The sequence below is a fragment of the Chenopodium quinoa genome, unplaced genomic scaffold, assembly GCF_001683475.1.
Source record: "Chenopodium quinoa cultivar QQ74 unplaced genomic scaffold, ASM168347v1, whole genome shotgun sequence".
Taxonomy (NCBI): Eukaryota; Viridiplantae; Streptophyta; class Magnoliopsida; order Caryophyllales; family Amaranthaceae; genus Chenopodium; species Chenopodium quinoa.
Window position 1 is genome coordinate 570,833 of NW_018742681.1, and position 72,089 is coordinate 642,921.

At 40.7% G+C, this 72,089-nt stretch overlaps 2 protein-coding genes and 1 long non-coding RNA gene across 3 annotated transcripts; 1 reads left to right on the plus strand and 2 right to left on the minus strand.

Moving 5' to 3' along the window:
• The first annotated feature begins 15,526 nt into the window (after window positions 1-15,526).
• LOC110722384 lies at window positions 15,527-18,996 on the plus strand. The gene is made up of 4 exons (XR_002511587.1): window positions 15,527-15,767; window positions 16,816-17,045; window positions 17,829-18,534; window positions 18,635-18,996. It is a non-coding gene; the product is annotated as an uncharacterized LOC110722384 (long non-coding RNA).
• Window positions 18,997-32,173: 13,177 nt separating this feature from the next.
• On the minus strand, window positions 32,174-34,584 carry LOC110722361. The gene is made up of 3 exons (XM_021901636.1): window positions 34,316-34,584; window positions 33,506-33,553; window positions 32,174-32,860 (listed from the first exon to the last, which is right to left on the minus strand). The coding sequence occupies exons 1-3, from the start codon at window positions 34,532-34,534 to the stop codon at window positions 32,792-32,794; spliced, it is 336 nt and encodes a 111-aa protein (XP_021757328.1). The 5' UTR covers window positions 34,535-34,584; the 3' UTR covers window positions 32,174-32,791.
• A 356-nt stretch (window positions 34,585-34,940) lies between these two features.
• Window positions 34,941-47,703, minus strand: LOC110722385 (ubiquitin carboxyl-terminal hydrolase 6-like). Its single transcript, XM_021901650.1, has 18 exons — window positions 47,503-47,703; window positions 46,828-46,973; window positions 46,622-46,657; window positions 46,421-46,528; window positions 43,162-43,262; window positions 42,932-43,058; window positions 42,395-42,454; window positions 42,239-42,303; window positions 40,771-40,821; window positions 39,949-40,057; window positions 37,223-37,311; window positions 36,906-36,975; window positions 36,685-36,765; window positions 36,490-36,585; window positions 36,338-36,386; window positions 35,605-35,724; window positions 35,440-35,514; window positions 34,941-35,240 (listed from the first exon to the last, which is right to left on the minus strand). The coding sequence occupies exons 1-18, from the start codon at window positions 47,540-47,542 to the stop codon at window positions 35,185-35,187; spliced, it is 1,479 nt and encodes a 492-aa protein (XP_021757342.1). The 5' UTR covers window positions 47,543-47,703; the 3' UTR covers window positions 34,941-35,184.
• Between the last annotated feature and the right edge of the window lie 24,386 nt (window positions 47,704-72,089).

A 72,089-nucleotide genomic window follows, 5' to 3' on the forward strand; every position in this document is an offset into this window, starting at 1 on the left:
CGTGATGAGATTCAGGTTCGACATACTGAGTCGTTGTACAGACACACTACAGCTTGATGAGGTATGCCATTAACTTAGTTAATTTTCTCTTTTAGTGTGATTTGACAAGAAATGTAGGATATAGGAATCCTATTAGTCATGTAGGCCTTATTTGGTGCATTTTGAATGAAAATGCGTCCTAAAACATTTGAATTGCTCTTTAATGTAATTTCAAGCCTTAGCCGCCTAAAATAGGTAATAATGACATGTTAAGAGCAAGAATAAGTTGATTTGATAAGAAATGTAGACAATAGGCATCCTAGTAGTCATATAGGCCTTATTTGCCATTTTGGATGAAATTGCGTCCTAAAACACTTGAATTGCTCTTCTAATGTGATTTCAAAGCTTAGCCGCTTATAATTAGGTAATAATGACATGTTAAAAGTAAGAATGAGTTGACTTGATAAGAAATGTAGAAAATAGGCATCCTAGTAGTCATATAGGCCTTATTTGGGATTTTGGATGAAATTGCGTCCTTAAACACTTGAATTGCTCTTTTAATGTGATTTCAAGCCTTTGCCGCCTATAAATAGGTAATAATGATATGTTAAGAGCAACAATGAGTTGACTTCATAAGAAATGTAGAAAATAGACATCCTAGTAGTCATATAGGCCTTATTTGGGCCATTTTGGATGAAATTGCGTTCTAAAACACTTGAATTGCTTTTCTAATGTGATTTCAAGGCTTAACTGCCTATAACTAGGTAATAATGACATTTTAAGAGCAAGAATGAGTTGACTTGATAAGAAATATAGAAAATAGGCATCCTAGTAGTCATACAGGCCTTATTTGAGCCATTTTGGATGAAATTGCGTCCTAAAACACTTGAATTGCTCTTCTAATGTGATTTCAAGGCTTATCCGCCTATAACTAGATAATAATGACATGTTAAGAGCAAGAATGAGCTGATTTGATAAGAAATGTAGAAAATAGGCATCCTAGTAGTCATATAGGCCTTAATTGGGCCATTTTGAATGAAATTACGTCCTAAAACACTTCAATTGCTATTTTAACGTGATTTCAAGCCTTAGCCGCCTATAAATAGGTAATAATAAAATGTTAAGAGCAAGAATGAGCTGATTTGATAAGAAATGTAGAAAATAGGCATCCTAGTACTCATATAGGCCTTATTTGGGCCATTTTAGATGAAATTGCGTCCTAAAACACTTGAATTGCTCTTCTAATGTAATTCAAGGCTAAGCCGCCTATAACTAGGTAATAATGACATGTTAAGAGTAAGAATGAGTTGATTTGATAAGAAATGTAGAAAATAGGCATCCTAGTAGTCATATAGGCCTTATTTGGGATTTTGGATGAAATTGCGTCCTAAAACACTTGAATTGCTCTTTTAATGTGATTTCAAGCCTTAGCCGCCTATAATTAGGTAATATTGACATGTTAAGAGCAAGAATGAGTTGACGTGATAAGAAATGTAGAAAATAGGCATCCTAGCAGTCATATAGGCCTTATTTGAGCCATTTTGAATGAAATTGCGTCCTAAACCACTTGAATTGCTCTTCTAATGTGATTTCAAGGCTTAGCCACTTATAAATAGGTAATAATGACATGTTAAGAGCAAGAATGAGTTTACTTGATAAGAAATATAGAAAATAGGCATCCTATTAGTCATAGGCCTTATTTGGGATTTTGGATGGAATTAGTCCTAAAAGACTTGAATTACTCTTTTAATGTGATTTCAAGCCTTTTCCGCCTGTAACTAGGTAATAATGACATATTAAGAGCAAGAATGAGCTGATTTGATAAGAAATTTAGAAAATAGGCAAAGTCGTAGTCATATAGGCCTTATTTGTGCCATTTTGGATCAAATTGCGTCCTACAACCCTTCAACTGCTCTTTTCATTTGATTTCAAGGCTTATCCGCCTATAAATAGGTAGTAATGACATGTTAAGATTAAGAATGAGTTGACTTGATAAGAAATGTAGGAAATAGGCATCTTAGTAGTCATATATGCCTTATTTGGGATTTTGGATGAAATAGCGTCCTAAAACACTTAAATTGCTCTTTTAATGTGATTTCAAGCCTTAGCCGCCTATAACTAGGTAATAATGACATGTTAAGAGCAAAAATGAATTGACTTGATAAGAAACGTAGAAATTGTCATCCTAGTAGTCATATAGGCCTTATTTGGGCCATTTTGGATGAAATTGCGTCCTAAAACACTTGAATTGCTCTTCTAATGTGATTTCAAGGCTTAGCCGCCTATAACTAGGTAATAATGAAATTTTAAGAGTAAGAATGAGTTGACTTGATAAGAAATATAGAAAATAGGCATCCTAGTAGTCATATAGGCCTTATCTGGGATTTTTGATGAAATTGCGTCCTAAAACACTTCAATTGCACTTTTAATATGATTTCAAGCCATAGCCGCCTATAACTAGGTAATAATGACATAATAAGAGCAAGAATGAGCTGATTTGATAAGAAATGTAGAAAATAGGCAAAGTCGTAGTCAATAGGCCTTATTTGTGCCATTTTGGATCAAATTGCGTCCTAAAACACTTGAATTGCTCTTCTAATGTGATTTCAAGGCTTATCCGCCTATAACTAGATAATAATGACATGTTAAGAGCAAGAATGAACTGATTTGATAAGAAATGTAGAAAATAGGCATCCTAGTAGTCATATAGGCCTTAATTGGGCCATTTTGAATGAAATTACGTCCTAAAACACTTCAATTGCTATTTTAACGTGATTTCAAGCCTTAGCCGCCTATAAATAGGTAATAATGAAATGTTAAGAGCAAGAATGAGCTGATTTGATAAGAAATGTAGAAAATAGGCATCCTAGTACTCATATAGGCCTTATTTGGGCCATTTTAGATGAAATTGCGTCCTAAAACACTTGAATTGCTCTTCTAATGTAATTCAAGGCTAAGCCGCCTATAACTAGGTAATAATGACATGTTAAGAGTAAGAATGAGTTGATTTGATAAGAAATGTAGAAAATAGGCATCCTAGTAGTCATATAGGCCTTATTTGGGATTTTGGATGAAATTGCGTCCTAAAACACTTGAATTGCTCTTTTAATGTGATTTCAAGCCTTAGCCGCCTATAATTAGGTAATATTGACATGTTAAGAGCAAGAATGAGTTGACGTGATAAGAAATGTAGAAAATAGGCATCCTAGTAGTCATATAGGCCTTATTTGAGCCATTTTGAATGAAATTGCGTCCTAAACCACTTGAATTGCTCTTCTAATGTGATTTCAAGGCTTAGCCACTTATAAATAGGTAATAATGACATGTTAAGAGCAAGAATGAGTTTACTTGATAAGAAATATAGAAAATAGGCATCCTATTAGTCATATAGGCCTTATTTGGGATTTTGGATGGAATTAGTCCTAAAAGACTTGAATTACTCTTTTAATGTGATTTCAAGCCTTTTCCGCCTGTAACTAGGTAATAATGACATATTAAGAGCAAGAATGAGCTGATTTGATAAGAAATTTAGAAAATAGGCAAAGTCGTAGTCATATAGGCCTTATTTGTGCCATTTTGGATCAAATTGCGTCCTACAACCCTTCAACTGCTCTTTTCATTTGATTTCAAGGCTTATCCGCCTATAAATAGGTAGTAATGACATGTTAAGATTAAGAATGAGTTGACTTGATAAGAAATGTAGGAAATAGGCATCTTAGTAGTCATATATGCCTTATTTGGGATTTTGGATGAAATAGCGTCCTAAAACACTTAAATTGCTCTTTTAATGTGATTTCAAGCCTTAGCCGCCTATAACTAGGTAATAATGACATGTTAAGAGCAAAAATGAATTGACTTGATAAGAAACGTAGAAATTGTCATCCTAGTAGTCATATAGGCCTTATTTGGGCCATTTTGGATGAAATTGCGTCCTAAAACACTTGAATTGCTCTTCTAATGTGATTTCAAGGCTTAGCCGCCTATAACTAGGTAATAATGAAATTTTAAGAGTAAGAATGAGTTGACTTGATAAGAAATATAGAAAATAGGCATCCTAGTAGTCATATAGGCCTTATCTGGGATTTTTGATGAAATTGCGTCCTAAAACACTTCAATTGCACTTTTAATATGATTTCAAGCCATAGCCGCCTATAACTAGGTAATAATGACATAATAAGAGCAAGAATGAGCTGATTTGATAAGAAATGTAGAAAATAGGCAAAGTCGTAGTCAATAGGCCTTATTTGTGCCATTTTGGATCAAATTGCGTCCTACAACCCTTCAATTGCTCTTTTCATGTGATTTCAAGGCTTAGCCGCCTATAACTAGGTAGTAATGACATGTTTAGAGTAAGAATGAGTTGACTTGATAAGAAATGTAGAAAATAGGCATCCTAGTAGTCATATAGGCCTTATTTGGGATTTTGGATTAAGTAGCATCCTAAAACACTTGAATTGCTCTTTTAATATGATTTCAAGCCTTAGCCGCCTATAACTAGATAATAATAACATGTTAAGAGCAAGAATGAATTGACTTGATAAGAAATGTAGAAAATAGGCATCCTAGTAGTCATATAGGCCTTATTTGGGCCATTTTGGATGAAATTGCGTCCTAAAACACTTGAATTGCTCTTCTAATATGATTTCAAGGCTTATACACCTATAACTAGGTAATAATGACATGTTAAGAGCAAAAATGAGTTGACTTGATAAGAAATAAAGAAAATAGGCATCCTAGTAGTCATATAAGCCTTATTTGGGATTTTGGATGAAATTGCGTCCTAAAACACTTGAATTGCTCTTTTAATGTGATTTGAAGCCTTATCCGCCTATAACTAGGTAATAATGACATGTTAAGAGCAAGAATGAGCTGATTTGATAAGAAATGTAAAAATAGGCAAAGGTAGTCATATAGGCCTTATTTGTGCCATTTTGGATCAAATTGCGTCCTACAACCCTTCAATTGCTCTTTTCATGTGATTTCAAGCCTTAGCCGCCTATAACTAAGTAATATTGACATGTTATGAGAAAGAATGAGTTGATTTGACAAGAAATGTAGAAAATAGCTGAAGTAGTAGTCATATAGGCCTACGTAATAAATTTTTGCCTAACTTAAATTGTAATTGTTTTTTTACATACATAACCTAAGTAATTAATTCTAACATAATTTTTGTTTTTCCAAGTTTTGCAAGGTACAGAAAGGAGGTCCATTGACGAGCAAGGAACTTAATGAAGTTCGAGATATGTTGGCGTCTTTCATCACATTTAATTTATTTTGAACTTGTTAACTACATTAATAATTAGTATTGTTTGTAAATATGACACGTTGTTCTTCTATAAGGAGTTGTAAATATATATGACACTTCATTGTATTGCATTTGGGATTATTAATTCATATCTATGTATTGTTGTTATTATTTCAATTTACAAATTATTATATTATTATTGTTATTATTATTATTAATAATATTATAATAATAATAATTATTATTATTATTATTATTATTATTGTTATTATAATATATATTGATGGTAGAATTAATGAAGGATGTGCAGGTTTGTATTATTATTATTAGTATTAATATAATTATTTATAGCCAATTTTTTTTAAAAAAAAAGGGTTTTCGCACCGGTTCACAGACAGAACCGGTGCTAAAAGTATTTAATATTTAAGGTGCGCAGGACTTTTAGCACCGGTTCTAAGCAAAAACCGGTACGAAAAGTGTAGTTTTTGGCACCGGTTCTCACCGGTGCGAAATGTATGGCGTTTTAGCACCCCCCAAATAAGGACCGGTTCAAAACCGGTGCGAAATGGGGGGTTTGAACCGGTGCGTATTACGTGTTTTCGCCTAGTGTTTATTTCTTTGATTAATTATGTCTTGTTTAAGGTGTTTTTCTTAGTTTAGATTTAATTATGTGTGAGTTGTTTATTTCTACGGTTCCTGGGGATCCATAAATAATATGAAGAAATGATTTATCATTGTTGATTGTTAATGCTTAGATTAATTTCCTATTGACTGATTTAATGCTATGCAATTAGATTTGGCCAGGCTTAATTGTATGAATTATGCAATATTGATTCGAGATTACACAGATGAGAATTGATGTTTAGGCTTAGTTTCAATTGGCAGGTTAATTTATAAATGGTTAAGTCAAGATTAGAGAGATGCGATTTAATACCGCTAGATTATTCTGTGATTGTAATATGTAGCGAAAGCCCTTTATGATCTGGTTAATTTATGCATTGATAATTGATTGTTGTCTTTCATCCCAGAGTATTATTTATTGGTGAACGTATACCCTAGGCTTTGATGTATTGTTATTCTTATAATTCTTAATCGCGTTAGTTTATTTATTCCCTTTAGTTTGTACTTAATAATTTTGATTATATTAATTTATTAGGAATAGAAGAACATTGTTTCCCTGTGGATTCGACCCTACTTCCCTATCTATTAGTGGTTATAGGAATTAATTTTGATTAGTTGATATGACTTTGCCCTGCAAAAATTTGGCGTCGTTGCCAGGGAAACAATTTTATTTTTATTTCTGATTATTTTTGTAGTCTAGATTATTTTCTTTCGTCTCAGAGAACATATGTTCTTTGGGACAATTTCTCATATTTGTTGTTTAGTTCTTTGTTTATGCCCAAGGGTTCTAGATCAGGTTATATTTTCCTTTTAGAATTTGATTGATTTGTACCGATAATCCGTGGTATTCGAGACAAAATCCAATAAACAATTCGTGCATTGCACTGGCACAAAACTAGTTATATGAAAACACAAACTATATACACCACATATCCTCCTTTCCATCATCTTATTATTTGTTTTGTAATTTTTTCATGAAAAAACTTTTACAATTCTTCTTGTCTTAACACACTATCTTTCCCATTCAACTGCAACATTTAAATCCCTTCAACATTCTTCAGCAATTTTATCTACCTATTCTATTCACAGACAAGTAATTCTTTTCTCCCCTTCTCCGTAACTTTCATTGAATTACTTGATAGATTTTCAACTACGCATGCAATGATTACAATATTTTTTTTCTAAAACATTCAGTGAGATTCCAAGGGACAAAAAATTGTTAACGTTTTTTCTTTTCCAATTTTCTACTACATACTCGGGCAGCTAACGCGCGCGATGCACGCGCCATAGCTAGCCATATCTAGAATCTCTTTCGGTTTAGTCTTGCATCACAAATTTAGTTATTATTGGTAGCATTAATGAGATAAAATATATAAACAAATATATTTAAGGGTTAAATGTCCCCACATTACTTTTAAGAGTTAAAAAAAGAGGTAATTATCATTAATGAGGACAAATAAGTAATAAACATTTTAGATGGTATAATTGTCCAAACATCATTTATTTAAAAAAACTTGTACATATTAATGAGGGCATATATATAAATACACATTTTGAAGGGTATAATTGGTATAACACTATTTATAAGAGTAATCTTGTACTTTTTATAAGGTAGGGATAGGGATAACCCGTGCATGACATGAGCCAAAATGCTAGTTTATATCCATATAACATAGTATATTCGTTAGCAAAATAATTTCACTATACAATTATCTGTAAATTAAAAATTAAAATAAAATGAGTATGACCAAAGAAATAAATAAATGATAATAATATAGATATCTTGGTAATAACGTTATCTGTATATGTAATATATATTACCTTATTCAAAGTAATCATTTTTGAATAATACGAAAAACCTAACAAAAGGTACAAAATATAAGAATATTTTAACTAAACATGTTCTCATATGATATTAATTAGGGGAGTCAATTTGGGTAAACAGTTCGATTTTGGGTTGGGCTTATTGGTTTTGGGTTATAACGGGTCAGTTTTATAATGGGTTGAAATGATTAGCAGGTCGGTTTTGAAAATTATCGGGTCAGTTTGGTTTGGGTTATTTTATTGCGGTTTCTATTCGGGTCGGGTCCTAATCGGGTCAGGTTGTAATCGGTTCGGGTCATAATTAGTTTGGGTTGAACCGGGTCGGTTTAAAAATGAGTATAGCAAATTTAAAGCGGGTTTCGGTTCAAAACGATTTGGGTCCTAATCGGGTCGGGTTGTAATCAGTTCGAGTCATCATCAGTTTGAGTTAAAGTGGGTCGGTTTGAAAATGGGTTTCGATTCAATACAGATCGCATGAAATCAAGTCAGGTCATTATCGGATTAGGTCATAATCTGTTTGGATTGAACTAGGTCAGTTTGAAAATGGGTTTAATGATGAGTTGCATTTTATGGCACTCATATGGTAGTATTTTAGGGTGTTTTTTCTTTCTTTTTATAGCTTTCTTTCCTATTACTTGCTTAGTTTTGTTCATTTGTTCCTTCGTTCCTTTATTCTTGCTTATTTCGTGTTTTTGTTCATTTTTGTAGATTTTCTCGTGCTTTCTCTTTTATTTGTTGTTCTTTGTTTGTTTGTAGGACTAAGGTGAAGCTCGAGACCCATCGTGATGATTTTCCATGGTGGAAGAGGCTTTTTGATGCATGTTTGAAGCTTATGGATACTCACAAAGCAAGAGATGGCTTACTCCAAGACTTGGTGGTTGCGCTCTCATGATGCGCTCTCATAAATTTCCAGTATTGAACCCACCATAAAGTCCATTTTGAATCTTCCATGCCTAGTGACTATTATGAGGGTCGCATCATTCACACCATGGACGCACCGAAGGAGTGCCCTGCTCTAGGCAGCGCGGGCGCGCAGGATTTCTTCGCGGGCGTGCCACCTGTAGTCTATGTTCCATACCCAGATTATCGCGGGCACACCGGATGATGAGAGGGCGCGCTCTACTAGTTTGCCTTATCTTCCTCCTAGTTAGTTATACTATAAATAGTTTTTTTCTTCTTATTTCTCATTAAGTAGTTTTTCAATGTAATTTTGAGGTTAATTAGAAAGATAAAGCAGAGAGAGAATTTGTTGATTACAACTTTAATCTTCATCTCAATTCAATTCAAGCACAATTTCATTTTGATCATCAAGTTTATGAGAGTTGTCTACTTCTTACTTTCAATTCCTTGCACTTTAATATTGTTGTTGATGTAATTTGAAGTTTACTTTGATTGTTTGATTTAGATTAGTTTGATTGATTTAGTTTTGATTTCAAGTGCAATTATGATGATGTTGATGATGATTAGCTTAGCTTACTTCCTTTAATTAAATATTCTTAGTGAGTAGTTTGTTTAGCTAGGGTGAAGGGGAAGCATGCATGATTGATATATTATTTTTAATTTGGGGATTTTTATTGATTTATTGTTGTAATTAAATTGATTGATGGATTTGTGCATGTATTTTGGCTTGATAGGAGTAGCTAACCTAGATTGCCATGCTAGATTGCATTGTTGATCCTAATGACATGACCACTTGATTTAGGATTATCAATTACCAATTGGTTTGAATTGTGATTCTACTAGTTTGTCATTCATAGTGGAAAGCTAGCTTGACAATTAAATGATAGCCCTTTGAACTCTTTGATTGCATTTGCCATTAGTCCTTGTAATGCTCTTTTGATTCAATTTCCCCAAAATTAGCTTTGTCTATCACGATTGTATGCGGAGCCTAATCCCTAGCGTTTTTAGTAGTTGATATATTCTTGAATTCTTGTTGTTTGTTAGCTAGTTTGACCACAATCCTTCTCCCCTTACTTTGAAACAGCTTAGCTTTAAGACTTTGGTGATATGCAACCCATTCTCCGTGGACCGACCCAAACTTGCCCAAATACTAGGTTTGACTTTGGATTTATAAATTTTTTTGGCTTAGGTGAGCTAGTCCAACGCCATTCCCCAGCAACGACGCCATTTTCACAAGGGAAAAGTAGGTCATTGACTAATCCTCCCTAAGGTCAAACAAATTCTATAATCACTTAACAAACCTAAATACAAGTATAGACGTAAGTCAAGGGTCGAACCACTAGGAACGGTTATGCTCAAGTGCTTTCAAATTATGCCTAAGCTAGGTCGAAGTCAAAGGTATGGATAAGGAGGTAACTAACACTAGCTAACTACAAGAGCTAAGCAAACAAACCAAATACTATGGAATGGGGATCCACATGCATTCATGATAATCAAGCTAATTAGCAATCCAAGCAATGTAATGACAAATAGTAGGAGCAATTAGAAGCATTCAATTAATCATCCTCATATTCTCTAACCTAGATCCCTCTAGTGTTAAACAATAAGAAGAAACATAATAAAAAATATGTACTAATTATGATCAAACCAATATTAAGTGGTCATGTCAATCAATTCAATCATACAATCAAGTTAAGCATCATGGTTAGTTATTCCAATCAAACTAAATAACATGCAAACCTCTATCAATCAATTTAATTACAACACAAGAACTACTCAAATTCTCAATTCAATCTTAACAATCAATCATTCAAGCTTCACCCAAACCCTAGCAAGCAACTACTCACTAACAATCATCATCAAGTCAAACAAGCAAGTAAATGAAATCAAGAATCAATCAAACATCAACAACAACTAATCTAATCAAGAATTAAGCAACAAAACTAAATCAAACAAACATGAAATTAAAGAAAGAAATAACAAGAGATAGAGTAAGAAATGCTCATTGATAATTGAGAATATCTTCAATACAATTGTCACCCTTGCATCTTCAATCTCTCAAATCACCATCGAAATCCATCGCTTTCTCTCTCTAAAACTACTCCTAAAACTAAGCCTAAAACTAGAGAGAGAAGCTCTCAACCTGAGCTAAAATATGAGGAAAAATATATGTGAAAACTTACAACAAAAATTGGGTTTAAAGAGTATTTACATGAGACGGAAAACGAGCTTGAAATAACCCGAGAAATAGGGCCACAGCACAGGTGGGCTGCGCATTTGCGCCCGTCTAAGGTTTCTTCGAAGTTTCGCAGCTCCGTGCGCTCGCAAATGGATTCTCGTGTGTGCACGCAATATCTTCGTGATAGTCACCAAGCATGGAAGATTCAAATTAAATGGAGCTTTGATATGGATTTTAATGGTTATAACCTTCGGTTTGGGATCTTGAGTCTCGGTTAAGAAACACTAAGTAACACAAGCTTAAAACCTAAACTAGGCCAAGAATTGATCGATGGATAATAGGTCGTTACTACTACCTAGATCAAATATACAGTTTTTATCTCCTAACCTAGCTCTATCAATTTTAATTTAGATAGTGGCAAGTTAGGGTCGAATCCCAAGGAAACGGGGTTATTGCACAATCAATGCGAAATCTAGGATATATTGCAAGTGACAAAAAGGGTATTATGGTTTTTTTTAAGAGTTCTATGATCAAACTATCTACCAAAAGGGACTAAATTAAACCAACATTAAGAAGATTAAACTAGACACTCTAAAATGAAGATGAAGAACAAGATTATAGAGATAATAATGGCAAAAAGCACTAGGGAGAGGGGGTTCCAATCATGACCACAAGACACTAAGGAAAATCAATAAGGAAATATACCAAGGAGTTCAAACTCTACTCAAAGCCATTCATTCTCACACAACTACTCAAAGCAAGTCGATGAAGTCAATCAACCCTAAACTAGATCATTCTCATGCATCTAATCTAGGACTAAAACATTGGGGTTATAGGTGCACACAATAACTCCAAGCATATTTAAGCACACATCATCAACCCAAGGTAAAATCCAATCAATAATTAGTAGGAACTCAAATAAACATGATTTTCACCCCCTTCCCTAGCTAAAAATCTAAGCTAGAGAAAGGGGAATAGCCATGACAACTAAACCTAACATGTATTCAATCCTAATACAACCTAGCATGATTCTAAGTCAAAGAGAAATCAATGAAACCAATAAAGCATGGAAATTTATGGAAGAAAGCATAAATAAGAGCAATAGAACTAATAAAACTAAAACTAGAGAATAAGGAGGAAAGATCACTATTATAAATGTTGAAAGATTACCCAATCATCAAGTAGTTGCAACCATCTAGAAGAAAGCTTGAATATTTGATTACAAAGATTAAATCTTGAAGACTAAGTGTTTTCTCTCTCTAAAAGACATGAATTTTCTCTCTCTACAAAGTGTTTTGATGCCAATGGAATAGTTGATGATTGAAAACTCAAGCTCAAGACTATTTATAGTCTTCTACTATAATGAGGAAAATGGGCAAGGGAGAGGGCTCTCCGAACAGGCTGCCGCGCCTTCTCCAAGCTTGGTAAGAAGTTCACCAGACCCAGATCGCCGCGCCCGCGGCCATCAACGCCGCGCCCGCGGCTGGCCATCTCCCAGCCATCTCCAGAATCTTCCTCATAGCTCAGTAACCCCCTGTCCGCGCCCACGGCTGTGAGGCCCGCGCCCGCAGCTAGCTGGAGCAGCTTGCCCTCTCCTTTGCAGCATCTCCTCTTCCCTTGACGAGCCTCCTTAGCAACTCCACTCCTTCTAGCAATCCAAAATTCTCCCATGAGTGCTAGGAGCTATCAAAACACACAAATAGAAGGTAAAAAGTAGAAGAAAAGATAAAAGGAAACGGAAAACACGAGAGGGACCTAAAGTAACTAAAATAGGAGTAAAAATGGTAAGAAAAGGTGCAAACAAGTGACAATCGGGGGAATTCACTAGTGAAAGAGGTTGAGATGGTGGCATAAATGCCACTCATCAAGAATACACAAGCACAAGCTTACGTAAAACTTTATAAATTTCAAATCAAATAATCTCTGAATTTTATTAATGAAAATAAACATATTTATAAGGCATACATGCCATGCCAACTAGGATTTTAAAAGATAAAATAATCCTAAAGTAATTTATTCCTAAAGTGAAAATCTTAATTATATCTTATTAAAAGATAAAAATGACGCCACTCAATCTCACGGTTAATAGACGACTCAATCAAAATTAAAGAAACTAATTAAAATCGTAATCATGATGCCTTTGATCCTCATCAAGCTTATAGTGGGTTCAACACCATCGTTCATGAGAGCGCGGCTTGAGAGCGCAAGAGCTAGAACTTGGAGTATGTCGTTTCATACTTCTTCAGCTTTCCAAAAGCAATAAGCTTGCACCAAAGGCATCTTCCAACTTGGTGAGGCACCAATATCAAGATTCGAACCTCATAGAGTACCTACAACCACGAAAATAGAACAAATAAAGGAGAAAACACAAAAATAACCACAAAAGTGAACAAAAACACAAAATAAGCAAGAATAAAGAAACTAATGCACAAATAAACAAAACCAAGCATTTATTAAGAAAGAAAGCTATAAAAGAAGGTAAAAACAACCTAAAAAGTCATCAAATGAGTACCATAAATGAAACTCATCATTTAACCAGTTTAAAGCACGTTTTAGTTCAAATCATATTGGGTTTAAATCCAGTTGGATCATTATCGAGTCGGGTTAATCAGATAATGGGTAGGAATGGGTTAGGTTACAATTGAGTTAAGTCTTAAATAAGTTGGGTTTATCGAGTAATAGGTTGAAACGGATCATATCATATATATATTGGGTTACGGGTTGTAAATGACTCAGTTATAACGGGTTACGGGTTGCAAACGGTTCGGTATCAATGGGTTACGGGTTGTAAACGATTTGGTCTCAACGGGTTAAGGGTTGAAAACGGTTTGGTCACAACGGGTTTCGGGTTATAAACAGTTCAATCACAACGGGTTACGGGTTGGAACGCTTTGAGTTTATCGGATTTTTACCAGGTTTAGATAGTTTCGACTTAAAATGGGTTGAGTAACTATCGGGTTCTGACGTAATCAATTCTATGAGTTAATTATGGAGTCATGTTGAATTTACCCAACAAGTTTTCGAGTGAACCCTATTATAAGTGGTGACTCATTTAAAGTATAATCAAAGTGGACCTATACAAAACTAAATAGTCCAAATTAAGTTGTCGTACTAAAAATATGCTTAACTCCCTCGCAAGAAGGGTGGATTGCAAAAATCAAGTTACGCATGTACGTTTTTACACCATGTTTAAACAGAGGTAGAGTTGCAAAAACTAAGTTCCACAATATCATTAGCACAAATACCCACACAACATTAGAGAAACGTCAATGCCAAATATGTTGTTTCAAAGTGCAATCAAACACTAGTTTAGAAAAAACGTAAGATATATAAGGGGATGTAGTACAAGAGTTAATTTTTTGGTGTTAAGAGAGCCATAAGGGCATGTGATGATTGAGTATCGATCTCAGGATCACCTTGAATCGGGACCTGAGCTATCCCTCACTCTATATAGTACAAGAGTTATTAAAGAGTAGTATATTCATAGCGTGGAAAAAAACATGAAAGGGCCCCTATTAGATCTTTGATAACACATCTTCTAAAATCCATAGTTTTTTTAGGATGCATAGCAAAATTCTTCATTTGAAATAATGCATCTTCAAAGCATTTAGACACAAGAATTTATATGTTAGCTATTCCCACATAGCTCATCATGTGCATAATATCGCCTAATAATCCAATTCAGTCTTATATTAAAATCAATTTTAAGGTCATTATAACAAAGAAATTAAAAGTGGTGTGTGTATTAAAGCACAATAATACAAAATTATACATATAAAAGAAAGCATAGTAGCAAAATAGTGTGAAATGTTAATAACTTAAAGATATACATCATACCAATCTTAAGATTCACATAATAACATTTTTATTTCACATATCCCCTGGCCTATACATTATTATTAGTTACCGTTAGCCTTAAAACTCAATATCTTTCCAACAAAATATATAAAGAAATTGTGCTCTACCTCCTTTCCCCTCAATATTTGCTTCACTTTAATTATTCCAATACTCAGAATCACTACAACATAAACGAGCAAAAGCAACGGTCAAATGCAACGGTTAAAGCTAATGCAACGGTCTGATGCAACGGTGATAACTAATGCAATGGTTCAATGCAACGAATAAGGCTAATGCTTTGTAAGCTATTGCAACGGTCCTAACATAACCATTGCATCAGCCTATCAAATGCAACGGTATTTTTGGCTATTGCAACGGTCAAAAAATGACCGTCGCATTAGGTGTTAAAATGTGAAAATGCAAAAATGCGCCTTGTTTCCCGTTTCCAATATTTTCCGAAAATTTGAAATCCACTAGTAGAAAAAATGACAAAGGCACCCCACCTTTGGCACCGGTTTTTTCAAAACTGGTGGTTAAAAAAACGGGCGGGATTGAAATACAAGCTTTTGGCACCGGTTCCAGCCAAATCGGTGGCAAATTATCTTTTTGGCACCGGTTCAATAAAAAAGATATTTTTTTAAAAAAAAAAGGGGAGAAAGGGATTTGGCACCGGTTCGATTCGAACCGGTGCGAAATCTATTGTAAAATAAAAAAAAAAAACCCGGATATACTCTTTCTTTCTCTTGCTTTCATTTCCTCGATCTTTCCTCCTCTCTCATCTGATCTGCCTCTCTCTCTCCTCCATTGAAGCGTACTCGAATTTCTCCATTAAAGGGGCTTCTGAGCTTTCTCTCAGCACTTTCCTCAAACTCCTTCTCTCTCCTTCGATCTCTATAACCGCCACTTTCCCTTTCCTTTCATCTCTCTTTCGATCTCCTTCTCCTTCTCTCTTTGAGGTTAGGGTTTCTGGGTGCGTCTATTTTGAATCAATTCGATGTGCGTGCGTCTTCAACAACAACAAATTCGAATCGATTTCGAACCAAAAATCAGAAATTCGAGTTTAGGGTTTTTAAGGGTTTCGTCTGTTGAAGTTGGCGGCACCTTCTTGCGAGCCTTATTGCGACCTATGCACCCTTCCCCGATTTCGTTGTGGAGTTCTTCAGTTGTGCTCCATCAATCAAGGTTTTCCTCTTTCTTTTTTTTCAGTTGCATTCGATCTTAGGGTTTTTCTGGGTTTGTAATGAAATTATTGGTTTTGTTTGTGTTTTTTTGATGAAATTATCTTGTTAGTTGTTTTGTTTTGATGTTTTTTTTTTTTTTTTTTTTATTTTTTTATGGGTATCTTCTGTTTTCAATCTGATTATAGCTCGATTAATATGATTGTTGGACCATTTTTGGTTTATAATGTTTTGCTTTGATTTCATCTTATAGTGTTAAGAAATCCTACAAATTTCGGAAGGAAATTTGTAATTTCATGAAATCATCAACTTTAGTATAAGTTTGAATTCAATAGAGTTTCGATCTTGGTATTAAAATGCCTTAATTTCTGTTGCAAGAATCTAATTGGGTATGTTTGGAAATTGGGGGTTCTTATGTTCTGCATTGGATTTTTTGAGTAATTAATTTGAGCAGGAATTTTATTTTTAATAATGGAGTGTTGGTTTTTGGAATCGGGACTTTGGATTAATGCAATGGGGTGTTTGCTTTTGGTGAGTTTGGCTTCTTTGATCTGCTTGACCATTGTTCCGATTTTATGTGGTGAGTTTACTCCTCATTTTCTTTTGTTATTGGGTGCAGTGGCTTGTTTTGGTGGTCTTGTACTGTAATACCTCATATATTAGTGCAATAAAGATGTGATGAATGGTCTATATATGTTTGAAACTAGGTTGGTTTTTGTTACTTGGGAAAAACCTAATTAAGTTTCTTAGACTAAAACTTGGATTCGAGTATGTTGATAGCGAGGCTGATAAGCTTTAGAAATACAAACACAATTGTGACGACTTAAAGCTCAGAACTATAGAAGAAAATTGGATTTTCAGGTTTAAAAGATTTCTTTGATTATTTGATGATATCTGTGTCAATTATCTTTACTGTGATCTAGTGTAACTTTTTTTGGTAAGTTTAAACTTGATGCCTCATAAGGCTTAATCTATGATTTGGGCTGTGTTGTTTCGTTTTTCTATATCATTGTAGGCTTTAAACTGGAATAAAAATTAAGCTTACTTTTCAGGTTTGATCATCTTTTCTAAATGGCATCAGCAGCCTCTATAGCCTTTATGTCATATTTAGATTGCTGCCAGGGTATCCAGCTACAAAAGGGCAGATTTCCAATTGCATATGAAAGTCAAGGAGCATCTCTACTGCCAGCCTTGTCTTTCCTGTCTCTACACCATCGAAATCGCATAGGGCTTCTCAGAGCTACACGACGCCCTCCGGTAGTCTGTGCACGCCACCCCAAGAGTAAGTACTTACCCCACATATCTCTCATCTACAGCTATATTTTCATATATCATCCTTATTTCAACTACAAGTTAAAGCTTTTAGGCGGTAATATGATATTTTCATGTGGACACCCCATGAATTCCCTTATAGAATAGATAGGGAGCTGGTTTTCAACTATCCTCACTGGGTATAGCTCTAAGATTTATAGGATGTGAGGTTTATCCAAAGTCTACTTCTTGGTACTTAGTTGTGAGTACTTAGTGTGTCTTAGCCTAGCTGTCTCATAAGCCTCTGTTAACCTTGTAATGGTGAAATTGCATCACTCATATCCTGTTACTTCCCTAAAATATCTGTGTAATATCTTTACTATTGAAATCAAGTGTATAGATTTTGTATTGAGGTCTTCAGGAATTTTGGAAAAGGTTTTATATGGGCTAGACATAAGTGAGTGATTTTATGATTTTATTATTTCTTGAAATGTGTTATTACTCCAAAAACATACCATCTGATCTTTAGTGATTATCGGCCAATGTAACTTGCTCATTTTCCATAATTTAGAAGTCAGTTATTGTATATTTGGGGCCAGGGGAATTAACAACATATTTTTTAGTCTTGAAGCATGCTATTGTTGCTAGAGACCAGTAACTAATTTTGGCTTGTTCAGCCTCCTGCAGTCCTGCTTTTCAAAGTTTAGCTTTTGAGATATGAGAATAATGATGAAAAAGTAATAAGGATGATGAAAAAGTAAAGTTTGCACATATGCTTATTTTGGTGGACTTATGGTTACTATTTATCTTGCAGTTTTCTAAGGATGGTGTGAAGTATATTGAAGAGATAAAAATGAGAGTGAACCTTGTTATCCCAACTCCACCATCTCCAGAGTTCCTATTAAGGACAGGATGCCACGTGCCTGTGCGTGGAGTCAGCGGTTCGAGAAGAAGTCCGTTGACCGCCTCTGATCGATACGGTTATTGCTTGACAAGATGTCCCCTTAGAGGTAAAGTGTATAAATTATTTCTAATTTTATATTGTGATGCATTAATTATATGAATCTTACTAATTTGAAAAAATGTGCAGGTGAACTGGATGTCTTTCGGCCAGAACCCTAGTAATAGGGTACCCAGGACCCTCTACACGAGACTGATTCAGTATCGTGAGATCGTAGAGACGTACATGCCTCAGCGCTGTCTTCGCCAGCTTGGATTTGTCCAAATTGTCCCTCCTCCACCAGCATGGCCCAGTAAGGCGGTCCAATTTGCGTCGTCGAAGGAATACATCGTCCAATGGCCAGAAAGCATGATTGTCACGTGGGAGCAGTTTCCGATGGTTGCCCACCTATATATGGACTGCGGAGCTGCAGAGGCTGCCAATTGGGGTGCCTCCCATGTGTGACCACCACAACATGAAATGGTACAGCCGGCATTCGCACCCGAGGTTGATCAGAGACCTCCACCATGGCGACGACGCCAATGATGATGATGTGCCACCGCCCACTGCCGTGGATGCGGTATGTCTCATAAAACATTTATTGTTGTGTGTTTTTTTATTTTTATTATTATTATTATTATATATCGTTATTGAATTTCATGTTTTTTTGTTGTGTGTAGTGGATGGGAAATATGATGCAGCTGGGACAAAGAGTCTTTCAGGAGAGGGACAACATGACGACTGCATCAGGCAGAGCTGTTATTGATGATATGGAACGGGCCCTTGCGCAGTGGCAGTGGGTGTCAAAGAGGGATTACTGATCTGTTGACAGTTTATTTATAGAGCATTTTGTATATTATCATAGTAGTTTGTAAAATCTGACATTATCGTTTAACTTTGTAACATTTGACATTATCATTTTAAGTTTTTAAAATTCGACATTATATTTTTAGTTTGTAACGCGCAAATACTAATTAGTATGCATGCAAGATATAAATTTAGTTAAAATTAAAATACAAAAAATAAATAAATGGAATAAAAATAGCAATACAAATACAAGGTTACATAGAAAAGGTATACGCATGAAAAACTAAAAGGCACCTAGGTTGTTCCAATGACGCATCCGGTCATGATACAGAACATCCCAACCCTCTACGCTTGGTCTGCGAATGGTGTACCACCGAGGTATGATCGGTGGCACCGGAAAATCGGATGACAAGTCCAATCGAATGAAATTTCTGTATGACGACCCCAGAAATGCAATAGCTAACTCTCTTACCGGTCTGGTGACAGTCGCTTGCGAACATCTAGGGAGAACCGTGGTACATGGAAAATAAGCTCGACTATGCAAATCAAGCCCGAAATGTATGACTTCACACTTGTAGATGTTTGCAACGACAAAGAGATCAAGTGGCGTATCGAACCAATGATTTTGACCGCAAGGTCCTCCTCCCCACCGGATACGCCGCAGATAACTATCCAAGTCTTAGCCGTACACATGACGATAAACAGCTCAGTTTGAGGCAATTTCACTGTACATCAACGAACGCACTAAAGCGTAGTTGTCTTCACCCAGCTGAAACACATCAGCCACGACCCGGAATCCGCAGTTACCATTTTCAACCACATCATTCCACCCGTCCAAGTATTCCATGATGATGTTAGGGATCCTGTCCTTATATGAAAACTGATTAATATCCACTCTTCTGTTGCACATATCAATAAACACAATTAACAAGTCAACAATAAACTAAACAAACATTCTAAAAAGTAAATTAAAGTAAAGTACTGTGCCGGTTCCAAGCATATTCACCGACGAAGAAGATTGACTACGACTAGATGACAATGAACGACCACGACCACGACCACGACCACGAATGTACTCAAACGCACTCCTATTCCGCCGTGCTTGTTGACCTCTAGGTCGCTCGACCCCTTCAGGTTCCTCGTGATCCAATCATGACGTGTTGAACATGTCATGAAGTATGTGGGTAGCATTACAAATGATTGAAGGGTAACAGGAGGGCACTCGGTCAAACATCGAACGAAACTGCTCCAACTCCTCTTGTTCACGGTCGACCGTCTGTGGAGCAGCATGCTCTCCAATAACGAGAGTCTGCCAGAGATCAACATGTAACGATGCCCTATCTTGGGTAATTACGCGGTGAATGGTGCATGCACAAGGTAGTCCATGAGTCACTGATATAGCACATCCGCACCGAATAACCACTTCATCACCCAACTCCTTCTTCCTGTTGTCCTCGTTCAGAATCAACCCCAAGCAGTAGTGTGACACACGACCATGGAGAATCTTAAATATGAAATGGCAATACATCATACCATGTCACCGTCTAGAATCCTCGAGAGAGGTCTTGATGTGCTCCTGAAAGAATTCCTTCAATACACTTGGTGAAAAGAAAACCCAAATTCACTCTATGCCCTAAATCCGCCTTTGTAGCAAGCCACAAGATCCGGATTTCTTCCGAGGTAATCTTTCCCAATTCTTCCGAGGTAATCTTTCCCAAGTCTTGTTTGTTGAAAATCATGTGCCCAAGGATGCTATGAAGAAGTCTGATAGCTGGGTGCATGATTTGACTAGCCAATGAATATTTGGCATTGAAAGAATCCATTATGGAGATGCATTTCCACCACTCGAGGGGGTTATTATCACGAAGAACTTCGTGCTCAGGAAAGAACATGTCAGCGTCAGGGTTGAGGTCTAGGTGTTGGTTGAATTGGCGAAGGTTTATTGTTTCATTTTTATTGAAGAGTTGGAAAGAGATGGTGAGATCCGTCTCCTGCGGCGTGGCATTCGAATGAGGCTAGGAACTCAAGGGATGGTTCTTTGTATGTTTGATATACGTTTGCCACAAAAGAACCTAACCATAGATTGTTGAATAAGAACCAACAATCGTCATCGATGCCAAGTTTGGTTGTTGAAGGTTGGTGGTAATTTTTAATGTGTCTAAATTTCAGATTTTGCAAGTTATCATAGATGGTTTTGTGGTTTTTTTTGTGAAATTTGAGAGGTGGCAAAGGTGGTGGTGGTGGTTGTTCATCGGGTTGGGGGTTTTGGGAGGTAGAACCTTGGGGTTCCTTCCCACTCTTTCTCTTTTTTGAATTGAACACCATTTTAATAATCACCCAAGTTCAATCAAATCACAACTCAAATCACATAAACAATCCCACTAGTTCAACAAGCCTTCACAATTTCCACAATTTAAAATTCATCCAACAACACTAATCAATCAATACTACCCACCAACAATCAACAAGATCAACAAATAATCAACAATCAACCAAGCTTAAGAAGATACTTCAACACAAATTGGCATGCATACATCAAAAATCCCCAAACGAATTCATAAGAACAATAATTTATTTTTTTTTTCACCAGAGGAAAAAAAAATTGCTTAAATTTCAATTAAAACTAGAGGAGTGAAATATAGCAACAATGAGTGACCAAAATCCACTCCAACTAGCCTTAAGAAGAAGAAATCCAAGCAACCTTCAAGAATTATGCAATGGAGAAACCGTGAGATACCGAATCTTAAACGATAAATTTTCGGATTTTGATGAGGAAATTCGAGAAAAAGTGAAGGAATTTGATGATTTTTGATATTTTAGATGATTTTGTGAGGTAAGGGAGGTTAGGGTTTGAGGCAGTATGAAGTTTTAGAGAGGGAAATGAAAGAGGATGTCTAAATATGGGAGAAATAAGGAGGGGCATAGCTGCTGATGAAAAGAAGCTGGGGTTCGCATACCCGATTTTGCTCTCAACTCTACATGTTGTAGTGTTTCCAAAAGAAAGAACTTGGTTTGTCCAATATTTAACAAACTTTTTCCTGCGAGGTATCTGTTTCGGGGTTTTCTGATGTCCTGCGGGAGAGTTACAATTCCGAGACTGGAACCGGACGCCTGTACCTGCAAAACAAACGGATGCTCCGGATGATTGGAGATCCGCCTCCGACGGTCAAGTTAGTACTTGATTAAGGAGTAATTAATGCGGAAATTAAAGTGATTGGGTCTCTCTAGGTGAGAGTGTTTAATGTGTGTAATCTGCTTTTTTAGCATGTTATCTCCCTTAATGAGGATTAAGGGAGGTATTTATAACCTCGGGAAACGTGCCAATCTAGGTTTAGGTTAACCTTGGGCTGATTGGGCTTCCCTCGGAAGTTGGGCCTAGGTGACCGGTTATCCCAGGTGTCATGGGAAGGACACGTGTCGTGTCGTAATTGGTCCAAGGTGGACGGATCATTGCTTGACACGTGGCAGGCTCCTATTGGCCCATGTGACGGACACATGGCGGAACCTGATTGGTCCACTTGTCAGATGGTGATTGGTGGGAGCAAAATCCCCTAATCATTTGCCCCTCACAGGTGGCACGTGACTGGTCACGTGTTACCTGTGACAGGTGTCGCACTGTAACAGGCGACGGCCTGCTACAGGTGTCACTCGGCGAAAGGCCGAGAGATTCTCCCGCCCAAATTATGAATTCTGGAAGTGACCCTTCGCCTTCTCACTTTGCCTATATAAAGGAGTGTTGACTTCGGTCATTTTCACACTTGAGAATTTGTGAGAGAACATTCGGACCCCTGAACTTGCTCTGACATTTTGGACCCTTTGTGCCTACCGCCTGCTCTAACAAGCCGACTGCACAGGATTTTCAGAACTCCATCAACGTCACTCGTTCAGGTAACCGTCGGTTCTCTTACTCTTAATTTTCTCTTTACTTTATTCTTTTTTGAAATGGCACCACGGAAGCACACGACACGACCTAGGTTAGTGATCAGCCGGTCACCGGGGACGGCTGAATCTAGGACTAGGAGTGCCGCCTGCCCTTTGCCCTTTATACAAAGTCCGACTGTATCTGTGTCTATGCAGAGCATGATGGCCAGGACAAAAAAGACTGCCAGGATCTCAAACTCAGACGGCTCCTCCCACAGGGTGCCGATTAGTGAAACATCTGACCAGGCGCCAGATGTGGAAGTGAAACAAAGCGGCTTGGAAGCCGGCAGTTCTGAGGGAGGAGTCAAAGTGACCCCTTCCCATTTTTCAGTTGACAATTCTACATTCTCTCCTGCTCCTTTTAAAGGAGAGGAGGTGGGCCCCTCCGGGAGAGGAGAGGAGTCGTCCTCTTCGGACTCGTCAGAGGACGATTCCGAGTCTAGCTCTTCTGGCCATGCTTCCCTGGACACAGAAGAGAAAAACAGTCGCCTACAAGAGGCGAGGCTTTCTCACGCAGTTGAGAAGGGGGACGATTGGGCGGAGCCATCCGCCTCTCACCGAGAGCAAAATACCCCTACTACTGCACGGTACCTCGGGGCCGGATCACAGCCATGCAAGAGAAAGTGGAGAGCTTTATTGCAAACCACACAATGGGCCCCGGCTTTTTAGTGTTCGTGCCGGATCCAGAAGACACAGTCGTCTGGCCGGCTGGTACCAGTTATGATGGCGCCTGCTTTGGCTGCTACGAGGCGGCCATCAAGGCTAGGCTGCGCTTCCCACTACATCCGGCTGTTCAGCGGATCTTGGATGGGTATGAGTTGGGGTTATGGCAGTTAGCCCCGAACTCCTGGGTCAACGTACTCGGCTATGTGGCCGGGTGCGAACTGCACGGGGTGGAGCCGAGCTTCGAGGCTTTCGCCCACATGAACTACCTCAGCCAGACCCCTAAGGCAGGCGGTACCGGCTGGTATCAATTGACGAGCCACAGGGGCTACCTCATGACGAGAGGTAAAGCAAACAAATGGAAGGACTGGCGGAGCACCTTCCTCATCATTGAGAGTTCAGACACAGAGCTGAACAAGCGCTTCAACAGGTGGAACAGGAATCCGCCCCTTCTTGCAGGCGGCCGCAGCATGCCGCCTGTTCCCCCCAAGGCTAAGAAAGAGATCCTAGATAAAGGACTCTTCAAAGTAGAGTCGAAGGTGAACTCTACTTCAGGGGTACGAGAGCAAGTACCCCTGCACTGCGTCCCGAGCTTCAAATGGCTCTACGACGAGTACTTTTTGGCCGCCTGTGGCCTCAGCAGTCGGTGCTCAAGAGGTAGCCGGCCTGTCGAATACTCTGCTTTTCCGTGCATTTCTTGTTATGACTTTTATTAACTTTGCTATTTGTTTTTTGCAGCGGACGCCATGAGAAAAATTACCGCCTCCAAGACTGCGGCGACCATGTTGCGGGCCTCCATCATGCAACAGTCTTCAACCGACTCCCCCAACAAGGGGGCACCCTTGGTGGGCTTCGAATCTTTCACCCTCTTTTTGGAGTTGTGTTTATGCATATACTGACTTTTTTCTTCTTTTTTAGACGGGCGCTCCAAGAGCTTCTTCTTCCCAACAGCCGGATCCCAAGGCCCGGAGGACGACTGTTGCGAGCTCTCCTGGTTCTGCCAGGAAACATGCGGCGGCTGAGAAACAGCCGGCCACTTCTTCTAAAACTCCAGCTGGGCCACCTAGAAGTATGAAATTGTCCTTGTAAATTTTAGACTTGCTACCTTCTTTACTAGGTCTAATCGGTTTGTTTATGCTTGATGCAACCGGCCCTCAGGAGCCTGACTTGGTCGAGGTGGCCAAGTCTATGATCAAGGTCGTTCCTCCAGCTGAAAGGGAGGCGGTCAGGGGTGTCGGCACCCTTGACCTAGACGGGATTGCAGGGGTCCTTGCTGAGGTATACTTGGCATATTTTTGAGTATTTGATTTCCAGGACGCCTGTTTTATTTTTGTTTGGAAACTGACGCCTGTTCCCCTTTTTACTTAGGCCCTGCTCCGAGTGAACGGCCTTGGCAAGCCGCTTGACCGGAAGAACAAAGAGGTAAAGGCTGCAAAAGCTATGGCCGCCTCTGACTGTGATAAGGCAATGTTTCAAATTGCCCAAAATGAAGTTCTGACCATTGATATTCTTTATTATCAGGCGCAGGCTACCGCCGCTATCCGGGCTCAGTTAGAGGCGGCCCAGAAGAGGAATAGCGAGCTGGAGGCGACCATCAACAACCTCAAGGCCGAGCTGAAACCTCTTCGCCAAAAGATGTCCTCATACGAAACCTTGGAGAAATCCTTGGCGAGCGTAAAGGTACGCCTGGTGACCCAGGAGAAGAGTCTTACTTAGGAGCTCTCGGAAAAGGCTGAGCAAGAAAAGAAAGAGTTGGTCCGGGAGATGATGGAAGACTCTGCTCAAATCCAGCGCATGACTTGGGGCCGCCTCTTCCCCAATGCCGACTTTGCCTCATGGGAAAAAAACGTACCGCCAGTGTTCTGATAGATATAATCAAGAGATCCTGGCGGCTGCTGAGGAAGAGGCGTTGGAGGAGGAGCAGCCGGTAGTGGCGCTTGTGCCGCTTGGGGGTAATGCATCAAAGAAGGATGCAGCTGAAGCCGAGTCCAGCAAGAAGAGTTTTGACCAGGCGGCAGCTGCTGATATTGAAGATCTGCCCCCTTCTTAAGCTTTATGTCTTCTTTCCACGGCCTGCGTGCCGTTTGTTTTGTATTTACCCGGCCAGGGGACCGGGGCTCTGAATATTTTGCCGGTCTTTAATGACCGGCTTCTTTTTAATGAATTTTTTTGTTTTGCTTCAAATTTGTTTAAGTATTGAATATTCTGATCCAATTGTACACTATACCGACTGTTTTACATGGCCGATAGTTGCAGACAGGTACGGATAGTTAGTCAACGCCGCCTATGCCCCTAGACGACTGGTTGTCTGTTTTCAGGCTAGACGATCAGTCGGCCATTTATCCAATCGGTATTCGAACCATTTTAAAGATTGGATCCCCTTTAGGCAGGCGGTCCTGTCATTTGTAAAATTAACCAAGTAGGAAAGTGGTTTGACCAAGTAAACATGATTGTTACCTAGTCGCCAAGTAACTGAGTAGTAGAGGTATCAAGCGGTTGGTACCGGTTGTTCCCCTTTATTCGCCAATGTTCGTTGGCTTTTAACTCATAGGTTGTTAACCTAGCAGGAGTAGTGGTTGAGAGCCCCTGTTTGCTAAAAAAAGGCGGACGACTCATACCTTTTAGGCTCCATACTAAGTTTGAGAGAGTGACTATGAGTTAACTTTGGAGTTACTCAGTCGCCGTCACTCCTGCTTGAGTAGTAAAGGTACCAGGCGGCGGAGACCGGCTGATCCTTTTGATTCGCCAATGTTTGTTGGCTATTAACTCAAGAGGTACCCCCTGCATTTATCCCAAGTAATACAGGCGGACATCTGACTCAAATGTCAACTGCTACCACTGGTTTGGTTAGTGATAGAGTTATCCTTGTCTCAAAAACGGCTACGTGGTTGCCCTTGGGGACAGTCGTATAGGTGCCGTGTAATTAGTTTATAGAGCAATGTTCCACCCAAAAGGGAGCTGCTCTATGCGACGAATTTCATCCGGAGGGATGCCGCCGAACGCCTGCTATGATGTTGGGACAGGTCGTATTAGTTTTGAAGATTGGATCAGTTGGCTTGGCGCCTGGTCTGATCATTCGGCCTGTGGCCTTGGTTAGTTCTTGGTGAACGTAGGTGCTAAGTAAAAGGAGGGTAGCCACCTGTTTAGGCACAGGGTCGGCCAGGCCCTGATCATTTTTAGTTAAGTATAAGGGGGGTGGCTGTGTGTTTGGAACCAGTAGGCCCTCTTCTATGGAGAGTAGCCGACTATATGTCCAGACGGCATGCCCCTATGGTAAAATACTCAATGGAGAGTAGCCGACTGTAAAGGTACAGGCGACATGCCCCTCTGAAGATAGAGTAAAATACTCAATGGAGAGTAACCGACTGTAAAGGTACAGGCGGCATGCCCCTCTGAAGATAGAGTAAAATACTCAATGGAGAGTAGCCGACTGTAAAGGTACAGACGGCATGCCCCTCTGAAGATAGAGTAAAATACTCAATGGAGAGTAGCCGACTGTAAAGGTACAGGCGGCATGCCCCTCTGAAGATAGAGTAAAATACTCAATGGAGAGTAGCCAACTGTAAAGGTACAGGCGGCATGCCCCTCTGAAGATAGAGTAAAATACTCAATGGAGAGTAGCCGACTGTAAAGGTACAGACGGCATGCCCCTCTGAAGATAGAGTAAAATACTCAATGGAGAGTAGCCGACTGTAAAGGTACAGGCGGCATGCCCCTCTGAAGATAGAGTAAAATACTCAATGGAGAGTAGCCGACTGTAAAGGTACAGGCGGCATGCCCCTCTGAAGATAGAGTAAAATACTCAATGGAGAGTAGCCGACTGTAAAGGTACAGGCGGCATGCCCCTCTGAAGATAGAGTAAAATACTCAATGGAGAGTAGCCGACTGTAAAGGTACAGACGACATGCCCCTTTGAAGAGAGTAAAATACTTAATGGAGAGTAGCCGACTGTAAATGTATAGGCGGCCTGCCCCTCTTAAGAATAAAAATTAAACATGGAGAGTAGCCGGCTGTTTGTTAGTAGGCGTGCCCCTCTTAGTACAAAATTGAATATTAAGTATGCAAACTTTTATTAAGTAGCCCTTGACTATTTACATCATTCAAAAGAAATATTTCTTAAGATTATCTACATTCCAAGTTCGAGGCAATGGTTGTCCGTCTGATGTTCCCAGACGGTAGGTACCGTCCCTGACCTCTTCACAGATTCGGTAGGGTCCTTCCTAGTTGGGAGTTAGTTTGCCAGACTCATTAGCCCTACCAACTGCTTCCATTTTTCTAAGTACAAAGTCCCCCACTTTGAGTGGACGCCTGTGTACTTTTTTGTTGTATGATCTAGTCATTCTCAGGCGGTAAATTTCATGGCGAAAGACAGCATTGCCCCTCCTTTCAGGAAGTGAGTCTAATGTCAGGCGCATGGCTTCCCAGTTTGCCTCTTCGTCATATAGCATTACTCAAAGAGTCGGCTCGTAGTGTTCAATTGGAAGAACAGCTTCCGCACCATAAGTTAGGAGGAATGGAGTTTCTCTAGTCGCCCCTTTTTCAGTCGTCCTAATGGCCCAGAGAACATGTGGTAATTCATCCGCCCATAGGCCGCCTGCTCGTTCAATCTTTTTCTTGAGACCGTCTGAGATGATTTTATTAAAGGCTTCTACCTGGCCGTTTTCTTGTGGACGGCCGACAGATGCAAAGTAGTGTGCAATTCCTTAGTTACCCAACCAGCTTTTGAGAACAGGCGTCTCAAATTGGGGACCATTATCAAAAACCATAGACATGGGATACCCGAACCGAGTGATGACATTTTTCCAAATGAATGAAATTACATCCTTCGTCTTGATTCCCTTTACAGCCTCCGCCTCTACCCATTTAGTGAAGTAGTCGACGGCAACAAGCATGTACCTCCTTCCGCCTGTAGCAGGCGTATATGGACCCAGAACATCCATGCCCCACTTAGCAAACGGTAGTGGGCTATGAATGGTAGTGAGGTCAGTAGCCGGACGGTGAATTAGTTTGCCAAACCTTTGGCACTTGTCACATTTTTTCACCATCACCATCGCATCTGCTTCTAAAGTAGGCCAAAAGTAGCCCTGCCGCCTTGCCCGTTGAGCAAGCGTCCTACCGCCTATATGGGAAGCACAGTAACCAGAGTGAAGATCGTCTAGTATCTCTCGTCCCTTTTCTGGAGTAACACACTTTAAGGGTTGAAGGTAACTGGTTGCTCGTTTTTTCAGTGCTGCCGCCTGTTGATGATCATCCGGCAGGGTACCGTTTGTCAGATATGCCCTGATTGGATCCATCCAGGTTAAGCTTCTGTCTAGGATGCCTTTCTCTTCTTGTCGCCTGCTTCTTGAACAGGCGCACTCTCCTTGACATTGTCAAGGTCTATTTTTCCACCACTCGACCTAGTGGCCATAACAGTGGGCTTGACATCCGAGAGATAGCACTCTCGGGCTACCTCTGATCTCCCCTTAGGGACCCGACTGTTCCATTATCCCTCTCAAACTTGAGCAACATAAGAGATGGGATTATAACAGCCTTGGAATTATTCAGGGTTGGTCGTCCCAGAATCATGTTGTAGGCCGAGAGTTCTTTTACTACCTGGAACCGGACTACCATGTGTCGTCCTTCCCCTTTTTCGCCCAGGCGGATGGGTAAATCCACTCGTCCCACTGGGTGGACGACTCCTCCTCCAAACCCTACTAAAGGGTGGGATGCCGGATGTATGCAATCAGTCTGATATTTTAGTGTCGACAGACATTTGCTACTGATGAGATCTGAGGAGCTTCCGGTATCTATGAGGATTCGGCCAACTCTTTGGTTGGCCACTTTACATTCAATAACGATAGGGTCGTCATGCGGCCCTCTTACCCCTCCTAGATCTTCTTCAGTGATGACAATCTCAGGAAATGAATATTTGGAGGGGCGTTCTTGGTGAACGGAATTTACATCTAACCGCCTGATATTGTCTTTATTGCCCCTAATAGTGGGGCCGCCTCCTGAGAAGCCGCCTGCAATGGTGTAGACGACTGTAGCATCTGTATCGGAGCTGTCGGCCTGTTGATTCTTTTTGGTCGACTGCTTTTTTGAGGAAGTGTTCCCCGTAGATTTCTTGACATAAGTGTCAAGATCACCTTGCTCAGCCAGGCGGTCCAGATACCGCATGAGACTGATGCATTCATTGGTGTGATGACCAACATCTTCATGATAAGCACAGAATTTTTCTTGGTTCCGGTTGTTTGCAGAACCCTTCATGGGGACCGACTTCTCAATTGAGATCCGTCCCTTGATTTCCTTTAGGATAAACTGGCTATCCTTGTTAAACGCATACTTTGGGGAGTATGGTTTGAATTCTTTTTTCTTTTTCTGGGCCGGCTGTTTAGAGGAATCAGCCGTCCAGACCTCTTTTCTCTTCTCGTCTTTGTTTGACGACTGTTTCTGTCGTCCTTCTCTTTTGTCGGACCTTTTCTCGTCCGACTGTTTTACCGTACCACAAAGATCAGTCGCCTGTATATAGGCTTCCGCTTCAATCAAGGCCTCTTGAAGAGTCGCCACCCTCTTTCGGACCAAATCAAATTTGAAGGTCGACCCGTCTTTGAGACCTCTGAAAAAGTCAGTATAGACTACATCATCCGGTAACCCTTGAATCTGTATTCTCATCAGGTTAAACCGCCTGATGTAAGAACGAAGCCCCTCCTTCTCGCCCTGCTGAATTGTTCCTAAATCAAGGGTCGTCTTCTTCGCAGGGATGTTCATGGCGAAGTTGGAGGTGAATAAGTAAGCAAGCATCTTGAAGTTATTTACACAACCAGTCGGCAGGTTGCCGAACCATTGTTGTGCGATTCCTTTGAGAGTCGCTGGGAAACACTTGCACCAGTGGGATCATCCAACCCTTGAAGGTACATCAGGTTGGTGAATGCCATCAGATGGTCTTCTGGGTTAGTAGTGCCGTCATAGGCGCCTACTAATACATTTTTCACTTTGGCCGGCTGAGCGGCTTCAGTAATTTCCTTGGAGAAGGCCGACGGCTGTTCACCAAGTCTAAGCAACCGTAGTTGCCAGTCCATAGGTTGGACATTTTTTGCTGCATGTCCACCAAACGGAGGTGGCTGTAAAAAATACTGTTGTTGCGGTACAAACGGTAAGTTTGGTACCGCCTGGTCGCTATGATAGCCGGACTGATGGGAGGTGCCGCCTGACTGACTCTCATGATACAACTGAGTATGTTTCATCGAGGTATTTCGCAGACTGTCTTGGAAGTTTGAAGTAGAGGCCGACTCTGACAATCGGTCACTCTTCTTCTGCTCTAGCAGTGGCCGAGTGTCTGTGTATGATTTCCTCGACCCGTCCGCCTGAATATGACGAACAGGTTTCCTATTTCCTGGAGTAGGAAAACGGTATTTTGTGAAATCAAGGGCAGGTGGCTCCCACTTCCTAGATTTAGGATGAGGGGTCGCCTCTCGCCCTTGAACTGGTTTCCTCTTCAGTGAAGTGGAAAGTTTCTTAGCCGACTACTCCTTGTCCAGAGCAGGCGACTTCTTGTTGATCAACTCTTGAATTTCTCCCTTGAAGTCCCTCATGAAGGTCATGAGTTCGTTCCTTGTGATGGGAGCAGACCCATCAGTCGGCTGCTGCCGAACAGGCGGTGCGCCTGCTGGCTCACTTCCAGTTTGAAGATGTTCCCGTTCCCTCCTTTCGGTATGACGGGTACGTCGGGCCCTTAGGGTCCCGTCTGAAGCTGTGTGAGCTTCAACTTCAAATTCATTCTCAGTATCGTGGTCCGACTGAACTTGAGGGTCGTCTAGGGGACGCCTCTCTTCAGGAGTCGGTACAAATGTGGATGCCATCTCAGAAGTACTCTCCCCACAGACGGCGCCAAATGTTTCGGGGTTTTCTGATGTCCTGCGGGAGATTTACAATTCCGAGACTGGAACCGGACGCCTGTACCTGCAAAACAAACGGATGCTCCGGATGATTGGAGATCCGCCTCCGACGGTCAAGTTAGTGCTTGATTAAGGAGTAATTAATGCGGAAATTAAAGTGATTGGGTCTCTCTAGGTGAGAGTGTTTAATGTGTGTAATCTGCTTTTTTAGCATGTTATCTCCCTTAATGAGGATTAAGGGAGGTATTTATAACCTCGAGAAACGTGCCAATCTAGGTTTAGGTTAACCTTGGGCTGATTGGGCTTCCCTCGAAAGTTGGGCCTAGGTGACCGGTTATCCCAGGTGTCATGGGAAGGACACGTGTCGTGTCGTAATTGGTCCAAGGTGGACGGATCATTGCTTGACACGTGGCAGGCTCCTATTGGCCCATGTGACGGACACATGGCGGAACCTGATTGGTCCACTTGTCAGATGGTGATTGGTGGGAGCAAAATCCCCTAATCAGTATCCACTACTACATCACATAGTTTACCACTGTCGGACACCATTGGTACACATCTTTGTAGTTATTCAAGGCTCGATTGTACTCTGCCTCTGTGGTAGCTTGGAGGATCTTCCACCACTTACCATTTACCAATCTCTCTGCTGAATCTATATTCTTATTGAAAAAGTTGTAAGCTTTGACTTTCACACAGTTGTTGATGTGCCATGTGCACGGTAAATGATTCAATTCTGAAAACAGCTCCGCTATAGGGACAAAGAAACCTCCCTTACAATCACTGACGATGGCTGATGGCTGAACATTAGGGCCGATGTAGTTTCTCAACTTCTCCAACACCCAATAATTACTCGCAGCCGCCTCATCCTTGATAACTGCATAACCAATAAGAAAGTTCTGGTTCGTTGGAGCCATCCCAATCATCTCAACTAGTGAGAACTTGTACTTGTTTGTCTTGTATGTTGAATCGATCAAAATCACAGATGGCCAAGACTTGATCATATCAGCACAATCAGGATGCACAAGGAATAAATAAGTCATCTCCACTGTCTCTTCATCTGAATTAAACCAAACAAATAACCACGTGCTTGTGCCTGGTGTAGAATGTATAGGGTTCTGACCATTCAAACCTCAGTTTCTGTCTGGCGTTGTAGATGTGTCTTCGGTTTGACTGGTCATCAGGAAATTTCTCTAACACAGATGCTAATAGCTTCACTTGAGCATCACTCATTTCTTTGAAAACTAGTTTTGCAGCAGGACTTAGGCCGCCTAACTGTCGATGATCTACTTCATATACTATCATCTCATGGTTGTGATACCCCCATTTAGAGTAACCCTTCACTTCCCAACCGTCACGACTTTGGTATTGTCGAATCTTTACTTTGAACTCACACCAACAACCTTTCCGCTTTGTATCAAACCGAATCGCTGTACTGAAATCTCGTTCCTCCCTTTTGCGATAACGATCGCATCTCAAAATGCGATCCATTCTACCATCCCGTTGAGATTCATGAGTTGCTACTACTAAATAAAAACCAGATCTAATTGCAACCTGTTTTGCATTCGCTTGTTAAGTATCTTCGAAGGGACCATTATGTACAAAAATCCCACTATAATCATTTCCGTCTCCACCATAATCCTGCAACAATGACATATTATTTTTAAATACATATAATTATATAAATATTAAATTCATACATTTAACACAAAATTAATACATAAGTAATTTCAAAAAAATTTATTTGTAAATTCATTTCTATATTTAACGCATAATACATTTAAATTCTAAATTTACACATAATTAACACATAATTATATATAAAAGTATTCATACACGTACAAAATTAAAACATATATATTTTTTTTTGAAATTATTAGCACATATTTAATTTACACATACAAAATTAAAACATAATTTTATTAACACATATTGAAAACATAATTTCAATTTAAAACATAATGTTGTTTTTTTTTTTTTTGAAATTATTAATACATATTTAAAACATAAATTTACACATACAAAATTAAAACATAATTTTTTTTTTTGAAATTTAATTTATCAAAGTTAAAAAAAAATAAATAAAAAAATATTTAAATTAAATTTTTAAAAAAAAATTAAGAAATGTTGCTGTGGCGCCTGGCCGGGACGCCGCCATCGTGGCTGTGGCGTTCTAGCCAGACGCCACTACCATGGTTGCGGCATCCTGGTCAGGCGCCACCGCCACGGTCGCGGCGGTCAGGCCATACGCTGGCCAACATTTCGTAATTTTTTACCGCAAAGTACCTCGCTTTCCCGCGATGATGACGACTCTCCAATGTCCCTCGGCGATCCCTGCTCCACATTTTTCATGAGAGAATTACGTTTTGGGTAAAAATTAGAAAAAGGGCAAAAGCGTCAAAGTAAAAATTATTGTGGACTTTATGTAGAGATTTGTAGGCGATATTTAACAAATCCCAAAACTTAACCATACATTCAAAACAGAAAACTTAAACTTACTTAACCATACATTCAAAACAGGCTACATAATTTTGATAAAATAATTAAACTCACATAATTATTATACAAATAAGCTAAAAAAACAATTAAATAAACACCACCAATCAGAACACTAGCTTACTCAAAACACAGGGGAAGGTCCGCAAGGATCATAAACAATGGAAAATCATGTGATCAGCACCATATATTTTAGGGGGTATCATACTTATGGCATTTGAAGATCAAACACGTTTGAAACAAAGCTCATTTGTAAAGAATACCAACAAGTACTCTCGCCAAGTTGCCAGAAAATAAGAAACAAAAAAATAAGCACAAATAGCAAATCAGATAAACTATCAAACTAGCAAATCTGAGATGACAAATAAACTAGCAGAAACAATAATTTGATCGAAAATTAACCCAAATAGATAGAAAAAATCATATATAAAAATCAAAATTCCCAAGAAGTACTAGTAAATCGAAAATCTAACAAAATATCGAAATTCCCAACAAATAAAACGAAATTCAGATAACAAAATGAAATTCACTACATATATTAAAATAAAATTGACAAGCAAACCACCAAAAACATCAAAACAATGAATTCGAAATACATACCGGAGATTTGCCGAGCAAATGCGAGTAGAAGGAGATCTGGGCGTAATTCACGTGAAGGAGATCTGGGCGTAACGGTGGCCACCGGCCGGTGGCTATGAAAGGTGGGGTGGCGGCCTGAGCGAGTGAGCGTAGAGAGAGAGGGAGGAATTTAGAGTTTTTACTTTTTAGTGAGAGACTGAGATATTGAAAGTGAGTAAGAATTTGTTTTGAAATATTCATTATTTTTTTGTTAAAATATATCTAATTTCACTACTTACCCTTTATATCGGATATCGGATATCCAAAAATTTGAAAACCAATATCCGAATCCGTATCCAATATCCGATTTTTCGGATTGGATATCCGATCTGAAATACAAATTTGTATCGAATATCCTAAAATTCGGATCGGTCGGATCGAATTTTCAGATTTTCGGATTTTCAAATAGTTTTGTACAGGCCTAATATTCATGTTGCCCATGATCTTGATTCTACCTAAAGGGAAGGCTCTGTGATTTACCTTGAAAGGAATTTTTTGCAAATAAGTTGCAAGCTATCTATTCTAACTAATGTTTGAAAGCTTGCTGGTCCTGCATGGGACAAATTTTTAGTATAATTAAAGCATAAAAAACTTGAGCATCAAAAAACGCACCAGAATTAGCTACACTGAAATTTAAAACACTACTAGAAAATATGGATATTCATGGAGACAATGGGATAGACATACAAAGAAACAACAAATTTAGGTGAAATAACAGAGCTCACCAAGCATAATAATAGTGTAAAAGTGGAGAAAAAAAAATATTCCTTCGAGAGTCTATAGAACCACATCCATAAACGCGAAAAGAATATCTATAATTTGTATAAAAAATATCACTCATGAAACTTGAATTACATTGGCGTAGCTCTAGCCTTGTACATGCATATGTATGCCATATGCCAATCACCTGAAATAGAATGATGTTATATTAGATCGGCAGTGGCAACATCAACTACATAAACTGATGAATACTACTCGTATCACCCAAACTATAAAAGACAACAACAAAAAAAATAAAAGGCGGGGTGGTGGGGGTTTGAGAAAAGGAAAAGAGGCGCTTAGAAGTAAACTTCGTAAGAAAGAAGGTCAGTAGACATTTAGCTTACCTCCCCCAGAGAGTTTCACAATGTCTTCTTCTCGTTGGGGAATTGGATTGTCGTCATCATACTCAATCCACTTTCCTGTAAGCAACAAAATCTTTAAGCATTGAAAAATCTAGAATAATACTTCGTATCAGAGATAGCTTAAACATATGTTTTTCAACCACTAACCATTATCTTGCTTCACCCAACCAACATAGTGCCCTGAATCAGCACTTCTACCCTTGTGAGTTAACACAGCAACTAAATCATAAACTCCAGTCAAATGCATCTCCTTCTCAGATGGAATAGCTGCAAAGATAGATTAACATACATTAAGCATGGTCTGATACCAACCTTTAGAGGCAACTAAGTCGTGAAGAAACCTCTAGAGAGACAGACAGAGTGATTATACAAAGTGCATACACATCTTATAATCTGCACTGCTTAAAATATGGCACACTTTTGACTACAGGAAAGGGGATTACCCCTCGGCGTCACTAATTAGACAATTTTTTTTCAATACAGCTCATTTAGGGGAAGAGAGTTGGGGGGGGGGGTCTTTCATTGTCACTTCACAAGTACTCTACCATTATAAGCATGTTACTGTTTAATTTGTCAACAATCACTTCTCTAACTGTCCACACACTGATCATTTAACTATATATCTACCTAATCTCGGTTACTGCTTACTCAACTGCAAATTAAAAAATGATCTGTTATAGAGCACCACATCAAACTTCATCCTAAATATTGAACAAACATGTCATCTCTTTACGAGGATACTAGTACTTTGTTCTATGTTAGACCCTCCCTTCAATACCCTTTTTTAAATAACCAGAAGATTTAGGAGGACTAAACTCAAGACAACAGGAAACTGATTTAATGGTTAATTTCATTATTCTAATTGTTACACAACTCACACCTTCTTGAGAAGTTCCTGTAGACGATTCACCACTCCCATTTGACGAATCCTGTTAGTGAACCCAAAAGACACGATTTTAGAAAATCTCGAGTTGCCAAGAATCACTTGAAAAGTTGAAATTTTAAGTCAATGAATAGTTAAATAACATTTACCTCTGCATCAACCATCTTCACATCATTGTCCTGGGAACTAGAGCTTTTTTCTTTAGGTTTCAGACCTAATTTTTTACCCTCTTCATCTCTAAGAACCTGATAGCAGGACATTGTTGAAATTGGAAAACATGTGAAACTGGTGAAACAAAAAAAAAACAACAATAAACAAATCAGAAATGTATAGGTCATACATACCTGACGAGGAACTTCTAGCTTCTTTTTGAGTTCATCTGAGCACAAATCGAAAATATCCAGCTCTAAAGGATAATCAACTTTCTGCATATCATAAAGGATGAATTAAGTTACAAACTCATCCAAACACATAAAATATTTAGTCTCAAGCCTCTAGATTCCACCTTGACGTTCAAAACCACCCAAAATAAAGTATAAGCAAAATAGAAATTATTAAGAATTACCCTCAAAATCTTTGCTTTCTGATTTGACTCTCTCTTCCAGAAGAAACGGACAAACTGAATGGTCAAATACCTACATCCAGAAACACAGCAGAACAGACATCACAATCTAATGCTGCCACAGGACTGAGAGTGCCTCCACCCTCATAAATCAAGAATCATACACAAGAAGCATCCCTTCCCCAAAGAAAAGAGAGAAATGGTCCAGTCGTAAATAAACACTCCAGATTTGCATTCATAATAAAGTACAATTTATAATAACTACTAACCAGGATTTTTATTTCAATTTTCCATTTCAGGTGAGAAAATAACAAAGTTACCTGGGTAGACCACTGATACGTGACTCCTTCAAGTAGAGTGCACTATGGCCCAATGCAGGCGAGTTTTTCTCGAGTTCAGATTTCAAACCCTGTAAGAATGACAACCAGGAATTTCTGCTAAATTTAGGGACCAAAATCCAACTGCTTATTACTTGATAACATGAAGAAAGAAAGAAAGAAAGAGAAAAAGAAAAAAAGGCACCACCAGTCGGTAATTTCATGCAAATAGAATTTGTATAAACAGAGAGTACAAGGTCTGTTCTTGCATTCAAGGATAACAGAAATAGTAGACAATGTGATGCACTAACATAGAAAAATTAAAAAGATTGATTTAGGGATACATGTACAGTTAGATTAGCAATAACAGAAAATATCAATAACACTAGTGAAAACAGCAACCATGGGAGGTTCACAATAACAGGGAGCTACAACATGAACTGAAGCTCACTGTCAAAGTTTCAAAATACTATGGCTCTTACTTCATATGGAAAAATGAAGGAGTGGGGAGCAATAGTGTCACAATAGGTGGAAACACTGATCAACTTCTAGGACGTATCAAAGCAGCAGGCACAAACTTAAACACCAGTCACCACAACTTCTGGGGTTTGGTAAAGTAAAGGTTAGTTTTTCAAATAGAGGTTATAAAAAGTAAATTAAAGTAGAGGTTAGTGTTTCAGATAGAGGTTATAAAAGGTTTTCTTGTGGGTAGTTACTAATTGGAGGACAAGTTTCATAGAGCCTGTTTGGCTAAAGCTTCTGGAAAACAAATTCTACTACCGAAACAAAATTTCCTAGAATCTGTTACTAAATATATCATGAGGGGTTGGCCTGAGTGTTATTGAAAATGGATACTATATGATACTGTTTGTTCCATTGATTTCTTACAACTTTATTAATTATATATACAATTAGTCAATTACACACACTTTAAAAATAATTTTCTTAACTTCAACAACCCTAAATCTAGGTTTACCCCACTGCCAAAGTCATCTGCCATGAAACCACCACTATTTTAATATTCCCTCCGTTCTTTAACATTGCAGCATTTACTTTTTAAGTAAATTTCACAAATATTGCATTGTTTCTTTCTAAGAAAATCCAACATCTCACTTCACACTGTCTAAGAGCCTTATTCACATGGGTCTTGTAAGTAATTTACATGGGTTTTTGTGGATTCTCACACCTTTACCCATTTTACTAATTTTTTTGACTGCCCCCATGTTAACCATAGATAGAAATAAAGGAAATACATTCTTTTTATCTTACTCTTGTAATATTTTATTGTTGCTCTTTCCTCCCAGCTGGGGAGGGGGGACCCACCAGCCAACTTTGGCTCCATAAAAAAAAATACCAAGTTTTAATCAATTAATTGTACCAAGATCACCTCAACAGAAAAATTGAAGAAAAGGCTCTGGACAAAAATAGAACACTTCTTGATGGTATTCAAAAGGGAAAAAAAATTTGGCACACTAAAAAGAAAATTTCTACACCAAAAAATAATTTTTTTAAAAAAATCCTGGCAGGTGATGGAAATAGCTATTAGTAGGCCGGTTTTCCATAAAATATAGAGAGCCATATAAGGTCTAAATTGTTAGTCTGCGATTTTTCATATCTTGTAATGAGCCTACCCAAGGCCATGGTTAGGCTGACGTATGCAAGAAGTAGAAATAAGGGTAATTTAGTTTAGTAATCAGTTAGAAGGAATGAGTTTGCAGGGAATAATTTGGTATGGGTAGAATGCGTGGGAATGCTGTAGTAAGGTGAATAAAAGGGTTGGAGGGGAGTAGAATCATTCAGAAAGTTGTTATTTGATAGTTTGAGAGATTTGAGCCTCTCGAATGCTCAAGACTTGTAGTTATTATTGTCGCAGTTTTTCCTTATGTTCAAAGTTAATCCTTCTTCTGCTTAAGTATTGCTTATTAATCTTCTATTATTTGCTTGCAGTGAACTAAGTTTACATCAATTTTGCAATAATTTTCAGAATTGAGGCGATGGTGGTCATAAGGTTAATTTATGCGGGCAAGCAAGTTTTATGGGTTGTATGTGGGCAAGCAGCACCAGGATAAACAGTTTGAGTTGCTCTAACATGTAGCTTTGATTTCTAGGCCCCTCATATATCACCTAGGCTTCTTACTACCTAGAAACTAAAAGTTACTTCCATGTTTGGTAGTGTTTGGAATTTGATCCAGTTTAAGCTTATCGATGCTAGAAACTCTCCTGGAACAGCTAAAAGCTTTGCGAAACACAGCCATAATTTTTCAACCTTCAAATAACATTCATCAAATTTTAAACTTTATCTTTTATGTGAATCATTCATTTTTGACAATTTGACATACTTAGTTCCTTATAACTCCCTCTGTCCCAATTACACCTCACTTTAACATCCTTTAATGCTAATGTATTAAAGCAAATGTTAGTATGCAAGATATTGTTAGTCTATCTCAATGTATATTTTTCAAAATCAAGATTTAAAATTTTTACTAATATAAATTTAAATTATCGATGGTCAAAATTGTACATTGGTAAGTGTGTCCATTTAAAATGTTGCAAGTAATCTAAGACATAGGTAGTAGTTGACAGTTGAAAGTTTCTTTCATCACATTTTTCAATGCATAATGGTAGTCAAAATAGAATTTGTGAATAGTGTCAAAAGTTAAAACGTGTCAACAACAAAGAATAAAGAACACAGTGGAGAAAACTGAATAAGGGAAAGACTTCAAACTTACATGCTTTAGCCCCTCATGCAAATGGTTCACTTCATGGGATATGTGACATTTTAGAGCAAAAGTTGTTTCTGTTTCTGTACTTTCTTCACCACTTTCTTGACAATACACCCTAACATCACCATTAAAGAAACATGGACAACACAGTTAGTACCTTCACATACAGTAATATGTACATAAACCACAGGGGCACAAGCTACTACATCATAAATTTCCACCAGAGAACCTAGATCATCATAAAGGAACTCTCATGTATAATGCCACCCTGAGATTAATCTTAACAATAATTTCCAGTACGCTTAAGACTCAAACAGAAACCAGCTGATATAATGGCAAATTGGCAATAGCCAATGAATTTGTCTACCCAGTGAAGTAGGGAGTTAACCAGCCAACCAGACCATGATAGAGACATCTTTCTTCTTCATTGTGCGATAAACATGCATTTATATTGAGCAGGGAACACTTAAAAAAGTGACAAATTATCTGGATATTAATTATTATAACCTAGAGCAGATCACATTGCACTCTCACCTCATCATAGATGTCAACAAGGTGATTGATGAAAAGTCCATCTCTAACATATTTCAAATGACAAATTTACGGTCATTCCTTCATTGTTCAACTCTTGGTCATGAACACACAGTAATTGCCAACAGAAAACTTAAGATAGCAGAAGAAATAGTACAAGTATGACGCAAAACAAAAGTCTTAGTACTAGCAAGACTCTTGGGAGTAGGTGCCTTATGAAAAAAACAGAAAGGAGACAACTGCACAGCATAAATGATTGAAAAGAGACATAAAGCATATAAATAGCAAATATTTTACCTGCTAGCAAGCTCAATGCCGAATAGACGCTTCACAGCACTGACATTCTCACTACATATGAAATAAAGAGCATAAGAATGACTAAACTAAACTAAACTAAATTCTGAATGGTGATGTGAAGATTAAAGCTAGAAATTATAAGTACATTTATTGTAATTGCAAGGCAAATAAACCAAGTAGAAATTTATACAGTTGGGTCCTTGGGGACTGTATCACTCCACAGAAAAAGAGCAAATGCAAAGGGGCTATCCCAATGCCTCCTCGATTTAAAATAGATATAAAAACTATAACAATAACAATAACAATAATAATAACAACATGGGAGAAGTATCTTGCTTGAAATCCACATGCTTAATTGAATAGTCAGCTTTGATCGACACTTGGCTTTGAAACGTTTTTATGCGCTCAAGCAGTCAAATGAAAGGCTGCTCATTGGCTTTTTAGTTTTGACAGTTTTGCCTAAAAGTTCGTTACTTTACATATAAATAGATCACAACAACAGCTAATTTACTAAACAATGTTATAAGCAAATAATACTACTCGCTGATACAAACAGCCAATACCAACAATTAACACTTCAGACTTATCATACAAGCCAAATGAACCAAACAACTGATTGCAAACAAGGCCTGGATCAATCATCCACTAAATTCTATTTTTATTCACTTTTAACAAAACCCCTCTAGCCGTACTATAATTTTTTTCACTACCCCTATAAACATAACACTATTCCCATCACCTTCTATTTTTATTCAACTTTAATAAACAATACCTCACAATAATCCCTCTTATTAAAAAAAAATTCCTGAAGAAATGGGTTCTTTAATAAGGAATGGAAGGAGTATCAGATATATTATTAGCTCAAAGAGACAATTTATGAATTAAATCAGCCACATCACCCATTAATAACAGTTTATGTCTCAATTCAGCAGCAAACAGTAGAGAGAGTACTAAAGCACTAATACACATTTAGTACCGACAAAAGTTCAACAAAAAGGAATGGAGAAACATACTGAAATTATGACACTGGTGTAATAGATAGGACCAGATTAAAAATAAAAAGGCAACAGAATAAAAAAAAAAAAAAAATTAGGGGAAACTGGAGAAGATTGATACATAAATGCAGTTTAATCATCAATTTGGGTATAACAATCCAGACCTTGTAAATTAGACACTCCAAAACTAAGCATCTTTACAAAAAACTCCAAAAAATTTTCTAAATGGTCTCATATATCTATGAGTTTGCTTCTCTCCCCAGCCCACCCCCCACCCACTAATTTATTCTTTACTCATTCTCCAAGCTTTCCGTAACAGAATTATTAATGATTCACCATAGTGCCTTTCCCACTAAGCCAGGTTCGCTACAACTGGCAGCCAGGAACAGGATTAACCAATGAGGCAATGCAAAGAGGACAAATCTAGCACAGTGAATGTGACAGCTGTTGTTTAAGAAGAAGAAATCAGCTACCTATTAGATGACGTAAGAGACTGAGAGAGTGTGTACAAAAGCTGTGTCCAGCATTCCTCTGCATCCTGAGATTTCATCATTGTAGAATGTTAGTAGAAGCACATTTAGAGCTGTAAGAACGTACCATATAAAGATAGACAGCAGCTAGGATTTAACCTGTTGCATAAAAGAACCATTGTGCAGCTGGCCAAACTGAGGGAACTTTTTACGCAATACCTGCATGCATCAAAGAATCTAGCTGTCATGTCACAAGAACATCAGCACAAAACACTGTATGTAGTTAACCTTTGTCTAATTTCCACACTCCACATATACACTGGAAACATTAAAAGTACTTCATTATCCTACTTTTTCTTAGTTACCTTAGCCTACAGTCAGATAGATCCCACATATCTAGAACATTTTGTTACCAAAATTGGGTTGTAGAAGAAACAGATAAAAGTATATCAGAGTCTTTTACTTGGACAGATATTAAGCTACAACTTTTTTTACAGAAAGCCCTGAACAATGCAAGAGAAGACTCCAGTAAAAAGAAATCAACATCCTACATCTGGTAGATCAGGTACCAGAAGATTTCACGATCCTCAATATTTAAGGAATGATATAAATTATCACTCTCAAAGAATTCATGATATCAATACAGAACATAATATGTATAGAATTATTTTATGATACAAAGTGATGTGTGCACACCATCCAGAATTGCATAGGTGCCACTGGCTTGACATTTTTATCAAGCTCGTTGAATAAATCTTTGGTTGCAACAGTCAAAAGATGTGAAGTTTGATCTAGTTCATTAGTCCGGCCAGACTGTGAATACCTGCTCAACAAGTGTAAGCAAATGTATTGGTGATGGAAACAAGAATCACACATAATTTTAAATAAATCCCAAGTAAAATCATCACTTGAGAAGGAAAACTCACTCCAATAGTGCAGACTTCAGCTCAGGAACTGAATGCAGGCATTGAACTGTGGAGTTCATGTAACATGTATTTCCTAAGTTGAAAAGACCAGCAGAATGCCCCTGCAAACATAAGATATCAAATGAAAAGGTCAATTATTATTTATATTATAGAGTACAGATATTTATGTCCTTCATTTATCATTTATGAAGTACTTCCTCCACTCCATTTTACTTGCAACACTAAGAGTATCACGCTTGTCAATGCACAATTAGAACTGTTAATATCTTTGGTTGCGTTTTGTTAAAAAATTGAATTGAGACGAATCCAACAAGATCCCACATGACTATATTTTTATATATCAATGACGTAATATGGTAATAAGATAGAGTATCAATAGTGCCAACATCCTAATATTGCAAGTAAATGGAGTGGAGGAAGTATTGTTTTAGTGATAGCAAATAGAAGTACAAGTTTCTGGACAGATTAAAATTCCTCAAATCTGAAGTACAAAGATGAATTAAGGCAATTTCAAAATACATGATGAAGATTGATTTAATAAACATTGCATAGGACAAGCTACCCACACATTGAATGCTTAAGTATATAAGGAACTTGAGAACATTATTGCCAATTGAAAACTTAGGGCAAGTTATGGTTGTATATCATGAGCAAAAACTTAAAGAGTGATATAAGGGAAAAAAAATTTCTATCTGTTAATGGACTATCAGAAAACCTCTTCAATATACCAATAAACAACTCCTAATAGCACAAAGTCTGGTCACTAATAATGTCAGTGTTTCAAGATATGAAGTGAATGCTAGTTGTATTTGCATATCACTGTTCCAGGGCCAAGCGAAAATAGGAAGAATGGTAGGGGGGAGGGGCAACAACACATGCTTCCCTTTAATTAAAACATTAATTCTTAAGTCCCAAAAGTGCAATAAGTTTAATCTCACAAAATTATTCTTTAGGTGAAACTATTCCTAGCTGTTCATTCCAGCATATATAAAATAACATTTTCTAATGCACGTGAGATTTTGTATTAAAAAAAAAAAAAAAAAAAAAAAAAGGGATAAATTACAAGAATAATACAATGTTTGAGTTATCTCATAATAATTCCATATTAGTAGCTCTTATTCAAAATATGATCCCTACTTGGCAAAATTAAGAGCAAAATAAGTGGAAGGTGCAACTGCTTACATCACATCCTCCTTTCACTCTTCCTACGTGAGAAAAACAAAGGATAGATTTCGGAGAATAAGATAGTGTTACACAGAAACCAATTTCCGGAATGATGATGATCAAACTCAATATCATTCTAAAACAATCCAAAGTTGAGATCAATTAAATACAAGCATTAAATTATGGGAGTATTAGAGAGGACAATGATCTCATATAAGACCTCTAATATGGGTTATCTGAATATATTCAGCTTCCTTTTAAAACATTGGTTTACTTTTTTTTTTTTATTTGAACAAGTAATAATGAGAAAATTAACAGACACCATGGGTAGTGTCACACATGTACAATAGAGGGCAAAAGGTAAAAAAATATAAAAATATAAAACTGTAAAATATAAGAAAACATGCCATCAAAACTACCATAGAGCAATTTATTGACCAAGTACAGCTTAGAACCTAATATGAGTATGCTGCTATATTAACTATGGACCTTCCATATTTTAGCTTAAGTAGTAAACAAACCACTCAAACATAGTATGAGGAGGTTATGAGGAGATTACAAGGAGGTTACTGGTGATGATATAGTTTGAAATCAGTATTTCGAATACGAGCATAAATCAGCATTTGACGTCATAACTCCCTTGGGTGTCACTTATCAAATAACCTCAAAGTCCTACATAAACTGATAAACAGAGAGTTGATGACCTTACAAGGCCCCCAAAAGCAAACTCCCTTTGTCCTATAATCGTCCGTAAATTTTCATTTTTCGTCCCTCCCAGTTCAGTTTGACCTACTAACCCCAACATTATTTTAATACAGCTCTCTCTTCACTACCAAAAAAGTTACGGGTCCACTGTCTCTCACATTCAACAAAAAAAATAAATAAATAAAAAAAATAAATAAATAAAAAAAAATATATATATATAGATAACCCACTATCTTTTTCCAAATCTACTTTTTCAAATAAAGTAATACCCCATTATCTCCTATCACATCCACTATCTGATTCAATGTTAATTGATAACATCTCAAGAACTTATCACCTACAATGCTTTGATAGAGAAGAGTTCAAAGTTTCAAACTATTCCAAGACTAACGTATACTTTTGATTGAACATCACATCCATGCCAAATCCATTAACAAATTATAAAACCACAAAACAGTGGCAAATGGTGTCCCCAAATCCGCGTGTTACAGTCCACATGCTTTTACTGATTTGTTTATGTGGGTGGCTGGAAAGATGGAAAGGGAGCAGCTACGTCTCTTTGCGTCATTAGCCTGGCAGCGTGGCACTGCCGGAATAAAGCCTTTTTTGAGAATGCTGATGGGCTTGATGCAGTAGGAATTGCAGTGGGTTTTGCAAAACTGAATGAGGACTTTTTCACAATAAGAAGGTTGGGGTGCAGTGTCACTCTATTCCTGAGCATTTGGCAGCAAGGTGGTATCCTCCCCCTCCACAACATATAAAGGTAAATGTACATGCTCATAATTTGGATGGTGTGGGTGTGGGCCTGGGAGTGGCAACTATGACGAGCATTGCTCTCTTCTCATGGCTGCTGTAAAGAGGTTGAATGTGTGGTGGTCAGTTGATCTGGCAGAAGCAGGGGCTGCAAAATATGGGGTAGAGTTGTGGGCTACAACAAGGTGGTGTTAGAATGTGTCGATGTGATGCTTTGAAAGTTGCTAGAAGCATTCGAGCAAGAGAAGAGGGTGTTGCACCTATTTTCCTTTTCTATGAGAATAGATTTAGAGTATGTAATTCTTTTACTTCCTTTAAGTGTAATCATGTAAAAATTTTCATTTAATTGCTAGACGGGAAACCGGAGACAACGTTGAGCGTATTTGTATGAACTCATTCCCCTAAATCCCCGCAATCTTTCAAAAATCTTTCATATACCACTTTTCACCAACAAGTTATAATGCCAATACTAGCAGGACAGAAATTGTAGTTACTTAAGAGTACGAGACAACTATCAAAAAGGGAAAAAAAACAGCATAAAATCCATCCAACAATTATTAGCCATCCAACAATTTAACCCATATACAGAACCTCAAATTCAAGTTTCATATTCAAGAATTAAATTAAGAAAACATACCACAGCGGCCACTTGTTCTTCCTCAGGCAAATCCTCTACAAAAATTGGTCCTTTCTCAGGAGCTTTTACTATCTCATCTGCAGTTCCCATCATCATTAATCTTTGACCCTAAAAAATTAAGAAGGAAATTGAGCAATAATTCCAACACGGTGATCCAAAAAAAATCTAAAAAATGTTTGCAACAAAAGAAAGATGACCAACCTCTTTTACTCCGACATTTGCCCATTCAGCATCATCCTAATTTCAGGCAAAACAAGTTAGCTGACTATTCTCACAAACAAAAAAGACTTGGAACATCCAATATTTTCACCGAAATTTCACATACTATCACCAATCAAAACACAGGAATCTCATAACATTGAATCAAGCGCGAAACATGGTGAGAAGTGAGCCCATCATCTCATTACCTTCAATAAACCACCTTTTGCCATAATTTTCTGCCTTTCAGGTGGCACTCCAGTTAGATCATACAATTGAACCTTGAAAACATAAGGGGGTTGACTAGTGTCAATTTCCACCTCTGGAAACATCTTTTTTCCCCATTTCACACTCACTGCAAAATCAAATTGGAATGAATAAAAGGATTAAACCATAAAAACAATAAATATCCTAAAATGGCTCAATAAAACAATCCTAAATGTGTAAATATTGCCAAATCAAAAATCATATTTACAATTCACTGTTTTAATACTACATCAAACATAAAAGAATAACGAAAACAATATAACTGGTTAACAATTAAGACCCAGGCATTTTGATTTTAATTCAAAATTTGAAAGTTGTTTACTCTGCAGCAATTGTCAGCTTTAAATTACAATTAATTCAAATTTTAGGGTTATTGGGAATCGATCGAAAAACACAATTTCCCAAAAATTCAATGGTAAAATTCAAATTTTCAATTCATTCTTGGTGCAGCACCCTGACAAATAGTATTAACAAACTGTTCAAGCTGAAACAATTCGATAATATCAAGAAACCTAAGCTTGCAGATTACTCGTCCTAAATCAAACTGAAAACGGCAATCCAACAATAATCTCGAAACTAGGAAGCAAGAGAGAATAGAGAAGAGAAAATCGCAAAACCTCGTAGTGTTTGGGCGCCATTGTTGCCTGAATCCGCCATTGACGAAGCTTGCGCGCAGAAATGAGCGAGGCGGAGAAAGAAGGAAGAAGACGGAAGGTACGAAAGGCGAGAAGGTGAGTTAAGTAGTCGAATGTGCTGAGTTTTTTATCAAAGAAATGAGAGAGAGAATAGAAGGAAACTTGTGAAACGGGGTTTCACTGATTATTTTCAATTTTTATGGTTAACTTAATAGGGTCACTGTTTGCGATTAGAGCGATTTCCAAGAAAAATGTCAATTTCAAATTTAACATCTCACAAATCGTCTATATACTCGTAGCAGTGGATGTCGGTTAAAGTATTTTTTAGAAATATTATGTGTAATAGTATAAAATAGGACAATGGTCTTATAAGTACTGATACTAGAATTAAGGAATATGGAAGTTTCCTTACAAAACTAAAGGCTCTGATGGAGCAATGCACGCGGTGCAGCTACCTTGTCATTTATTTTTGTTCTTATGCTATATGTCACTTGGAATGATAACTAGTTTAATTTGTGACTCGAGTCTTGCCCTAAAATGTATATATTGTTATTGTGTCTACTTTTTTATTCACAAAGTATTAGCCTCACCCAATACTTGATGAGACGGAACCGATGAACCTCCTTGAGAATCAAGATGGTCAGGTCTTTTAACAATGGCTTCCTTTTTCTCTCAATTAATCTTTATCTTCTTCTTCTTCCTCACAATTCTCTCTCCTTTGCTTAATGGCAGCGTTAATGGCGGCTTCCTACTCTATCAATCGTCCAATTTCTGATCGTATATACATGAATTGTAAACTCTCTAATTAGGTTTTACTGCTATCAATGTTGAGTTTGATTACTTGTGTTTAAGGCTCATTGTGAGATTCAGGTTAAAAGTTGACGATTATATCTAATCTGACCAACAACATCCTAGGTCTAAATAGCTTGCAATTTTAAGATTTTCTAGGCTCAAAATTGGGGGTTCATAATCACCACCGGCAATGTAGTTCCTTCACTTCATCTCTCCTCATTTCACTTTCTCTCTCTAACCTACAACAATGGCGACATGTCTTTAACCGCATCGACACTAACCGCCAAGCCTCGCAGTGGCAGAGCTCTCGATGCTCGCAGGGTAAAAGCGAAATAGTACTTTGTGTAAACAAGCATTGTGTTGCTCCTTTGTAGTTTTAAGTTTTTTGGGTATTAAATTTTAAGAAAATCATCTAATCTAAGGGGCGTTTGTGTTTCGGAGTTTTTTTTTTTATTTGCAGTGTTCTCCGGGAGAGTTACAGCACCAAGACTGGACCATCGGATGCTCTTACCTGAAACAAACGGAAGCTCTGGTTGTTCGGAGTTCCGGCTCCAACGGTCAAGTTAAGTACTAGGATGAGGAAGTAGGAGGAAAGTAAAAGTAGAAATTAATTTTCTCGATTTTCGAGATAAGAGTAATAAATATTGTAATAATTGATGGATAATGAAAATCTAATCCCACCGTCATAAATGTACAATATTTATATAAGTGTAGGAGAACGTGTCCATAAAGTCATTTTAACCTATTAAATGGGTTGTACTATTTTTACAGCTTCTCGGGATTTGGGCCTAAAGGCCGCCATTTCCCCACTGATGATGAATGTCACGTGTCATGCCCTGGTTGGCTCATTTTGAGCACTGTCCTAGGGGACATGTGTCACCATTTTAGTGGGCCACGTGTTTAGGTTATTTTTGCCCTAAATAGTTTGGTTAACATAGGAAATGAAAATTTCCATGAATTTCTAATACATGGGAATTAAATTGCATAATCAAATTCATGGGAATTTCTAAAAATTGTTTGATTTGTAATGAGGGAAGTAAATTCCCATAGGAATTTCAACTTACCTAGAGGGGACTAGGTAAGTAAGTTCCTACATTTTGTGGGAATTGAAAATTCTTAGGAAGTTCTACTTCTCATTTCACCAAATTTCATTCAACCAAACAACTTACTCATTTTGCATTCCCTAAGAACTCCCAATTTCCATTTTTTTTTTATGTAAACCAAACAATACCTAAGATTCTGTTGGAAGTTCTGATATAAAAACAAGAGAGAGAGCTTAGAAAACAAAGGAGAGGAAAAAGTCCCACGTTGGTTGAGGAAGAGTGTTTTTATTTGTTTATATATTATAGTACTTTAGTACTACTTAGTTGAGCAAGTGGAAGGTAGGTGTTATACCCCACACACTCACACGCGCGTGCACTGAGCCAAGCCGGGTCGGGTCGGGCTCAGGACTCGTGGACTTTGGGGTCTTAGAGAATGCGATGCGTGGGCGTGGGTGGGCTGTAGGCCCTCTATCTTTTTGGAGAAATTTATTTCCTTTTGATCTTATTTTGGAATATTGTAATCAGTTACAATATTCATTTCCGTTTGACTATTCCGTTAAATTGTTGAACCTGTTGATAAGGATAATTTGTCCGAAACTGATGTTAAGTTTGTGAAGGATGATTTGTCTGAAACTGATGTTAAGTTTGCTAAGGATGATATAACCTATAAGGGCATGTTGCTGCATTATATGTTGAATAATTTGTTGGATATTTACATGGGTTTATCATGCTAAGGATATTTGGGATGCTTTAGAGAAAAAATATGGGACTGATGATGCTGGTACTAAAAGTGGTTAAGTTTTCAAGCTGTGGATGATAAGCCTATTATTGATAAGATTCATGCTTATGAGAAAGTGTGTATTAATATGCCTGCAGGGTCCGTCTATTTGTGATATTACCCTTACCATTGTTCTGATTGAGAAACTCCCTCCCCCTTGGAAGGTTTTTCGTAACCAATTGATGATAAAAAAGAAACACCTAACCCTAGAGGAGCTTGTAGGACACCTCAAAATTGAGGAGGAGAACCGTATTAAAGACAAAGGTCATTCGGGTTTCCCTTCTTCTTCTTCTACCAAAGCCAATCTTGTTGAACTCAAACCAAACAACAAGTCCAAAGCTAAAAACAGTTCTCTTAAACTTAAAAGGAAAGTTCTAAAGTATAAGTTTAAGGGTACCTGTTTTAAGTGTGGTATGACTGGTCACAAGGCTAAGGATTGCAAGGTCAAGAAGAAAAATGGGCACAATCAAGCAGAAATCTTATTGAGGATTCTAACATTATTATTGTTGTTGTTGATTAGGGGATTTTCTCCCGCCACGTAGACGAATAGAACTCTGCCACGTGTCCACCACGTGGACCAACCAGAGCTCGCCACGTGTCACCTCGTGAGAGGTCCTAGGTGGACCAATCAGACCACGACACGTGGTAGGCAGATTGCCTACTAGGAAAGTGGTCTTTAAGGGCCCAAATGCCTACCCAGTTAGTCCTGGGTTTTTGAAAACCTAGTATTGGGCACATATTTCCAGACCCTATAAAAGGAAGATGTTCTCTCTGAGGAACATTATTCAAAAATCATTAAACACACGCGTACAATACTTGTTGAGCATTAACTCCAGCTTTAATTGCGCTAATTGAGAGCTAAGGCTCGGATATTTGAGACTGTCTCAGGCAGTCGGATGATCACTCCCCTTCTGAGAGGAGCCTGATCCCCTTTACTTTCCGCACTTTTTACATCCGAACACGTTCTAACTTGATCGTCGGAGGCGGAACTCCCACCCACAGGAGTCTCCGTTGTTTTGCTGGTACAGGCGTCCAGAGGTCAGTCTTGGTGTTGTAACTCTCCCGCAGGACATCCAAAAAACCCCGAAACATTTGGCGCCGTATGTGGGGAGAGTACTTCTAAGATGACTTCGCAAGAGCATGTACCGCCTCTTAATGAGAAATGGCCTATGGCCGATGTCCAGGTCTATACAGACTAGGATACAGAAGACGACTGTGAGGTCGACTCACACACGGCCCCTAATGGGTCCCTAAGAACTCGGCACATCCGTCCCCTCGAAAGGAAGGAACGGACTGTCGAACAGGCGGCCCCTAGTGAACCAGTCGGCCATTCGACTGGTCAACGCCAGGCGGCCGAAGGCTCCGTCCCCATCACCAAAAACGAGCTCGTGACCCTCATGACAAGTTTCAAAGGGGAGATTAAGGACCTGATCGATAAAAGGACGGCTGTCCTTACCAAGGAACAGTCGGCCAAAAAGCCCTATCATTCTAGGAGAAATAAGCCGGTCAAAGACCGAGAGGCCACTCCTTACCCTAAACCAAGGGAGGGGCCGAAGCCCTTTGTTTGGGGTAATTTAACCCCAGCCACGTGGCCCAATGGCAGCGCGACACGTGGCATCTCGCCATTGGTCAGCAGGGCTCCAATCCCCTGCTGACACGTGTCCTAGGAACCCTAATTGGGGAACCAATGTTCCCCACTATAAATAGTGGGAGAATCCTCATTAATGGGGCATTCAATTCCTTCCAATTCAATACTATCATAAATACATTTTACACTAAAACCGAGCAATCTTAATTGCGGATTTCTCCCATTACGCGAGAAGTAATTACCCTTCTTACGCACTTTCTTCCTCCCGTACATCACTGACTTGATCGTCGGAGGCGGAGCTCCACCCAACCGGAGTCTTCGTGGTTTTGCAGGTACAGGCGGTCGAAGGGCATTCTTGGAATTGTAACTCTCCCGCAGGACACATAAAAAAACCCCGAAACATTTGGCGCCGTCTGTGGGGAGAGTACTTCTGAGATGGCTTCTAACCCTGTACCACCAGATCAGGACAGGCGACCATCGGCTGAGCCTGAGGTCCAGACGGACCATGACAGCGGTGATAAGTACGAACTCAACACCTATGTGGCCCCAGACGGGTCCTTCAGAACAAAGCACACCCGTTCTAAGGATAAGAAGAAACGGGAAAGCATCCAAGCTGCTCCAAGCAACCCAGCCGACAACACGGTTGGGGCTGCCCAGGCGGTAGAGGATTCTGGTCCCGTAACTCGGAACGAACTCATGACTTTCATGAATAGTTTCAAGGGCGAGATCCAGAACCTCATCCGGTCAGCTACTCCCAAGAAGAGCCAGCCGACCAAGAAGCCTTCTTCTAGCAAGAAGGCTATTAAAGACCAAGTCCCTACCCTTCATCCAAAGCCGAAGGAGGGGGAAGGCCTTCGGTTCGATCAAAATCGGTTCCGCTTCCCGCAAGCAGAGCCCAGAAAACCCATCCGGCACTTGCAGCCGGATGGTTCCAAAAAGGTGTTTTCTGACGCCCGGATGTTTCTCCAAGAGAAGAGAAGTCTGGAGTCTGCGTCGGCTTCAACGTCGACCTTTCCTGATAGTTTCCGTGACACCTCTAACAGGTGTACGGGAACAAGTCTAGGGAGTCAGACGGGCGAACCATCCGCCCGGTCTGGACCCAAAGTGATCCAGCCTGGTCTGTTCGGTTCGCCGAATGGGCTGGGTGGATCCCCTTTTACCCAAACGGGTCCGTTTGGCATAAATGTGCAGCAGCCGTTCCAACTCATGGACTGGCAGCAGCGCCTGCTAAACTTGGGAGAACAACCCTCGGCGTTCTCCCCTGAGATAACCCAGGCGGCACAACCGGCCAAGATCAAAAACGTATTGGTAGGGGCCTATGATGGTACCTCCAACCCAGAACATCATTTAATGGCCTATTCCAACCTCATGTACCTACAGGGGTTGGATGATGTCGTCTGGTGCCGATGCTTCCCGGCTACCCTGAAGGGCATTGCCCAACGGTGGTTTGGTAACTTCCCAGCCAGTTGCATCAACAGCTTCAAGACCTTGGCATACTTGTTTACGTCAAACTTCTCAATGAACATCCCGGCTAAAAAGACAAGCCTCGATCTGAGGGCAATACAGCAGGGTGACAGAGAAGGACTCCGGTCGTATGTCAGGCGGTTCAATCTGATGAGAATTCAGATTCAAGGACTGTCTGATGAGGTGGCTTACACAGACTTCTTTAAAGGTCTGAAGGATGGGTCGACTTTCAAGTTTGATCTCGTCCGGAAAAGGGTAGCCACCCTCCAAGAGGCGTTAATGGAAGCTGAAGCCTACATACAGGCGATGGAGCTTTGTGCTGTAAAGCAGCCGTCGGATTCCAAAAAATCCGACAGAAGAGACAGCCGGCAACAACAACATCAGCCGGCAAAAAAGGAAGAAAAGAAGAGAAAGGAGGTCTGGGTGGCAGACTGATCTGGTCAGCCGGCTCAGAAGCTCAGACGGAAATTTGAACCGTACGTCCCCAAGTACGAGTTCACAAAGGACTGCTCCTCCATCCTCAAGGAGATCAAGGACCGGATGTCTCTCGACAAGCCGGCTGTGATGAAAAGCCCCGTAGGCAGCCGGGATAAAAGCAAATACTGCCAGTACCATGAGGATGTTGGCCATGACACTAATGGTTGCTATAGCCTCAGGAGGCTATTAGACCGTCTGGCCGACGAAGGGGCTCTAAAGTCTTACCTGCCCAAAGCCAAGGGCAACACCCTGGCCAAGAAAGGGCAGGCGGCAAAAGCGGTTCTTGCAAATTCAGAAACGGATGAAGAGACTATCTTCACATAGCAGGCGGATTTGCCGGTGGGGGTCCCACTATCCGGGGCACCAAAGACAACATCAGGAAGCTGGTTAACTCAGTTGAGGAGACCCAGGTGTCGAAAGACATATTTCCTGAGGTCCTTATTTCTGAAAAGGACCGGGGCAAGGTCAGACGGCCTCACGATGACCCCATAGTCATCGAATGCAAGGTTGCCAATCAGAGAGTTGGCCGGATCCTAATAGATACCGGGAGCTCGTCTGACCTAATCAGCTATCAGTGCTTGACCAAGCTCAATTACAAATCCAGTAGCATGCACCAGGCGCCCCACCCGCTTGTTGGTTTTGGGGGAGGTGTAGTGCATCCGGTAGGGAGTATAGATCTTCCCATCCGGCTGGGTGAAAAGGGGGAAGGACGCCACATGGTAATCAAATTCCTGGTTGTAGAAGAGCTTGCCGCCTACAACATGATTTTCGGCCGTCCGACCCTCAATGAATCAAAGGTTGTCATCGTTCCCTCCCTCATGCTTGTCAAATTTGAAAAGGACGATGGTACAGTCGGTTCCCTCAAGGGGGACCAGAGGACGGCTAGGGAGTGCTATCTCTCTGACGTCAGACCTACTATGGGGGCAGCAGGCGACGACAACCCCATTGACCTTGATAACTGCGATGCAGCAGTCCCGGCTCCAAGGGCAGCCAGTAAGAAAAGAAAGGCGGGCCAAACGGACCCCGTTAAACAAGAAAAATAGCAATCAGTAGCCGGGGAAAGGTCAGATGATCAACGACCTCAGCCGGCTGGTGACTACATTGATGTCGTCCTCGACGACAGCCGTCCTGATAGAACTGTCAAGGTTGGGACGGTTGCTTATGAACGGTTGGGAGCAGAATTGCTCCAACTTCTAAGAGAATTCAAAGACATCTTTGCCTTTGAAGTGGAGGAGATGCCAGGCGTCAGCCCGGATCTAGCTGTCCACAAGCTTGCCGTGGATCCTAAAAAGAAGCCGGTTAGGCAGAAAAAGAGGGATCACGGTGAAGAGAGATCTCAGGCGGCAGCGGCTGAGGTCAAAAAATTGTTAGAAGCTGGGTTCATCCGGCAATGCTACTACCCGGATTGGGTAACAAACGTTGTCCTCGTGAAAAAGCCGAATGGTACCTGGCGGATGTGTGTAGATTACACATATCTAAACAGAGCATGCCCAAAGGACAGTTACCCGCTTCCAAAGATCGACAATCTGGTCGACTCTACAGCCGGTCATGCTCTGATGAGTTTCATGGATGCCTAATCAGGTTTCCACCAAATACCCCTATGGAAAAAAGATCAAGAGAAGACGGCCTTCGTCACTGATCAGGGGTTATTTTGTTACAAGGTGATGCCGTTTGGGTTAAAGAATGCGCCGGCTACATTCCAGCGCATGATAAACACCGTTTTCATCAATCAGATTGGCAGGAATGTAGAGGCGTACATTGATGACATGATAGTCAAATCCAAGCTGCAGACGGATCACCTACTGGACCTCCGAGAAACATTCACCACACTCAGGCGGCACCGGGTCATGCTTAACCCAAAGAAGTGTGTATTTGGTTTTGAGTCTGGGAAGTTTCTTGGATTTTTGATCGATCAAAGGGGCATAGAGGCTAATCCGGAAAAAGTGCAGGCGGTCATAGACATACGGTCTCCTCGCACTGTGAAAGAAGCCCAGAAATTGACCGGTTGCCTGGCGGCGTTGGGAAGATTACTCAGCCGGTCAGGTGACAAGTGCCTCTACTTCTTCCAGGCCATCCGGAAGAGGTCCAGATTCGAGTGGGGTGAAGAGGCGGAAATGGCATTCCAAAAGCTAAAGCAACATCTGCATTCGTTGCCAAGGCTAGTGAGCCCCCTCCCCGGGAGCTCCTTTACATGTACCTCGCCGTCTCTGATCATTCCCTCAGTGTCGTTCTCCTCGCTGAGAGAGACGGTAATCAGCTACCGGTGTATTTCATCAGCCACGTGCTTAAGAATGCCAAACTCCGGTATTCCATGATCGAGAAATTTGGGTTGGCCCTGTTTGTCGCAGTCAAACGGTTGAAACCCTACTTTTTGGCTCACCCGGTGATTGTATATACAGACCAGCCGCTCAAGCGCCCAATGACCACCATCGAGTCATCCGGCAGAATGATCAAGTGGGCTGTTGAGATACAAAGCCTTGAAATAACTTTCGAACCCAGGCGGGCAGTGAAAGGTCAGGCGTTTGCCGACTTCATTGTCGAGATGACTAGGCCGGTGCAACCGGAAAATCCTGATCAGGTTTGGAAGTTATTCGTAGACGGTAGCTCTACGGTGAACGGCTGTGGTGCAGGCGTTATATGTCATTCCCCGGAAGGGGACAAGTTTGAGTATGCACTACGATTCCGGTTCCAGGCCTCTAATAATGAGGCGGAGTATGAAGCCCTACTAGCCGGTATACGCATGTGTAAGGCAGCAGGGGCAACAAAGATTGCCGCCTGCTCAGACTCTCAACTGATTGTTAGCCAATACAATGGTGACTACGAGGCCACCCATCCGGCTATGATCAAATATCTTCAGGCGGTAAGAGAGGAGGCCGTGTCACTTGACGAATTTCATCTAAGTCAGGTGCCCTGGTCCGAGAATAATCAGGCGGATGCTCTTTCCAAGTTGGCATCATCCGCCTCCTGCGATACACCTAGAACGGTTTTTTGGGAAGTCATTGAGAAACGAAGCATTGATCATGACCCCATTGGTATCCTGGACCGAAGTGCCACCTGGATGGATCCCATCCGGGATTACTTGACAGACGGTACCTTACCGGATGACCCTTCTGAAGCAATGGCGCTCAAGAAACGTGCTCTGAGTTTTGCTATGCATCATGGAGAACTTCCCCGGAAGGGTTATCTACAACCGTTTTTAAAGTGCGTAACCCCTGAAAGGGGAAGAGAGGTTCTAGAGGATCTGCACGTGGGTTTTTGTGCCTCACACATAGGCGGCAGGTCCATGGCAAGAAGAACCAGACGGAAGGGTTATTTTTGGCCCACTCTTGAGGCAGACGCCATGGATTTGGTGAAACGGTGTGACAAATGCCAAAAGTTCGCCCGGTTGATACATCGACCGTCAACTGACTTAACAACCATCCATAGCCCGGTTCCGTTCGCAAAATGGGGCATGGACATTTTGGGTCCGTATACGGCTGCATCAGGCGGTCGTCGATGCATTTTGGTGGCAGTAGATTACTTCACCAAATGGGTTGAAGCAGAGGCGGTCAAAGGCATAAAAACAAAAGACGTGATCTCCTTCATTTGGAGAAATGTCATCACCCGGTTTGGGGTTCCAATATCTATGGTCTTTGATAATGGACCTCAATTCGAAACGCCTGTCCTCAAGAGCTGGTTGGGAGATTAAGGAATCTCCCATTGTTTTTCATCCGTTGGCCGTCCTCAGGCAAACGGCCAAGTTGAGGCCTTCAATAAATTGATCTCGGACGGTATAAAGAAGAAGGTGGAAAGAGCCGGTGGACTATGGGCAGAGGAACTACCTCATGTCCTTTGGGCCATCCGGACCACTGAAAAAGGGGTAACCGGTGAAACCCCATTTCTTATGACATACGACACTGAGGCGGTGCTCCCCATCGAACATTATGAGCCAACGCTTCGCATCATGCTATATGATGAGGCAACCAACTGGGAAGCCATGCGGCTTGCATTGGATGCTCTCCCAGAGCGAAGGGGCAACGCAGCTTTACGCCATGAGATTTACCGCCTGAGAATGACACGAGCCTACAACAAGAGGGTTCACAAACGGCCCCTGAAAGTAGGAGATTTTGTGCTTCGCAAAATGGAAGCAACCGGTAGGGCGAATGAACAAGGCAAACTGACCCCAAATCGGGAGGGACCCTACCTTTGAAGAAGTACGAGATGGAACATACCGCTTGGAAACCCCAGACGGTAGAAAGCTGCCTAGAACTTGGAATGTAGATAATCTCAAAAAGTACTACTTCTAGAAATTGTATAATTTTTGTATATTTCTATATAATTAATGAAAAAAATTTACTACATATTGTGCTTACATGCGCCATGTCTTGTGCTTAACACAAGCGGCACCCTTTACTTATTTCCCATGCGCCCTGTCTTGTTCCCAACACAAGCAGGCCCGGAAATTTAATGAATTAACCGGTGACGCCCATTCGGGTGAATGCATCGAAGAGAACATCTCCCATTTGAGTGGAAAATTGTTCTAGTGATCAAAAATCAGGCGGCCCTGACCGCCTGATTGATCCATGGCACCAAAGAATTGCGGGTTAGCATTCCCAAACATGCATCTGGCCCCCTCTTTGGATCGAGTACCATTTAAGGCTGGTCTCAAAACAGACAGCCGGTACCTAATGTCCCGCCTAATCGACTAAGAGAAGGCAGGCGGACAAGCATCTGGGTTAGGCCAAGAATTTATGAAGGGTGTTCTTGCGAAAACCCAACCGGCAACCGTTACAAATGGTTGATACTTGGCATTTAGCTAAAACCTTAGCATTTGCGCTATAGCATATGGATAGCCGCCTGGCACCATTTCGTTTATACCAGTCTCCTATCCAGGGGCAATTACCTACCCTAATCCCAACAAGTCATGCGGAAACACATTAATCCCAACAAGTCATGCGGAAACACATTCATTCAAAAAACATGCAAGGAAAAAAATAGTTACTTGAAATAGAGTTGCTTGCGAAGACTCAGACGGTAATTGTACCGCCTGGGTTATCTTGTCTACCCTCGCAAATTTCTTTGCTTACCTTCACAAATTTCTTTACCTAGCTTGCGAAGACTCAGACGGTAATTTTACCGCCTGGGCTCTCTTGTCTACCCTCGCAAATTTCTTTGCCTACCTTCACAAATTTCTTTGCCTAGCTTGCGAAGACACAGACGGCGGTTATGCCGGCTGGGTTTTCTTGGCTACCCTTGTAAAATTATCAAAGCAAGAAAGATGCGACATTCAAAACAGCAAAAAGGAAAAGAAGCAAATTCATTCAAAAACCGGACCAAGCGGTTGAAACTTAGTAGAAATAACCGGCATAGCCGGTGAAAATGTTAAGATTGTTTACAAAAATATAAACCGGCACAGCCGGTAAAAATGTTAATGCTCAAAGTAGAAGACTATAGCAGAGTAGTCCGACCCTTCCGGCGCTATTACAAGATAATGAACGGCGCGCAGGCCGGGAGGTCGTTGCTACTCTACATTCACTGTAACCCGGTCGCCCTAAGCTTGGCTCCCTTCCGCATGAGCTGTGTTGGTGTCGGGGACGGAGCCGGGATCCTCATCCTCGACTGTCGTCTCCAAAGCAGCCGCTTCCGCCTGCATACGCTGGAACTCGGCGTCCACCCACTGCTCGTACGGTCCGGGCCCCGGCTGACCCTCCTCTTCAGCCAGAATGGCCAGGTCTGCATATTTATAGGCGAGCTCCCAGACGTTGTAGTCTGCACCCGGGTGGATGATGGAGAACGCCCTCTTCATTCGGTTTTGGCAGGCCTGCTCATTCTCCTCTATGAGCCGGCTCTAATCAGCCTCTAAGGTGGACTGGAAGTTACGTTGAGCAGCTGCAGCCTCCTTGACCAGGCGGTCATTCTCTTGTTGCAGCCGTTTGCTGTCCTTTTCCGCCTGGTCGAGCCGCTTGAGGGGCTCTTCATGCTTTTTCAGCTCGTCTTCAGCGTTATCCAGGGCCACCTGGAGGTTGTCCAGTTTAAGCTTTTGCTCTGAGAGGGCCCGTTGGAGGGACTTGACCTGATCCGCCTGTTGCATGATTATAGCTTTAGTTTCTAAGTCATGCACAATCATGGAATAGTGAGCAACGCTATGTGCGTCATCCGCAGAACGTTTGGCTCTTCTTACCTCTTCCTGTTTGCGGATGTAGGCCTTCTTAAGCCCCTCCACGTGGAGCAGTGCCTGCAACAACAACGCAACCGGTATTAGTTGAAAGACCGGATGGGTTTAATACAAAGTATATGCCGGGTGGGCACTCAGTTACTTACATCGGCTAGGTCGATCATAACCTGGTCGGCATTGAAGGTATTGATTCCAGGAATCGCCTCCTTCTCGTCCCGGGGGACGGCTTTTAGCATGGCCCGGGCGTATTGAGCAGCGTCCGGCCAGCGTGGTGAGTTATCTGCACCAGAAACAGACGGTGAGAATGCTGCGTACGCTCCACCAACGGACAACCGGCTGATCGGAGAATCTCCCGGCTGCGAAGAGGAGTACGATTCTACCCGCATGGGTATGTCGAGCAATGTGAGATCAAAAGGGTTTGTACCTTTTTGGGAAGCCTTTTGGCTTCCAGAAGCTGATGGACCGGATGCGGTCCTTATTGAGTGGCCTCTAAGGCCTTCTCAGAGTTAGACCCGCCTGGGGTCTTTATTGTTTTACCGCCGGTTGTAGCCCGGTCGGTAGAAGCAGTTTTTGGCATCTTGAGTGCCGGTTCCTCAACAGACAGCCTTTGCCGGATCTGTTTTTGTAAAGAGCGGGGAATAACACCCCCATCCTGAAACAAAACCACAAGCGGTTAGATGAATAACTAGCCAAAGCGACATCAAAGGCAAGCACATAAAGAAGGTCAGGCGTCTAACCTTTTTAGCCGCCTGAGCGGCAAGTTTCTTCTCCAGATTCTCCTTGCGGATATCTGAAGCCTTCCTTTCGGGTGTCTTGGCGGAAGGTAGCATCTTCTTAGCTTCTTCTGCAAAACGAAAATACATCCGGTCAGAAATATGAATCATTGCAATCAAGAGAAGAAGGGGAGCCGGCAACAAAATTAACCGGCTAGGGTTCTTAACCTTTGGTTTTCCACATTTTGCTAAGCCCGCAGGCGGACAAGAAACACTCGTCCTTGAAAAATTCGTGTTTGGGCACCCAGTTCTTGGGTACCCTTATTATCTCTCCGGATGAGAGAGAGGTAGAAGTCAGTTCGAAGAAACCGGAGTCCAGAATGGCCACCCGGTCGTTATCAGGGACAGGGGGCAGCCGGCATTTTTTCCCCAGAAGCTCTGGCTTCCGGTTGTAGGTCCGGTATTCCTTGTTCTCCTCTTCAGACGGAGCTTTGACCAGGTAGAACCGGTTCTTCCAGTCCGACCACTTGGACGGCTTGTCCAAGGTCATCATGTACTTGGGGTGAGTAGTCAAGGTATACCAGGCCCTCCAGCCGCCTGGGCTCCGGCTCAAATAGTGCATGTGGGCAAACGCCTCCTAGCCGGGGTTGAGACCCTGCATCTCGCAGGCGGCGATGTACCCTAAGATATTTACCCAAGAATTTGGGGTGAGCTGCCAAATGCCAAGGCCATACCCCCTAAGTATGGCCCTGATTGTGTTATGAAGAGGGAAGCGGACGCCGGCTAGGAAAGTGACAACGGTTAAATCGGTCGCTACAATCTAACTCTCAATCAAACAATACTTATACGAACACCCTATAACCAAGTACAATGGCAAATAAAGGTTCGGTCCACGAGGAACGAGAGTAATTGCAAATCAATCTTAAACCAAAGCTAGTTCGAAATCAATGGAAAATGGTGTTCTAAAATACTACTAATAAGATGGAATAAATCAATAAACTAAGACACTAGGGAGAACGGGAATCCGCCTAACCATTGGTAACTAAGCAACAAGGAATCACAGAGAAAAACGGGATATGCAAAGACTATAAGTCTGATCAATATCATGTGATAGGAAGACAACGGGCAATACTAAGCTTGGATTTCTCATGCACTTAACATTACTCGATACATAATCAAACCACATTCAATAATGAAATACTCAATTCACAATCTCTTGTTCAAATCAAGAATATCATGCAATCAAATTCAAGATTCTAGGTTAGCTACTCCTATTATAATGAATTAACATGCAATCGCATATAATCAATTTAATCACAATCCGTTTATCAAAATCAATCCTCAATTACATAGATTACCTAGGCCGGGTTTCATCCCGAAACCCTAGCTAGGAGACTACTCACACATATTCATAATCAAAGCAATAATGAATTCCAAAAGCATAATAGATATAAACATGAATTCCGATTAAGGAATAATAAAGCTTGATTAATAAACAAGAATGAATAATACCAATTGTATTGATGCGAATCAATGGAAAAGTTCAGAACTTTGATATCCGTCGTCAATGAATAATACAAAGAACCTTCGCAAATCTTGCTTCAAATCAATCCAAGAAAACTAAAATCTCTAGGAAATTCTCTAAGAAAACTAATGAATCTCTAATACTAAGAACGTTCTCCAATAACTCTCTACAAAGGCTCTCAAAACTATCTCTAAAACTCTCTGAATCCTCTTAAAGTCGGGCCTTATATACGTCTTCTAATTCGGAGAAGTCAAGCGCGCAGTTAACCCTGGATCAGCACGGCCGTGCTGTATTTGGCACGGCCGTGCTAGCTTGTCAGTAATTAAACCGGGTTTCTTCTTCAAATTGGCACGGCCGTGCTATATATGGCACGGCCGTGCAGCTTCCTAGCACGGCCGTGCTAAAAATGACACGGCCGTGCTGAATATGCTCTAGCACGGGGCTCATACTGAAGCTGACACGGGCACGGGCAACATCTGGCACGGCCGTGCTAATGGCCTGCACGGCCGTGCGGGTGCGTGGATACTGACACGGCCGTGCTATTGGCTTGCACGGCCGTGCTGCCTTGCCTGGGGTTGCTTGCTTATAGGCCAGCACGGGTGTGCCTATGGTAACACGGCCGTGCTGCCTGTGCTATGTAATCAATGCACGTCACTTGAACTTCCTTAACTCCTCGGACTCCGGTCAAGGCTAGCTCGGTTACTCATCAAGGGCTCGGGATCCGATTAAACTCGGTTGATATTACCTGAAAACACATCAAAAACAAACCGAAAACCCGTGAAGCACGTAATATGGGGAACGTAAGCATAACAAGGTAATAATCGGCCAAAGCGGCCCCAAATACATCCAAAATCATCCTAAAATATGCTCTAAAGCGCGCCCTAAAGTGCGCTTGTCAAAACCCCCCAAGCTACACTTTTGCTAGTCCTCGAGCAAAAACCAAGGGATACACACACACACAGGATCAAATAAACTATTGCCATTACATATAAATCCAATTTAGCACGGAATGAAGTCAATGGATCCTACTTAGAACAACCATGCACGGAATGAAAACTCACTCAAACAAGCAACGAGACACACAATCCAAGGTATCGTTGATCAAAATGCAAACAAAACCTAAACCAAGCATAGAGAACAAAGAAGTCATGCTTCCCTCTAAACCCAACCAAACCGGCCACGTCCTCCCCTTTTGCTTCAAATCACCACCCTAATTGGCCCCTCGTGATTCCTCGAAGGAACCGGAAAAAGTGATATTTTGAGGAAATAACAAAGGTATCCCGACATCTCGATTACGCATAATCTTTCCATAGGGTTGAAAGGTATCTCCCTCCACCGTTTGAGAACCGAACACCTCTAAAGTCTAAGGGTCTTAAAAGGGTTGTAATGTATTGGCAATGGGTAAGGTAGGTGAAAACAATTTAAAAAAGTGGGGTTAATTCCTAAATGAAGCGCAAGAATCACAATTCTCAAAAACAATAGTTCAAAAGATATAATTCACTTTCCACAATCTCATTGATTCACATTCTTACACATCCCGAATTATCCATATAATACACACTCAAATGACCTCTTTCAAACTTCAAAACTTTATTTATGTGTCCTTGCCTTTTTCACAATTCGAACGACTTTTCTCCTTTTTTTTTTTTTTGATTTTCTTTTCCTTTTTTTTTTCTTTTTTTTTTTCAAAAACAAATTTTCATATTACATCTTTACAATTAAGCTCACTTTCAAACTTGCTCAAACCAACTATCGATCATTATTCTTGATTTATACACAATAATCTCAAACAAACCTTGCGAGGTAAACGCTTCACAACTAAGGGTTGGTAAAACATCGGCCATCGGGTTTGTAACATGGGTAACCAAGAATGGAATTAAAGGCTCAACATGGTTAGCAAGTAAGATGATGTAAAAAGAAAATTAATTTGTAACAAAACAAAAGGAACAAAATAAGAAAAATGAAAAAGGTGCCCTCTTCCTCCCTTAAAAGTGTCAAGTCGGTCTCGGGAGCTACTAGTCAACACAAAGATCGAAAAATGCGTAATCAAGGATCCAAATATGCCACTCAACAAGAATGATGAAGGCTAGAACAAATAAACCTCACGGGATCTAAAAAACAAAGCAACTACCAATTAAGGGGATCAAATCCACAAATGGGAAGCGACTCCATCTTACCACAGCCCAAAGGCATAGAGTTTCACATGACAAAAGTGTTCTAACCAACTACCTTCGCCTAGACTCGTCTACATTGATCAACAATAGACTCAAACTGTGCATTCATTACTGGCTTAAGTAGAAATAGATATTCCACACACATTCATTCACGTTTCGAATCCAAATATGAGCATTATTCCAAAAGTTTATGCAATTAGACAAGTTTATCACGATCCAAAAATATAGGAAAAGACTATGAGGCAAATCATATAAACTAGACTACACATTCTCATAACAGAAGCTTTTCCTATATTGCACACATATATAAACAACTAAGTAATCTAAACAAGCTAAATGGCTCATAAAGAGGCATGAAAATCACATAATAATCCCAATCGACAAACAAGTGATCGAATGATATCAACATCAACGATCCCAGGTTCCTTAGAATCGATCAAACATCCTCGAACCATTCAACTTCTTCCTAAACTAAACTATCCTAAGCACACAAAAAAAAGAAAAGATCTCACCAAATTTGCTTCCCGGGAGCTCCAATTAACGGCCATAGCATCGTTCTTCAAACTCATGCCGCGTCTCGAATGTTCCCAATCTGCAAAAAGGAAAGACATACTAGCAAACAAGTTAAGGTTAGTCTAGGAAAGCAGTAAATCTTTTTGTTTTTGTTTTTGTTTTTCTATTTTTTTTTTTTTTCGAAAGCAAATAAAAACTAAACTACCAAAAATCCAAATCCCTAAATACAAGTAAGACCCCCCCAAGCTAGAATCAAACATTGTCCTCAATGTTTACACATCAAGGACTTACAATAGTAAGGAGAGGGAGGTAACTAAAGGGAAAGGGAAAGGGATCACGAGCTAGGCCCGCCTGGGCCATAAGGGAAACGGGAGGCCATATCATCAACACTCCTCTTCAGGTCTCTGAAGGCGGAGGTCATATCCTCGTTCGACCGGCGCAAATCCGCTACCTCGAGCTTCAAATCTTCCATTCCTTGGCGGAGCCAGGCGAAGTCTTGCGCCGGTATCTGCTGGGCCGCATCCGGGCCACCCTCCTCGTCATCATCACCATCATCAGCATCGTCACCTCCTTGGCCCCCGTGGGCCTGCTCATCCCCCTGGTGAGGCTGGGGATTGCGGTCTACATACTCCGTGCCTCCGTCCTCGTGCCAGGCGAAGTCGGGGTCGAAGATCCAGTTGTCTTTGTTGTAAACCACCGTCCTCTCCGGATCGGGCAAGTAGGCGTATGGCTTGCCTGCTACGAGCCACAAATAGCAATCCGGCTGGGATGTCCCTTCAAGCCACTGCATGGCTCTCAAGGTGCGCATATCAAGCCTCGTAGTGCCTGGGATAGCCTGCAATTCAGAAAAATCAATCCCATTATATTGCGCAAGAATGGTGATCATGCCACCGATAGTAATATCACCCCTACCCCGGGCTACACCGTCGAGGTGGTCTAGTAACCACGCTCCCATGTCTAGACGCTCGTCCCCACGGGTGAGGTGCCAAATAAACTGTAACTCCCTAATGGAGACTACACCCGAACTATCTCCTCTAGCAAAGATAGTAGAGGAGAAGGTCCTGTGGGACAACCGAAAGGCGGGATTGACGATGGAAGTCGCCTTATCCCTACGGGGATCTCTATCCATTTTCCCCGTGATTTGCCGCCAAAACAACCCGGAGTTGTAGTGTTTTGAGTGGCCATCCTTAGGACCATATTTCAGGTCGGATGTCCACCCAAAGGCGGCATTAACTTGGGCTTCCGACATTTGAATGGTGCCCGAGTTCATTAGTTGAAAGGACAAGTACCGGGGTGAGTTATTCTCATCCCGATGCACGTACAAAGAAGACAAAAATTCGAGGGTAAGCCTCTTGTAAGTGAGAGCATGCATGGTAAGGAAAGAATCAAAATTGGTAAACGAAAATAGTTGAACCATGTCTCTTTCGATCCCTAGAGCCCTAGCGGCTAAAGGGTCGTAGAACTTGGTAGGCCGGATCGGTCGGTGGGATAATCCTACAAATTTGTCCAAAAAGGACGGGTTATTAAAAACAATACCCATGGTGTCCACCGTGGGTGGAACCATGGATGAGGATGCATCGTTCCGACCCGGTCTCCTAGTCGATGTCTTTGTTCTAGGCATGTTTGATTCAAGAAATTAAGCACAATATACCAATTAACAAGCAAGAAACTATCCTAGCATGCAATGTACTACCCTAACACTACTAGTTCATCCAAACTTGCAACAATAAAGCACAATTCAACAACAAATATTCAATAAAACGAATGAAATTGGACAAAAATTGCGAAAATCAATGAGTTTAAGAACGAATTCACCGAGGACTCCACGAAGTGGAGTTGTGGCGAGCTCAAAGAGGGCCGAATTTTGCGTCCAATCACTTGAAAAATGCTCCAATGCAAGGAGGGTGCCGAGATCTTGAAAGAAGAGTATGGGGAATTAGGGTTTGATTTGAGGAATTGAGGGAGGAGGTTGGGGGTTTGGGTTAGTTTAGAGAGAAAAAGGGTAGGAGAGTTGGAGAATAATGAGAGAGTGTGAGTGAAATCGTGTTTAAAAAACACGAAAAACTATCCGTAACCCGCGCTGCACTGCCGTGCTATAACTGGCACGGCCGTGCTGAGGTTTGGCACGGCCGTGCCGAATTTGGCACGGCCGTGTTGGCTTGGCAGGCTTTTTGCAAAATTGAATTTCAGATGGCACGGCCGTGCTATAACTGGCACGGTCGTGCTGAGGTTTGGCACGGCCGTGCCGAATTTGGCACGGCCGTGTTGGCTTGGCAGGCTTTTTGCGAAATTGAATTTCAGATGGCACGGCCGTGTTAAAATTAGCACGGCCGTGCTAGTACTTGACACGGCCGTGCTAAAAATGGCACGGCCGTGCTAGAATGTCAGTGGGCTTTTGAGGTTTGGCACGGCCGTGCAGAATTTGGCACGGTCGTGCTGGATTCTGGCACGGCCGTGCTGTCTGATGGCACGGCCGTGCTGTCTGCTGCAGTCTGCAGGTTTTCTTTTCCTTCAAGGCACTCATCACTCTCTTCATTCCGATTTTAACCAATCTTCTACCTGCACAAAAACACACAAGAGCACACAAAACTCACACAAATTAGGAGCTAAACCAACTACAAAACAAAAGAAACTACTCTAGTAAAAGCAAGAAAATCGGGTTGCCTCCCGGAAGCGCTAAGTTTAACGTCGATAGCTTGACGTGGTCACATTCAACTCTTGTGACCGCATTCGAACACATCTATCACACCAACATGGGCTCCCTCATAGTATGTCTTCAACCTTTGCCCATTAACCACGAAGGATTGCAACCCACTAGAATCATAAAGCTCAACCGCACCGGAAGGGAAAACATCTTTGACAGTGAATGGACCCCTCCATCTTGACATCAACTTACCGGGGAAGAGCTTCATCCTAGAGTTATATAAGAGGACTTTGTCACCAACATTAAACACCTTCCGCTCTATTTTCCGGTCATGGAACTCCTTAGATCGGGACTTGTATAGGTTCGCACTGTCATATGCGTCCATCCGAAGCTCCTCCAATTCATGAAGGTCCAACATCCGTTGCTCTCCCGCGCTTGCTAGATCAAAATTTATCTTCTTGATAGCCCATTGAGCGCGGTGCTCTAGTTCGACCGGGAGGTGACATGCTTTCCCGTAGATCAAGCGGTATGGGGTGGTGCCTATTGGGGTCTTGAAAGCAGTCCGGTATGCCCAAAGTGCATCATCAAGCTTATCGGACCAATCTTTCCTATTCTTCGCCACTGTCTTCTCAAGGATGGACTTTATCTGTCGATTGGAGACTTCCGCTTGCCCACTAGATTGAGGGTGATAGGTTGTCCCGAACCTTTGATTTACTCCATTCTTTCGAAGCATCCTTTGAAAGGCCCCATGCACAAAGTGTGACCCGTTGTCACTTATAACCGCCCTAGGAACCCCGAACCTTGGAAATATTATCTTCTTGAAGAGTTTCACCACCACCTTGTGATCATTTGTAGGGGAGGCAATTGCTTCCACCCACTTAGACACGTAATCCACAGCCACAAGTATGTATTGGTTCCCACGGGAGGAAGGGAAGGGTCCCATAAAGTCAATGCCCCACACATCAAAGATCTCAAGTTCAAGTATGGGTTTTTGAGGCATTTCATTCTTCTTGGAAATGTTTCCACTCCGTTGGCAAGCATCGCAAGTCTTCACAAATGCCCACGCGTCCCTAAAGATATGGGGCCACCATAGCCCACATTGCAAAACCTTTTGGGCTGTCTTATTAGCCCCCATGTGACCTCCGCAAGGGTCGGAGTGGCACATTTTCAGCACACTATGAACTTCTTCCTCTGGAACGCATCTTCTTAGGAGACCATCTACAACTCTCTTGAACACAATTGGATCATCCCATATGTAATGCCTTGCATCTCTCCTAATCTTCTTCCGTTGGTTCTTGGAGTAATCGGGGGGAAACTCCGCACAAGCTAAGTAGTTTACCAAATCCGCAAACCATGGTAGAATCTTCTCCTTGAGGAGGTATAAAACATCATCCTTCAACTCATCACAAATGGGCAACCCATCATCCTCTTGTTGCTCCCTCTCCATGCGCGAAAGGTGATCCGCAACCACATTCTCGGCTCCCTTCTTGTCCCGGATCTCCACATGAAATTTTTGTAAAGAGAGGACCCATCGGAGGAGGCGTGGTTTGGATTCCTTCTTCGAAATTAGGTACTTAATGGCAGCATGGTCGGTATAAACAATCGTTTTGGAACCAATGAGGTAGTCCCAAAATTTCTCAAATGCATGAACAACGGCTAGGAACTCTTTCTCTGTACTGGTGTAGTTCCTTTGTGCTTCATTTAAGGTCTTGGACATGTAATAGATCACGTGAACCCTCTTCTCAACTCGTTGCCCAAGAACACCTCCAATAGCCGTATCACTAGCATCGCACATCAACTCAAAAGGTAGATCCCACCGTGGTCCTTGCACAATCGGTGCCGAAATCAAAGCTTTCTTAAGTGTGTTAAAAGCTTGTAGGCACTCTTTGTCGAACTTGAAGTCGACTTCCTTTTGCAATAAGGCAGTCAAAGGCTTGGCTATAAGAGAGAAATCTTTTATGAATCGCCGGTAGAACCCCGCATGCCCTAGGAATTGTCTTACCCCTTTTGCATTGACCGGTGGTGGTAGCTTTGCTATAACTTCAACCTTTGCTTTGTCCACCTCTATGCCTGCATTTGAGATCTTGTGACCGAGGACAATACCTTCTTCAACCATGAAGTGACACTTCTCCCAGTTCAGGACTAAATTCACTCTCTCACACCGTTGTAGGCACTTCCCCAAGTTCACTAGGCAATCATCAAAGGAGGCTCCCCTAACAGAAAAATCGTCCATGAAAACCTCCATCTCGGCCTCCAACATGTCCCCAAAAATCCTCATCATACACCGTTGAAAGGTGCCCGGTGCATTGCAAAGTCCAAAAGGCATTCTCCTGTAGGCAAAAGTACCATATGGACAAGTAAAAGTCGTCTTCTCTTGGTCATCCGGGTTTATAGGTATTTGGAAAAACCCCGAATAACCGTCAAGAAAGCAATAATACTTGTGCCTAGTTAGTCTTTCGAGCATTTGATCAATAAAAGGGAGGGGGAAATGGTCCTTTTTGGTAGATGCGTTTAGACGTCTATAGTCTATGCACATCCGCCAGCCGGTCACCGTTCTAGTTGAGATGAGCTCACCATTCTCATTCTCAACTACAGTCATTCCCCCCTTCTTAGGGACAACATGCACAGGGAAAACCCATCTAGAGCTTGAAATGGGGAAGATGATACCTGCATCAAGAAGTTTGGTGATCTCTTTCTTCACCACCTCCCCCATTTGAGGATTGAGTTTCCTCTGCCTCTCAATAGAAGGCCTCGCACCATCCTCGAGAGTTATGTGATGCATACATATAGCGGGGCTAATACCCTTGAGGTTATCAATGGTATAGCCTATGGCACTTTGATGCTCTCTCAATACATCACAACTTCCGAGTTTGATCCGCATCTAAAGAAGAATTCACAATGACAGGATAAGTTGAATCAGGGCCAAGAAATTCGTACCTTAGATGTAATGGTAGAGGTTTCAATTCTATTTTAGGGGCCTCGTTTACCTCTTTTGTGGTGGCCTCAGCAAGTGCATACATGGGTGTAATTTCCTTGAAACCGTTATCACCATCATCTTCCTCTAGCATTTGCTCCTCTATGTACCTGCTCTCATCGGTATCACTTGGCTCAAGATCATGGTTAGTAGAAAGCAATAGTGTATGCATACTAGAGACAATCGAATCAATAGTGTCAATCATCATGCAGTTTTCGGAAGTAGACAAAGGATATTGCATGCTTTTGCTCAGATCAAATTCAAGGACATCCTCTCCTACCTTTAAAGAAATCTTGGCACTCTTCACATCAATGAGAGCACCAGAGGTAGCTAGGAAAGGTCGCCCAAGAATAATAGGTATATGATTATCTTCATCCATTTCCAAAACTACAAAATCCACAGGTATCACAAATTTCCCAACTCGTAGGGGAACATCTTCTACCTTACCCTTAGGAAATTTGATCGAACGATCAGCTAACTGTAGGGTAATGTTGGTAGGAAGAAGTTCTCCTACCCCTAATCTTTGATATACAGAATATGGCATAAGACTAACACTAGCCCCAAGATCACATAATGCATTATCAATTTTCATTTTATTAATAGCAAAAGGGATTGAGAAATTACCTGGGTCTCCCAATTTGGGAGGCATCTTGTTCATGATGATTGCACTACAATTCGCGGTGAGGTTAACAGTTTCCACCCCATCACAGTTCCTCCTGCCACTCAAAATATCTTTCAAAAACCTAGCATAGTTAGGCATTTGTTTTATAGCGTCGGTGAATGGTATGGAAAGGTGAATTTGCTTCAAAGTATCTAAAAACTTACCGAATTGAACATCCAACTTATGTCTCACAAACTTATGGGGGTAAGGAAGTTTTTGCAATAGATTGGGCTCTTTGACTTGTGTTACTTCCTTTTCATTTAAGACCTCTACAGTTTTATCATTCTCTTCGGTCCTCTCCTCCTCACTCTCTATAACAGTATCAGTGGTAGGTGTAGTCACAGATTGACTCCTAGGGGGTACTACTTCATCGCTCCCCCTCAATGTCTTTCCACTCCTAGTGGTGATAGCATTTACAGAGTTTTTAGGGTCAATACCTTGAGGTGGGAGTTTTGACACTCCAACCCCATCCTTTATAGCACTAGCCAACTGAGAAATCTGGGTTTCAAGCATTTTATTATGTGTCATCACTTCATTAAACTTTTTGTCACTGGTGGCCATGAAAGTGTTGAACATTTTGGTCTGTGCTTCCATCATCTCCTCCAAACTAGTCCTTTGCGATGGTCCTTGAGCATTGTAGTTGTCATTAGAGGCTCGGGAGCCACGCGCATTAGACTGTTGGGGATTTTGATTTTGGAAGTTGTTCCTATTACCATTGTTATTCCAATTTCCCCTGTTATTGGCATTCATGCTCTGATTGTATTGCCCTTGATTACCTGCATTTTGTTGGTAATTATTCTGATTACCAAAATTACCATGTTGATTATAAGACCCTTGGGGATTTTGGTCCCTTTGGTTCCTGTTTCCCCACTGGTTTTGCTGTTGGTAGTCAGAATTATTACCCTGTTGATTATAATTGTTCCCTCTTTGATTAGGTGGTAAATATCTGTTATTGTCATTCCTAGGTCTATTATCATAAGACAAGGCATTGACTTGTTCATTATCACACTCATTACCATCATTATAGTTGGATTGAAATTGGGAATCTACGTTACAGGCAGAGGTATCA

Bases quoted from the DNA above. Each gene is read 5' to 3' on its own strand.
- LOC110722361 (XM_021901636.1), bottom strand. From the start codon at position 34,534: ATGAATATTTCAAAACAAATTCTTACTCACTTTCAATATCTCAGTCTC. The intron at 33,554-34,315 runs GTATGTATTTCG...AATGTGGAGCAG, and splicing joins ATTTGCTCGGCAAATCTCCG to GGATCGCCGAGGGACATTGG. The intron at 32,861-33,505 runs GTACTTTGCGGT...TCATTGTTGCAG, and splicing joins CATCATCGCGGGAAAGCGAG to GATTATGGTGGAGACGGAAA.
- LOC110722385 (XM_021901650.1), bottom strand. From the start codon at position 47,542: ATGGCGGATTCAGGCAACAATGGCGCCCAAACACTACGAG. The intron at 46,974-47,502 runs GTTTTGCGATTT...TTGATTTTGCAG, and splicing joins TGGCGCCCAAACACTACGAG to TGAGTGTGAAATGGGGAAAA. The intron at 35,725-36,337 runs GTGTGAGTTGTG...CTATCTTTGCAG, and splicing joins TACAGGAACTTCTCAAGAAG to CTATTCCATCTGAGAAGGAG.